This window comes from Felis catus, chromosome X, assembly GCF_018350175.1.
Source record: "Felis catus isolate Fca126 chromosome X, F.catus_Fca126_mat1.0, whole genome shotgun sequence".
Classification (NCBI taxonomy): domain Eukaryota; kingdom Metazoa; phylum Chordata; class Mammalia; order Carnivora; family Felidae; genus Felis; species Felis catus.
Genome location: NC_058386.1, coordinates 83,181,426 through 83,246,670, shown reverse-complemented (window position 1 = coordinate 83,246,670; position 65,245 = coordinate 83,181,426). Strand labels below are relative to the sequence as shown.

Sequence of the window (65,245 nt, the reverse complement as noted above, 5' to 3'; positions counted from 1 at the left end):
TGCTTTTTGGTGCAACTGTAAATGGGATCAATTCCTTGATTTTCTCTTTCTGTTTCTTCATTGTTGGTGTATAGGAATGCAACCGATTTATGTGCATTGATTTTATATCCTGCAACTTTGCTGAATTTCATGAATCAATTCTAGCAGTTTTTGGTGGAATCTTTTGGGTTTTCCATATAGAGTATCATGTCATCTGCGAAGAGTGAAAGTTTGACCTCCTCCTGGCCCATTTGGATGCCTTTTATTTCTTTGTGTTGTCTGATTGCAGAGGTGAAGACTTCCAATACTATGTTGAATAACAGTGGCGAGAGTGGACATCCCTGTCTTGTTCCTGACCTTAGGGGGAAAGCTCTCAGTTTTTACCCTTTGAGCATGATATTAGTGTTTGGCCATTCATATATGGCTGTTATGATCTCGAGGTATGCTCCTTCTATCCCTACTTTCTTGAGGGTTTTTATCAAGAAAAGATGCTGTATTTTGTCAAATGCTTTCTCTGCGTCTATTGAGAGGATCATATGGCTCTTGTCCTTTCTTTTATTGATGTGATGAATCATGTTAATTGTTTTGCAGATATTGAACCAGCCCTGCATCCCAGGAATAAGTCCCGCTTGGTCGTGGTGAATAATTTTTTTAATGTATTGTTGGATCTGGTTGGCTAACATCTTGTTGAAGATTTCTGCATCCATGTTCATCAGGGAAATTGGTCTCTAGTACTCCTTTTTAGTGTGGTCTCTGTCTGGTTTTGGAATCAAGGTAATGCTGGCTTCATAGAAAGTGTTTGGAAATTTTCCCTCCATTTCTATTTTTTGGAACAGTATCAAGAGAATAGGTGTGAGCTCTTCCTTAAATGTTTGGTAGAATTCCCCCTGGAAAGCCATCTGGCCCTAGACTCTTGTTTTTTGGCAGATTTTTTATTACTAATTCGATTTCCTTACTGGTTATGGGTTCGTTCAATTTTTCTATTTCTTCCTGTTTCAGTTTTGGTAGTGTATATGTTCCTAGGCATTTGTCCATTTCTTCCAGATTACCCATTTTATTAGCATATAATTGCTCATAATATTCTCTTATTATTGTTTTTATTTCTACTGTGTTGGTTGTGATCTCTCCTCTTTCATTCTTGATTTTACTTATTTGGGTCCTTTCCTTTTTCTTCTTGATCAAACTGGCAACTGGTTTACCAATTTTGCTAATTCTTTCAAAGAACCAGCTTCTCGTTTCATTGATCTGTTCTATGTTTTTGTTCTCGTTTTTGTTTTTGATTTTGTTTTTTGTTTTTGTTTTTGTTTTTTTTTTTTTTTTTTTTTTTTTGGTTTCTATAGCATTAATTTCTGCTCTAATCTTTTTTATTTCCTGTCTTCTGCTGTTTGGGGGTTTTAGTTGCTTTTCTTTTTCCAGCTCCTGAAGGTGTAAGGTTAGTTTGTTTATCTTAGATCTTTCTTCTTTCTTTAGGAAAGCCTGGATTTCTATATACTTTCCTCTTATGACTGCATTTGCTGTGTCCCAGAGGTTGTGGGTTGTGGTGTGATCATTTTCATTGACTTCCATATACTTTTTAATTTCCTCTTTAACTGCTTGGTTAGCCCATTCATTCTTTAGTAGGATGTTATTCAGTCTCCAAGTATTTGTTACCTTTCCAAATTTCTTCGTGTGGTTGATTTCCAGTTTCATAGCGTTGTGGTCTGAAAATATGCATGGTATGATCTCAATCTTTTTGTACTTACTTAGGGCTGATTTGTGTCCAGTGTATGGTCTATTTGGAGAACATTCATTGTGCACTGGAAAAGAATGTATATTCTGCTGCTTTAGGATGAAATGTTCTGAATATATCTGTTAAATCCATCTGGTCCAGTGTGTCATTCAAAGCCATTGTTTCCTTGTTGATTTTTTGATTAGATGATCTGTCCATTGCTGTGGGTGGGGTGTTCAAGTTTCCTACTGTTATGGTATTACTATCGATGAGGTTTTTTTTATGTTTGTGATTAATTGATTTATATATTTGGGTGCCCCACATTTGGTGCATAAATGTTTACAATTGCTAGGTCTTCTTGGTGGATAGACCCCTTGATTATGATATAATGCCCTTCTGCATCTCTTGATACAGTCTTTATTTTAAAGCCTAGATTGTCTGATATAAGTATCTGATATAAGTACTCTGCCTTTCTTTGGTTGACCATTAGCATGATAGATGGTTCTCCCTCCCCTTATTTTCAATCTGAAGGTGTCTTTAGGTCTACAGTGGGTCTCTTGTAAAGAGCATATAGATGGGTCTTGTTTTCTTATCCATTCTTTTACCCTATGTCTTTTGATTGGAGCATTGAGTCCATTGACTTTTAGAGTGAGTACTGAAATATATGAATTTATTGTCATTATGATGCTTATAGAGTTGGTGTTTCTGGTGGTGTTTTCTGTTCCTTTCTAATGTTTTGTTTCTTTTTGTATATATATATATATATATATATATATATATATATATATACACTATATGTGTGTGTGTGTGTGTGTATTTTCATCTTTTCTCCCTTCAGAGAGTCCCCCTTAAAATTTCTTGCAGGGCTGGTTTAGTGGTCACAAACTCCTTTAGTTTTTGTTTGTCTGGGAAACTTTTTATCTCTCCTTCTATTTTGAATGACAGCCTTGCTGGATAAAGAATTCTTGGTTGCATATTTTTCTGATTCAGCACACTGAATATATCCTGCCATTCCTTTCTGGTCTTCCAAGTTTCTGTGGATAGGTCTGCTGCAAACCTGATCTGTCTTCCCTTGTAGGTTAGGGGCTTTTTTTCCCCCTTGTTGCTTTAGTAATTCTCTCCTTGCCTGAGTATTTTGTGAATTTGACTATGATATGCCTTGTTGATGGTCGGTTTTTGTTGAATCTAATGGGGGGTCCTCTGTGCTTCCTGGATTTTGATGTCTTTGTCTTTCCCCAGGTTAGGAAAGTTTTCTGCTATGATTTGCTCACATAACCCTTCTACCCCTATTTCTCTCTCTTCCTCTTCTGGGACCCCTATGATTCTGATGTTGTTCCTTTTTAATGAGTCACTGATGTCTCTAATGCTAAAATCGTGCTCTTTTGCCTTAATCTCCCTCTTTTGTTCTGCTTCTTTATTCTCTATAAATTTGTCCTCTATATCACTGATTCTCTGTTCTGCCTCATCCATCCTTGCTGCTGCTGCTGCATCCATCCATGATTGCAGCTCAGTTATAATATTTTTAATTTCATTCTGGCTATTTTTTACTTCTTTTATCTCTGCAGAAAGGGATTCTAATCTATTTTTGACTCCAGCTACTATTCTTATTATCGTGATTCTAAATTCTGGTTCAGACATCTTGCTTGTATCTGTGTTGGTTAAATCCCTGGCTATCGTTTCTTCATGCTCTTTCTTTTGGGGTGAATTCTTTTGTTTTTTCATTTTGAAGGGAGAAAAGGAATTGATGAGGTAGAAAATTTGAAATTAAAAAAAATTAAAATTAAAAAATATTAAAATTAAAAATTAAACACACACACACACACACACACACACAAATTGGATAGATGATGCTAGATCTTAGGTGTGTTTTGGTCTGGGTGTTGAAAGTGGTTTGACAAGTAGAGAAAAAAAAGGGGGGGGGAGAAAAAAAAGGAAGTCTTTTGAGAATTTGAAAAAATGAATACACTGAAGCAGACTAAAAGGAGATGGTGGGGTAAAATAGAATTTGAAAACAATATACACAAAATAAAAGATATAGTAGAAAATAATTAAAAAATATTTTTAATAAAAATTGTAAATAAATATGAGTTTTTTTCGTTTTCTGTATTTAAGAAAAAAGGAAAGAAATGAAATAGAGAAAAAAGATTAAAAAAAAGGAAAAAAGATCGTTTGAAAATTTGAAAAAGTGAATTATCCTTAGTAGACTCAAATAAAATGATGGAAGTAAAATAGAATTTGAAAAAAAATACATAAAAGCCAAAACTATAATAATAAAAATTAAATAAAAATATTTTAATAGAAACTGAAAGTAAAAATGAAGTTTTCTCTCTGCATTCAAGAGAAAGAAAACAAATGAAAAAGCGAAAAATAGAAAAAAAAGAAAGAAAAAAAGGAAATTGTTTGAAAATTTGAAAAGGTGAATACACTGAAGTAGACTAAAATACAATGATGGAAGTAAAGTAGAATTTGAAAAAAATTTACACAAAAGTAAAAAATACAGTAATAAAAATTAAACAAAAATATTTTTAATAAAAACTGAAAATAAAAATGATTTTTTCTCTTTCTGTATTCTAGAAAAATAAAAAAAATTGTAAAAGAGAAATAGAAAAAAGAGAAAAAGAAAGAAAATTGTATAGATGAACCTGCTAACAGATTGAAGTAGGACTGAAATTGCTTCGTTTTCACCTAGAAGTCAGTCTGTGTAGCTCTTTATAGTCCATAAATTAAGGCGGCGGTGAGACTTTTGTTCTTGAAGAGGGAAGTAGGCCCAGTTGGGCAGGGTTCAGTGTAACAGCACCCCTCTCCACTAGATGGCGCCACTAGCCCACTGGGGTGGATTCTTGAGGCACTTATATATGTGTGTATGCGCATGTGCGGGAGTGGTGAAATGGCACCACCCAGCTACCCAGTCTGTTCTCTTGGATCGGCAATCGTGCACCTGTCCTCTGTTTTCAGCTCTTGTCAACTCCCCGCTTTTTCACTCTCCGTGACCAGGCCCCAGGCAGTACCTCTCTCCCATGTTTTGTCTCAGATGCGGCTGTTTTTCCCTGGCCCCTTACTTCCGAAGGGCTGTGGCTTTGACCCGTTCCACCCCTCTGCGGGAGGGTCTCACCGAGCAATGGCCAAATGAGCAATGGCCAAATATCGGCTGCACCCAGGAACGCCTGATGGACCCTTTCATACATTTTTCACAGGAGGGTCAGCTCCCTACCTATTCCTCTTATACCTGATAATAGAACCAGTTGTTCCTCTGTGAACAAGTGTTCATTCTCCTCACAATAGGTCTGGAGTAAGTATCAACCTGCCCATTTTATACATGGCCCATCACATGGTGACACACACCTCCAAAGGGGCATCTTCTTAATTTTCTACTTGTTACTTTTTTCCAATGAAAACACATGACTTTTAGAAACAGAAATAAAAACTTTTTTTATACCAGATTATGAAACAATAACTGTCACCATCCCAGTGTTCTTTGAAAAATTCACAGGTCAATAAAAAGTCTGAAAGAATATATGCATAATTTTATATCCTACTGATGCCTACATCTACATCTCATGTTTATTAAATGTGAAAAAGATGTCTACTGTGTGCCTGGCACTATCAGTCCAATTTTACACCTGCATCCACATCACTCCTCTACTGGTATCTAGATGTGGATAACTGAAAATGCCCATAAGGAGCAGGATGGATGTTAGTGCCCACCCAATGATGTGTGGCCTCAAATAGTCTCCATGCTAAGTAGTTTTGATCAACCTTGATCTTGAAGCCTGGAAACTGAGATCTAAACAGAAAATATTTGGTTGAAGGTAAAGGTTTTACCTTGGGAAACTGAGGCGACTTGTAACCCAGACCTCCATTGTCTTCAATAGCACTCAGAGGATACTACCTTCTCCAGAGGAGACCTCACTCCCAGAGAGTGGAAAGTGAAGTAACACTTGTGTGCCTTCAGTCTTGGTTTTCTCATGGGTGTCAATAGAAGTGCTAGTTTCTCTTTGGTCTGTGGTCAGGTTGCTTGGTAGATTTTGGAATTGATTTTGTGTTTGTCTTATCCCTAGGACGCTAGTCCCTCCCATTTAGTCCTCTGAAGATTACATTTAGTACTCTGAGGGTTCATCTGATGTGGAGACCCAGACCCACACCCACAGGAGAAAAAGTACAGAAGGAGTTATCAAAGACAAGCACAAGACTGGAACCTGATCTCAACATCTAATTTTCCTGACTTAGTCACATGTTTTTCATACATTTTTCACATGATGGTCAGCTCCCCCCCCCCGTTCCTCTTATACCTGATATACCAGTATGACCCAAATCGATCCTCTCTCTTCTGTCCACAGAAATATGCCCAGTGAAGTTCCTCCTGAACCAGTGGTGGAGGAAATGTTCCCAATTATGATAAACATTCAAAAGCATTTAGTAAGGAAAATAACAAAACTATAACTGAGTAAATTGTAAAGGTCTAATTAGCTGTATTAAATAATTAATGGATTAGGTACCAGTACATCAAGCAAATAGAGGGGTGCTCCTATGAGATGTACAAAATGGAAGGTTTTAATACAAGGAAGGTGGGACAGGAAAGTGATTAGTAAGAGAAAAGGATTGTTACTGCAAGGTGACTTTTCTTTAGAGGAGAAAAGCAAGGGGATTAAGTGTCCTTACAAAAGAGGCCCCTACACCATCAATCCACTAGGCACATGAAGGAAGGCAAGGCCCAACAATTAGCGACTGTTGAACTCTGACTTCTGTTTGGACAGTAACACATTGGACATAATATTCTTTCGTGGGCAATAGTAGCCATTACCAGCATTCCTCATTGACTGGATAAGATTACATTTCTGGGGGAGGTTGATGTAAAAGACACGAGGATCAAAGAGGAACTCTTAAACCCTGTGTGGCTAACATTGCCATTAATCTATGGGGTAGAGATTTACTTCAACAATGGGATGCATATATTAATATCCCACGTGTATCTACTCAAAATAAAAATATGATGTGTGCCATGGGATATGACTCACTGAAGGGATTACATAAAAATCAGCAAGGTTCACTGAAGCATTACTTACAATAGTTAAGATATGGAAACAATTTCACTGTCCATCAATGGATAAATGGATAAGGAAGATTTGATATATGCAATGGAATATTTTTCAGCTATAAAAAAGAATAAGATCTTGTCATTTGTAACATCATGGATGGATATCAAGGGCAAAATGCTAAATGAAATAAGTCAGACAAAGAAAGATAAACAGCATATGACCTCACATGTGGAATTTAAAAGAAAAAAAAGGAAGCTGAAAAAAGACCTCATGTATTTAGAGAACACATTGGTGGTTGCTTTAGGCAGTGGCCAAGAAGTGGGCAAAAATGGGAAAGAGGTCAAGAGGTACAAACTTCCTCTTATGAAATAAGTAAGTCATGAGGATGTCATGTACAGCATGGTCCTATCGTTAATAGTGTATTGTGTATGTGAAAGTTGCTAAGAGAGTGCATCTTGAAAGTTTTCATCACACACACAAAAATCTGTAGCTATGTAAAGTGATGGATGTAAGATAGATTTATTGTGGTGATTTTTTCATAATACAAATATAAATGTCAAATTACTATGTTGCACACACAAACGAACAGTTTTAGGGGATGGAGTGTTTCCTCTTCTTCACCATAATCAGGTAACTCATCTACAAATAAATGGTACTAAAGCTAACCCAGCATATAATATGTGTACATTTCCTTCCTTGTTGCACCAAATCCCAGTGATGTCTATGAGTTGTTCATGGTTAAGTCATCTCTTTTGCTATGAAGAGACCGCAGGAGTGACCCCACACATATTTGCTGAAGTTTCACAATATTACATGTTGGATATGTTTTATTGGTTTGTTCACTTCTCCTCACAATAGCTGTGTAAGGTAAATTTCAATTGCCCACTTTGCAGAAGACCCACTGCAGGGTCATACACATCTACACAGAGGCATCTTTTTCATTTTCTACAGTTTATCTTTTCCCAATTAAAAGACATTATTTTAGATAACAAGACAAAAATTTTCTTAAAACCGGTTGAAACAATGACAAAATTGTGACCCCAATGCTCTGAAAAATTTCTATGTGTATAAAAAGAATGAAAGAACATATACATAGTTTCATTTCCTACTTACACCTACATCTATGTCTCACATAATTAAGTGTATATTAGATGTCTACTGTGTGCCGGGCACTGTCCATCCAATTCAACCACTAGTATCCACATCTTATTTCTCTTGATACCTCGACTGGATTACTCAAAACGCCCCCAGAAACAGGATGGATGTTAGTGCCCACCTCATGGGGTGGTGAGATATTACCTCAAGTGGACTCCATCCCATGAAAGTTTAGTCTAAGCTTGACCATGACTCCTGGAAACCTGGGTGACTGCACAGGAAATAATGCAGTTGTGGGTGTAGGTTGAAAGTTGAAAGTTACTAAACTGTTTCATATTAGTGACCGATTTCCTAGAGACCACCTGTAAAATTTTCTGAAGGATATTTTACTCCCTAGGTTCAGTACATTGCCAATGATATCTAAAAACCTCTATGGAAACCTAGTCAAATGAATATGATGGTATTTTTAATGTGCCAACGTGGGAAGACCATAGTGTTCATATATTTGTTCAAGCATTGTTCTGGGTATTTCTGTAAGATGCCTTTGAGTAAGATTTACATTTGAATGGGTACACTTCAGTAAAGCAATTAATCCTCCATTAATGTGATTGGACCTCAAATGATAAATTGAAGTCCTGAATTGAACAAAGGGTTGATCTCCCTTGAGTCAAAGGGAATTCTGCCCAAAGACTGCCTTTGACTTCACATCAGCACCTGTTGTTCCCCAGCAGACAATATTCAGATTCCAACTCTAACTCTTTCCTGAGTCTCCAACTTGTCAAAGTTTCCTATCAGATTCTGCCTAGCCTCCACTTCCTCTTGACTCAATTCCTTAATATAAATTTCTATCTATATATCAGCATCTCATTGGTTCTGTTCCTCCAGTAACCTCTGACTACTATAGGTGCTAATAGTCAAGTATCCTGTCTGTCCTTGAGTAATGTGTGCTTTCAACCAAAGATATTCCCCGGCAACATTTGGATATTAACAGTTAAGTGAAAATATAATGCCTAGAAATAGTAATAAAAACAGTCATTGACAAGAACATCAAAAAGTATGAATTACATAGGCATACCCTATGTAAAACATGGAGGCCCACAGATGTGCAAGACCTGTACTCAACACTGCTAAACATTGCTGAGAGAAATTAAACAGTGGCCTAAATAAATGGAGGGACATGTCCTCTTGAGGGGTCAGAAGACTCAGTATTGTTAAGATGTCTATTCCCTCAAACTGATGTATAGATTCCATACAATACCATGGAGATGGGTTAAGATGGTGGAAGAGGAGGGCAACCCTAAGCTTCCCTCGTCCCTTGAATACAGCTAGATAAATATCAAATAATTCTGAACACCCAAGAAATCAATCTGAGGATTGAGAGAACAAACCTGCACATCTACAAGTAGAAAAACAACGACCCTGGGGACGGCAGGAACCGTGGAGAGTTGGTTTGGGGGAGAAATGAGCCATCGGTGCTGTAGAGGGGAGGGAGCCCTGATCACAGAGAGAGGATTGAGAGAGTAATAAAAAATGTGTAAACATGCATAGGGGATTGCACAAGAAAACTCTTCCCTAAAGCCATTAACTGGGTGGAGGAGAGGGGTTAAATACCGCACATTTTTAAGTAAGCAACAGAGCACCAAGTCTTAAGATTTAGAGGTCTGTGCCATCAACAGGGTCACACCTGGTGGGTTTAGTGGTATCCCAGTGGAGAAGGAAGGTGAGGACCCAGGAGTGGGCAGCATGGTCTGAGAATGCCCTGGGTCACACTGGGAGAAACTGTACCAATCTTGGAGTGCATTTAGGAAGGGGGCACTGCCTCTCTGGAGACAAAAGAACCTATGGGTGCCATTAACCTGTGTGATTCATCAGCATAAGAACAAAGATGCCTGGTGAGGGCAGTGAGCCTTGGTGCCATCTTTCTGCTATGCTTTACCACAAACTCCAAGCCCTGCAGGGTCACCCAGCTATTTTCTGGGACAAACCAACACTCAGCCACAGCATAGCAAGACCCTCTCCTAGAGTATCAGTGCAGGTCTATGCCATGGGGGTCTCTGAAGTTTGGAGTTTTGAGACCCAACTGTGCCTGAGATAAAACATGAGAGTACTGTGTTGCCTGGCAGACAGACAGCTGAAATAAAGACAAGCTTAAGGCAGGGATATGACAGCAGCCAGGGACACAAGAGGGGTGATTGTTTGATCTTATGTTCAGGCTTTCTATGGAGTGGCAGGCCTGAGCGCCCTGCTTCAGAGACAAGAGAGCAGGGCAACACCATTTCCCCCCCTCCACACCCATCAACACTGACTTACTTCAGTGAGCAAACAGTGCCACCAGGTGAAGGCCAGAGTCGCTCCCTGCAAGTGCATCTCCATTAGGGCAAGTCCCGCCTAAGAATCAACACAACAGGCCCCACCCCTAGAAGTCCAACACAAGCCCCTCACATACACCAACTCTACTGGTGAATCATAGAGTGCTTCAAAGCTTGAACTCTATGGGAAGCATGATCTAGATTCCTTTGGGTTTTATTTACAAATTTTTTGAGTATAGGAAAAGCAATTACTTATTTTTAATGATTTATTTCATTATTAATTGATTGATTGATTGATTGATTTGAATCAAACTTCTCTAAGAAGGAGAAAAACCCACACCAAGGATCTACAATCAGGTTTTTTTTTTTAAATTGACCTCAAAATCACAAGATGGAGGAATTAACCCCAAGAGAGAGAACAGGCATTTAATCAATTCACATTAAGATGCCTGAAAGGGAATTTCAAACAAAAATTATAAGGATAGTAGCTGGGCTTGAAAAAAGCATAGAGAATCCCATAGAGAATCCCTTACTGAAGAGATAAAAGAACTAAAAACTAGTCAGGTTGAAATAAAAAATGCTATAACCAAGATGCAAACCTGAATGAATGCCATGACAACGAAGGATGCACAAAGCAGAGGAGTGAATCAGTGATGTAGAAGATAAAATTATGAAAATAATGAAGCTGAAAAGAAGAGGGAAAGGGAAGTATTGGATGGTGACTGCAGACTTAGGGAAATCAGCAAATCTTTAAGACAGCTCAAAAGCTGTTGCAGGGAGTATGGCCAGAATCGCAAAAGATGAGTGTGCAAACAAAATTCAGTTAAGTGAAGGTCCTCATTCTTGAGTCTGAATGAGGCCCTGACTCCAGAATGAAGCTTCTTTTTATTAGGATAATTGCTAAAGACTATGTGCATAAAGTCAGCTAAGCAAGTGTGTTAATCAATCTAATGGTTTAGCTTTTCAAGGTTGAATTTCGAGTTAATTGGTTTCTATAAGACTAAGGAAGGCTCAGGTGTGAGGGAGGATCCATCCCTGGACAATGTTAATGGCTCTAGGCATTCCTTATGAGCAGCAGCCATGTTCAGCTGTGTAAACATGTCCTAAGGCCTTGCACCTTCTCCAGCCCTTCCCTTTTGAAGTCTTTTCCCTTGATGCTTCTCTCCTGCATCTCCCACCAAAAGCCAATGCTCAAGAGACAAGTGATGGTGAGAAAAGAAAAGTTGCCCTATTCAGGAAGCCAGCAACCTGGGAAAATGGCAGAATAACTTTGCAAAGACCATCTTCCCTGTCCAGGAAAAGCAGAAGGTTTTTTAAGGGGAAGGTGCGGGGAAATGGTGAGGGGTATATGCAGAAGAAGCTGGTGCTCAGCAGTTAATCATTTGTGCTTGAAAGGCTTCCACATTCCTCTGAAGCAATTAGTCAAGGCACTCAGGTATCTCTTATTGAGGACACCATGGTCAGTGCACTAAGTATGTATGTAAGTATGTTACAATTATGTATAAGTATGTCATAAGTATGTTTAAAAAGTTCCATTTGTTGTTGACCCTAACTTTCATCATAATCATTGATTTATCTCTTTCCTCATCACTGTCAGCTGTTGTGTAGTGTGGACTGTACAGAAGTTCCCTATCAGAGAACAGGGTGTTCACCCTCCATTTCTCCAACCTTGTAGAGGCTGCTCAGACCTTCTTTTCCTATCATTCCCTGTCCATGACACAAGACATAGCTGCCCAGATCCAGCTCTGACACCCCCATCCTCTCTGAGTCACCTACCCATGTCTAACCTGTACCACCCTTGGAATACCTGCCACTGATTGTCAAGGTGCACTACTGCCACCAGGTGTTCAAAGTCTGCAGGCTCTGGAATAAAGAACTCTATAATCCTTTCCAAAAACTGCAGAAAAAATTTTGACACAATAGAGCATCAGTTCTTGATAAAAACCCTTAAGAAAGTAGGGGTAAGAGGGAACATACCTCGACATCATAAAAGCCACATATGAAAGGCTCACAGTTAATATCCTCCTCAATGGGGAAAATGGAGTGTATGTTTTAACAATTTTCCTTTACACCTACAAGGGTTTTTTTTTTCTTTTTCAGAAAAAATTAAAATTCTCTTGTTTACGTACAAAACCTGGGTTTAGGGGATATTATTGTTACGTTTTTACTCCTTGCAGACACTTCTTAGAAGGGAAGTTTAATGATGGTGGTACTTTGGTGCCATCTTATGACAAAAGCCTGAACTGCTGTTGAACATCACAGGAAAGATAAGAGGGAGGGACTATGACTCAAACCTACCAGAGCTTCTGAAAGTCAGAATGGAAAGAGGGTAATTTATTGGGTACAGCATATTGAGGGCCCCCCACTAAGTATTTCATAAAAAAATGGAATCATACTATATGTGGCCCTTTGCATACTTAGTTTTTTTTTTCTTAGTAAAACATTAGCGACATTTATTACACATGCCTATAAAGACCAACTTCTGTCTCCATCTGTATAATCGATTGCTTTTCAGCAATCAGGCACCTGTAAGATGGGCCTCAAAAGCTACTGCACAACGTGTAGTTGCTGATGGAATGCAATTCTACTTGCTAAATTTCTTTGCCCATGATGAGTCAAAGTAGCTTCTCATCAATAGTGTTTTATATATTCATGTCAAATAAAAGATAATGGAACTGTTAATAAATGAATAAATGCCTGAGTATAATAAGCCAGATAAAAATAAAATGCAACGATTGACACAAAGTTACAGACAATCAAAACTAATCTATTGACAAAAAAACTAAATAGTTGCTTGGGGACATGGCATGCTGAGGGAAACTGTGGTCCATGAGTACTGAACTTAAAACGTCATGTACCAGGAATATAATCATACTGACATTTAACAACTTCTGATTTGTATAAGGGAAAATTCTGGGTATCATGATAGCAGGGAAGACACGTTGGTAATTATTATTATAAAAATTCCAAAGTCTTGTAAGTGACACTTTTAACTCACACTACAAAAATTTTAGGCCCTTAATTTTTTTCTTTGTAGTATGGGTAAAACCAAGCAAACCAGGAAAGAATCTGTGTTAAGATCTCAAGTTGCTACGAACCCTTCTAAATGCCTATTTTCACATCGTTCTGAGGAAACATAGAATTCATTAATTATTATTTATGCAATCAGAAAAAAATATATTTATTGCAAGTGCATGTTAACGATCAAGTCATTTTTAGGTGCACAATTTGTCCCTTTCAGACAAATGAGGAATTCTCTAAGATGGGCCTCAAGATTTACTAACACACCTGTTGGTGGATTGAAATTCCACCTGCTAAATTTCTCCTCCCATGACATGGTTTAAGTAGTTTCTCTGCTTTTAGGTTAGTTTTTGAACCTTACAAGAGCTATTCCACAACATGCTTTTGTTCAGGTCTATGAACTCACTTGTGCCAGGCATCATATCCCACCAGGAATGTGAAATGTTAGTGTCTCCTGAGGACTGTTGTCCTTGAATATGGGGTAGAGGTTTCAGCAGCCACCAGGACTCAGATCCTCATAACCTGTCTCCTTCCGGCACCTGATAAGAGCGTGGCCAATGGAATGAAGTTCTGAAGAGGGAGAGACAGATCCAGCTATCGCTATGATTTGCAAGAGTAACTATGTGCCCAGCAGCATACTAGGCACTAGTCTAGTGACACTGACATTGATACTGATGCAGTCAAGCTGAGTCCAAGAACCCAGGGAACGGTACCACAGGACCAGCCAAGAGGGTCCTTGGCTTCAAAAGTGGTAGAAATCAAACGTTAGCTGGAGAAAGTGCTAACAGAGTTTATCAAATAGCATGAATGACAGAAAATAGCAGAGTGCCTGGGGGAGACTCAGAAAGGAAAGGAGAATGAGTCTTGTCATTGCTTTGGGCTAGGAGTTTGTATTTAAAAAGGGTTTAGGGTACACATTCCAGGGGAATCCATGGTAGTGTCCAATCAAAGGCAAGCGTCAGGTGAACAATAGGTGTTATTTCATAAATTACCAAAGGTAGGGGTATTGATGCCATCGTCAGCTGAGGTTTGTTTGAAGCCAATGTCCTGGAACATGTTTTGGATCTGGCTCTTCTTAGGTGTTATCAGGTGTCTGGGGCCTTTGACAAATCTCAGAGAATAATTAACTTTCTTGCTTCCCCGTTGAAGTGAGAACATAGCTCTTTGTCTTATTCAGAGGCCAAATGTGGAGCCTGGCAGGCTAAATGGGGCCTGGTAGAAAAATCACTTGTAAAATGGAGCCCCTTCAGCTTCCCTACTTCACAACAAGTGGGCTGTGATCATAACAACTACATGTTACAATGAACTTGTCACCGGGCCTTTTTCTTCTATCCCCTAACAACAAAGAAGAAAAGGAGTAACAAGTGGCCTGAAATCATACAGGCATTCATGATCCTGCAGTAATCACAGGGCCAGGGACTTGGTCATGTGTATCACCGAGTGTTCTCGGCGACCCTGTGGGTGAAGCATTCACACCCCCATTCTGCAGAAGGGAAGCCAGGTGCATAGTCATTATCTGCCTTCCCTCCCGCACCCCTGCCTTCACAGGACAGTAGCTCCAGGACACCCCTGGAGCAGGACCCACACTCACTGGACCCAGACCAGACCCCAACAGGTTTACCCATGAGACACTCTGGGTGCCGAGCTCCAAAGAAGGAAAGAGGAGACTTGGACCTGGATTCCTTTGTCTCCCCAGACTCTGGGACAGATCAGCTCCACTGAGGGGACCCACACCTTCAGCTAAGCTCCAAACACTTGAAGGCCCCTCTTCTTCCCAATCCGTCTCTGTATTGAAAAGTCATCATGGTTGTCACAACAGAGTCACGTTTCTATGGCAACCATGAAGTGAATGCCGGTCTTCCACACTTGAAATGCTTCCCATCTTGCAGCCATTGGTTCCTGGGTCTTGAGAAGCCGCATCCTCTCAGCCACCCAACACTACAGCTTTAGACAGCTGCATGAACAGCTCTGCCCTGGGACGTAAAAATCCAAGACTTTCCAAGGCATGTTTGAAATAATCCTGTATCCATCCACCCATTCATTCAGTTAACAGGCACTATGACCAAATTCTACACCACCCCTTGGTTAAGGTTTAGGTTTCGCCAAAATAGAAATAAAGACCAAGCATCTGAATAGGGTGGTGTGGTAAATTCAGATGTTAAATCTGAAAAGATATGGTTCTTTCCCATGAAAGAACCTTAATTCCAACCTTCCAAGTTTTTATAATTGATCATTTAAAATTATGCTTTAGGTGGGCCTGGGTGGCTGCATGGGTTAAGTGTCCAAGTGTCCAACTCTTTATCTCATCTCAGGTGTTGACCTCTGGGTTGTGAGTTCAAGACCAGCACTGGGGTTTGCCCTGGATGTGAAGCCTAGTCAAAAAAAATAAATAAATAAATAAATAAATAAATAAATAAATAAATGCTTTAAAGCCCTGCACCCCTCTCCACATCTTTAACGGCTGTCCTCTTTACTTATATTCTCACCTTTGCACAGAAATACTTCTCCTGGATACTAAATTCACATATCCCTGTGCCTCCCCTCCTACTCAGTCTTCATCCATCATCTAAGAAGACCGTATTTCCCCATGCTTCAGTGGAAAATACAATTTCCAGCTCAACAACTTTTTTGTCACATGTACAGATCAGAAATGTTGAAATGATTGTTCAAATGAAGACAGACAGGAGTTTAGAAAAAAAAAAAAAAAAAGAATTCCTTACCCCAGAACAGAATGTAATTGCTTGAAAATAGTTAAGGAGCACATTGGAACAAGATGAGTTACATAAAAGCTAGAATTTTAAAATACCTCCCATAGAGTCAGAGTCACATAACTGGAAGGCTGTGCCTTAGACAATGGGCTTTCAAATGAAGCTCACATTTTCTATGACATATCTCATGCTTTTGCTTCACTGAAAAGGGTTCTGTAAATATTTTTCATTCAGTTTAGCAATAATTATTATTTTTTTTATCGTCACTCTAGGAATAGCTGTCTTATGTGTCTGCTGTTGTATGCTTGTTTGTTTCTCAAGGGATTCGCATGTATGGAATAGAATCATGTGAAATTATAATGTTCCCAACTCTGACATGGTTAAATATATTATCTAAATGCATTTTCTAGGGATGTCTGGGTGGCTTAGTTGGTTAAGCATCCAACTTCAGCTCGGGTCACGATCTCACAGCTCGTGAGTTTGAGTCCCGCATTGGGCTCTGTGCTGACAGCTTGGATCCTGGGGCCTGCTTCTGATTCTGTGTCTCCCTCTCTCTCTGCCCCTCCCTTGCTGCCCCTGCCCTGCTCACAATCTTCCCCCCTCTCTCTCTTGAAAATAAATAACCATTTAAAATTTAAAAAAAATGTAAGTGCATTTTCTAATATACCATATTTAGACAACACAATGATGGTGATATATAATGGTGGGTATACAGAACTCTTGGGGTTTTCTGTTTATTTAAAATTCATTTTATGCATCATAAAAACCATGATGCTAGACTTTCTTGTGGTATGTGCCCATGAAAAAGAAAATCTACCAAACACTATGCATGAATCGAAATATATAAATAAATATAAATGTAAAAAAATGTTTGAATTAATAAAAATTCATGATAAGAGACAAACTGTCTTTATCAAATAATTCCAAATGTACACACCATGCCTCTATGAAGAGAACCTTATTTCCACCTCTCACACTAGAGCCCAGGGCTGACTTTGTTTCATTTCTAAAAAGTAGAGTAGATGAATGGGTGATAGTTACTGTACATTGGAAAAAGTAGACAAACACCACCTTAATCCTGCGATGAGAGTCAATAGCTCCAGTGATCCAGTGAGGTCTCATGGCTATCATGCCCTCCCATCCTCCCAGAGGTGAGGTGACGAGAAGGGCACCTCAACCTTTTTTCTTTCTCAGAACCCTCGGGAGAAAAGTAACAGGCTATGCACGCACTCCTCAACACACAGGGTCATGACAGCATTCTGGCAGTTCCACAAACACTTCACCAGAGTTACCATATGACACAGCAATCCCACTCCTAGGTACACAGTCAGGAGAAAGGGCCACATATGTCTGCATAAAAACTTGTATACAAATGTACATAGCACCAGCTTGAATGTATACTAATTAATAAAAGAATAAAGACAATTTGGTACATTATTTGACAAAAAAAGAAAGGAAGTACTTATATGTGTGACAGTATGGATGAAACTTGAAAAATGTTGAACTCGATGAAAGGAGCCAAAAATGCAAAAGACCACATATTGCATGATTTCACTTATATAAAATGTCCAGGGAGAGTTCACCAATATGCTGTACCCAACACTTTCCATCCTGATTCTAGAAAGCTCTGTCTGGTGAGTTTATGTCACAGACTCTCCTTCCCATTTTCCTGTTCCATATTGTCCAAGCAGCAATTCAGGTTTTTGTCACCAGACGGCACCAAAGCATCGCCATATTGTTCAAGCGGCTGTTCAAGATTTTGTCGCCAGATGGCACCAAAAGATCACCATATTGTCCAAGCGGCTGTTCCGGTTTTTGTCACCAGATGGCACCAAAGGATCACCATATTGTTCAAGCAGCTGTTCAGGTTTTTGTCAGCAGATGGCACTGAAGTGTCATCATCATTAAACTCCGCTCCCAAAAATTTTCTGCAAGGAGAAGAAGGAGGAAGAGGAGGAGGAGAAGGAGGAGGAGGAGGAGGGAAGAGGAGGCAGAGAAGGAGGAGAAGGGAGGGGGAGGTTGGAGGGGGTGGACGGAGGAGAAAAGAACCAAACAAACTCCCTTAAAATCCAAGATTTGTATATATACAAATTGATCCTAACACTGGCTGAAGGAACTGTTAGGTGTAAAAAGGATTGTGAAAACATACACTCTAGGGCCTGCAAATGATGAAACACCAGGTGGCAGTGGTGTGCCTTGGCATTGAGTGGCAGGTTTGTGAAGGCAGTACATGTCAGAACAGGGGATAAGTGAGCTGAAACTGGATGGGCCATCAGAGAGGAATCTGGGCAGCTGTGTCCTGTATGATGCAGAAAGGATGACAGATGGTGTGTGAGGAGGTGTGGGCAGCTTACACAAGGGTTGGGTGATCAAGAATGAATGCTTTGTTCTCTGGTAGACACCCTCAGAACAGTCTACACTGCACATTAGCTGACAGTGGTGAGAGGATAGAGAAATCAATGAGCATGATGCAGTTTGGGGTCAATAGCAAATGGAACTGCTTTAATATACATATGAAGTTCCAAGCAGACTTGGTATCGTGGTAAGCAAACCTTTTCATGATTGTTTTTATAGTCTTTTCAGCATGTACTTCTTTCAATTAAAAGAGAACAATAAAAATGGAGATAAATGTCATGGCACCTGGTGGTGAGATCCAGGATGACAGCTCTTAGAGTCTCAGACCAAGGGTACATGGCAAGGAAGAGGGAGGATGGAGGTTGGGAGGCTGACTTCATGGAATCAGCCAGCTTTTTGGATTTTCCCTTAATTGGAATAATCATCTGTATATATCACTTTCCTGGAATATAAACACTATTTCTGGGATATCTAAACCTGAGATTGGAAGTCCAGCTCCAGGCTTACCTGAGACTAAAGCTGCAACTGTGAGTGTGTAGTGAGGTAGTAGAGCTGGAGGAGGACATGCAAACACACACACACACCGTGTCAATACAAAAGGCACATCACATTAATATGAGAAAGGCTAAGAACCATGATACTTTCAATAGATGCAGAAAAAAAAAAACATTTGACAAAGTACAACATCCATTCATGATTAAAAAAACCAAAAACCAAAAAACAAGAAAGGAGTGTTAAAGGAACATGCCTCAACCTAATAAAGGCCATATATGAAAAACCCACAGTCCACATCATCCTCAATGGTGAAAAACTGAGAGACTTTCCTCTATGGTCAGGAACAAGACAGGGATGTCCACTATCATCATTGTTATTTAACATAGTATGGGAATCCTAGCCACAGCAATCAGACAACAAAAAGAAATAAAAGGTATCCAAATTGGCAAGGAAGAGGTCAAACTTTCAGCATTTGCAGGTGACATGATACTCTTTATAGAAAACCTGAAAGACTCCACAAAAGATTGCTAGAACTGATACACAGATTCAGTAAAGTCATAGGACACAAAATCAATGTACAGAAATCTGTGGATGGAGCTATAGTGCATTATGCTAAGTGAAATAAGAGACAGATACCATATGATTTCATTCATATGTGGAATTAAAGAAGAAAAGTAGATGGGGACCCCTGGGTGGCTCAGTCAGTGAAGCATTGAACTCTTGATTTTGGCTCAGGTCGTGATCTCATGGTTCATGGGATCAAGCCCCGTGTGGGGCTTTGTGCTGACACCATGGAGCTCGTCTGGGATTCTCTCTATCCTCTCTCTGACCCTCCCCCCACTCATGCACTGTCTTTCCCAAAATAAATACACATTTTTTTTTAAAGAAAAAAAGGATGAACATAGGGGAAGAGAAACAAAAGTGAGAGGGAAGCAAACCATAATAGACAGCTAACTTTAGAGAAAAAACAGGGTTGGTGGAGGGAGGTGGGTGGTGGATGGGCCAAATGAGTGATGGGTATTAAGGAGAGCACTGGTTGTGATGAGATTTGAGTGTTATATGCAAATGTTGAGTCACTAAATTCTACGCCTAAAACTAATTTTTTCGTATGTGTTAAGTAACTAGAATTTAAATAAAAACTTGAAATCAAACAAGAAAGAAATCTGTTGCATTTGTATACACCAATAGTGAAGCAACAGAGAGAGAAATCAAGAAATCTATTACATATATAGAATTACGCCCCAAATAATAAGATACCTAGAAATTAACCTAAGGAAAGAGGTACTCTGAAAGCTACAAACACTGATGAAAGAATTTAAGGATGACACAAAGAAGTGGAAAAACATTCCATGCTCATGGATTGGAAGAACAAATATTATTAAAATGTCTATACTACCTAAAGCAATCTACACTGGTGGTCCCCCACTCCCGCGAAGTCACCATATTGATGCCGAACTTAGTGTGGACACCTGATGGGCATAGCGCACTACAGCCCAGAACTCCTGGGCTCAAGCGATCCTCCTGCCTAAGCCACCTGGGTGGCTGGGACTACAGGCACGTGCCACCGTGCCCGGCACCAGGATTTTGTTTTGTATTAACCCAAACCTCTAACCCTGATTATATTCAAGGCCCCCTTTCCCTCACGTCCATGAGTTAATGTTCACAGATTCATTGTCTCTTTGAGCACGTCCAGCACCATGTTTGTAAGCCTTCTGATCCTAATAAAAATGGGACAAGGACCCTTATTCATGGCTCTTGTCTTTTCCTGGATATTAGCCATCTCTCGCTTTTAATCCTGTGTCCCACTTTCTTGCTAGACAAGAAAGAACTTTAGACTTGGAGTCTACAACAGATGGTGACCCTGATGTGATAGAAGGAAAGGGGACTATGGGCCAACGTGGACAAGGAGCCAAAGTGATAAGGCGGTGCCACACAAGGACTGCAGGATGCCGTGGAATGATTAAGGAGCTCCAAGAAAGGGAGAGGAAAAAAAAAAAAAACGCATCAGGTACAGTCTCTGCCTGAAGAGGTAAGGGATAAAGCAAAACTATATTAGGATTCACTGCCATGGAACTTTTTGAGAGATCTCCCATGGGAAACTCCCCAGCCCCTGAACAAAAGCCCTATATTCGAATTCTTCAGTCACTAGGAGAGACAGCAGGAATGACTCTAAATTATAAGGCTCTCTTTAAATTATTTCTGACTGTCCAACAGAATTGCCGTTGGCTTCCAGAACAAGGAACTTGTGATCTTGACGTGAGGGAATGAGCAGGGAAAACATTAAAGGCCAGGCATTCTGAAGGGACTAATGTCCCCCCACCCCCACCCCCCAGGTAATCCTCACCTGATCCATCGTCTGCACGGCCCTTCTCCCACTGAGCTCGGAAGATGTAGGTGAAAACATAGAGTTATCTAAAAAGGAGGAAAAACCTCCCCCCCCCCCCCCCGCAATCAGGCTGTGCCTCTGGCATCTCTACAGCAAAAAGATACTCCCCCTCCCCCCCAAAGGGTGGGACGATATCGAGCCTCAAAACACCTCATCAACCTGCTCTGATAAGGCCCTTTCCCCAATGCAAAAGTGCCTTAAAGAAGCCCATAAGGCCGGTGAATTCCACCTGCTTCCCGTTGTCAGGCAAAATGGACAATATGTCCATGAAAGCCTGCCCTTCCAAGTAAAAGAATTACAGAAGGCAGTTCAACTCTACCGCCTTCATAGCCCTTTTACGATCGGGATTTTGGAAACTGTTTGCCTTATTCCATGTGTGCCTGGGACTGGAACTCTCTCCTGACCCCGGCCCAATATGCTGTCTTTGCTCAGGAATTTCATCACTCGTGTTATGCAGAACCTCGATGCTGCTATTCCAGTGACTTTTGAACAATTGTCTGACACAGGGCAATATGTCCAACTGAAAGGGCGGGCCTACGCCAGCCGACTCCATCTTGTTCTGTGTCCTTCACCTTGACCACACCTCCTCCCCTTGAGTAAACCCTCCCTCACCTGCCGGACCCTTCCCCAGGACCCCTCCCCAGCCAATCGGCTGAGGCCATAGCCATTACCTCACCAACTGCCCCCAGGCCCCAATAAAACCTTTGTCCTTTTGAAACTCGCTCTCTTTCCCTGGTATCTCACCTCTGCGTCGGTGCAGGTAGGGGGTTGAGCTTGAGCTAGCTTGAATAAAGGCTCTTTGCTTTTGCATTGGACTCGGCTCCCTAGTGGTCTTTGGGGATCACGAATTCTGGGCATAACACAACCAAGGCAGCAAGCTCAACTCCTGATCATCGTCAGGGAGCAATGCACTGATGTAGTGTGACGGGATTTCATAAAATCCCCCTTTCAGGAAAATCATCATGGTCCTTTACTAATATCCGACAAGGGGCCACTGAAAACTATATGGCTTTTATCAATCACCTCCAAGAAGCTATTCAAAGACAGCTTGATAATATGGAAGCAACCGAATCAATGTTTGTTTCCCTGGCTGTTGAAAATGCTAATGAGGATTGCAAAAGAGTTCTTAAGCATATCAAACCCAATGCAAGTAGCCCTGCAGCCACTATCAGTGAATATGTTAAAGCCTGTCAAACTGTGGGAACAGAATCCCACAAACAATGCTACTTGCCTTGGCCCTCAAACAATCTAACCCAACCTGTTTTGGCTGTGGAAAAGTGGGACACTTAAAAAAGGATTGCCCCTTTATAAACACTCCCCAAACCTCCCTCTTGCCGGGATTGTGCCCTCGATGCAAGAAAGGGAATCATTGGGCAAATAACTGTAGATCTAAATTTGATAAAGACAGTCGCCCCCTCAGTTTGGGAAACTCCCAAACGTGTGCCCCCCTCCACACCCAGGACAACAAAGGGAGGGGATGGCTCCTTTCTGCCCACAAGAAAAGTCACCCTCCCCCACCCAAGGCCTGGGCTACTCAAACCCATGGGGTCCCTATGTGCTGCCACCAAAGGAAGCACAGGATTAGATTTAGAATCCCAGGAGACCATCACACTTAATCAGTTTGGGCATGTATACCTCATCCCTACTGGCATATTTGGCCTGCTTCCCAAAGGCTATGTTGGTCTCTTTCTTGGAAGATGTAGCCCTACCAAAGCCAGACTTCTAGTTCTTCCAGGGGTGATTGATAGTGATTTCACCAGGGAAATTAAAATTATGGCGCAGGCCTCCAAATTAATAACCATTAACAAAGGCCAGCGATTGGCTCAGCTCCTTATCCTTCCTTATTGGGTCCCTGGAGCTGCGAACAAACCTAGAAGAGAAGGCAAGTTTGGGAGCACAAACTCGCCTTTAGAACAATACTGGCTCGCCAACATTTCTCAAGACAAACCTCTCTTGCAAATAAAGATCAAAGATAAACTTTTCTCAGGGTTAATTGATACAGGGGCTGATGTAACCGTTATATCCCCCTCACAATGGCCTCACTGGGCTACTGTCCCTACGGCCACCCTAGTTGGGGTTGGAGGCAGCCAGCCTTCCCGACAAAGTCTGACCTTTTGCAAATGTTTAGGGCCCGATGACCAAATAGTCTACATACAGCCCTATGCGATGAGTATCCCTATCAATTTATGGGGAAGAGACTTATTGAGTCAATGGAATATTCATCTTAAAACAAGTTTTTCCTAGCCACTGCTCAAATTGAGCCCCTCCCATTAAAATGGAAAACTAACAAACCCGTATAGGTTGAGCAGTGTCCAATAAAAGGGACCAATTGATTCATCTCCAATAATTAGTAGCTGAACAATTAAAAAAACGGGCATATAGAGCCTAGTAATAGCCCTTGGAATACTCCTATCTTTTGTGTTCCAAAAGAAACTTGCAAGTGGCGACTTCTTCGTGATCTCAGAGCTATTAATGCAGTAATTGAGCCTTTTGGTCCCTTACAGCTAGGAACCCCCTCTCCCTCCATGTTGCCTCAAAATTGGCTGATTTATTATTGATTTAAAAGACTGCTTTTTCACAATCCCCTTAGCTGAACAAGATAGAGAGAAATTTGCCTTTACCATTCCTGTTGTTAATCACTGCCGACCATCACCCCATTACCACTGGAGAGTCCTACCCCAAGGGATGTTTAATAGCCCAACAATATACCAATTTTATGCCAATAACGCATTAGAGTCGATTAGGACGCGGTTTCCTTCTTTGGTCATTTATCACTATATGGATATCATCTTTTTTTGTGACCCACATCAACAGCCTCTAGATGAGCTCGTTGCCATGCTCCCTGATCAACTAAACCAACAGGGTTTAAAAATAGCCCCTGAAAAAGTACAAAGGTCGACTCCATTTTCTTACCTGGGGCTACGCATGTTTAATACTCAAATTCGTCCCCTCATTCAGACTATTCCTAATAATGTTCGTATTCTTAACGATGTACAAAAATTGTTGGGCACCATGAACTGGATTCGTCCTCTGCTGGGCATTACTAACACCCATTTAACCAACCTCCTGGCACTGCTTTCTGGTGATCCTAACTTAACATCACCCCGCTAGCTCACCCCGGCAGCAAAGAAGGAGCTGGACGATGTTCAGTCCATTCTCACCTCTCGTAGTTATGATAGGAAAGATCCCAACCTTCCTCTACAGCTATATATTCTTAATCCTAAGGATTTTTCTACCGCATTAATTGGGCAAGCTATTGTTTAAAAAGTTTTAAAAATAGAATGGCTCTTCACCCACGTAAGTCTTTTTTTTTTTTCTTTTGGTTTTGATGTTATTTTTTGTTTGCTCTTTTAATATGAAACTTATTTTCAAATTGGTTTCCATACAACACCCAGTGCTCATCCCAACAGGAGCCCTCCTCAATACCCATCACCCACCCCCCCTCCCTCCCACCCCCCATCAACCCTCAGATTGTTCTCAGTTTTTAAGAGTCTCTTATGGTTTGGCTCCCTCCCTCTCTAACCTTTTTTTTTTTTTTTCCTTCCCCTAACCCATGTCCTCGTGTTAAGTTTCTCAGGATCCACATAAGAGTGAAAACATACGGTATCTGTCTTTCTCTGTATGACTTCTTTTACTTAGCATAACACTCTCCACTTCCATCCATATGGCTACAAAAGGCCATATTTCATTCTTTCTCATTGCCACGTAGTATTCCATTGTGTATCTAAACCAAAATTTCTTTATCCATTCATCAATTGATGGACATTTAGGCTCTTTCCATAATTGGGCTATTGTAGAAAGTGCTGCTATAAACATTGGGGTACAAGTGCCCCTATGCATCAGCACTCCTGTATCCCTTGGGTAAATTCCTAGCAGTGCTATTGCTGGGTCATAGGGAAGATCTATTTTTAATTTTTTGAGGAACCTCCACACTGTTTTCCAGAGCGGCTGCACCAGTTTGCATTCCCACCAACAGTGCAAGAGGGTTCCCATTTCTCCACATCCTCTCCAGCATCTATAGTCTCCTGATTTGTTCATTTTAGCCACTCTGACTGGAGTGAGGTGATATCTGAGTGTGGTTTTGATTTGTATTTCCCTGATGAGGAGCGATGTTGATCATCTTTTCATGTGCCTGTTGGCCATCTGGATGTCTTCTTTAGAGAAGTGTCTATTCATGTCTTTTGCCCATTTCTTCACTGGATTATTTGTTTTTTCAGGTGTGGACTTTGGTGATTTCTTTATAGATTTTTGGATACTAGTCCTTTGTCCGATATGTCATTTGCATATATCTTTTCCCATTCCATTGTTTGCCGTTTAGTTTTGTTGATTGTTTCCTTGGCTGTGCAGAAGCTTTTTACCTTCATGAGGTCCCAATAGTTCATTTTTGCTTTTAATTCCCTTGCCTTTAGGGATGTGTCAAGTAAGAAATTGCTGCGGCTGAGGACAGAGAGGTTTTTTCCTGCTTTCTCCTCTAGGGTTTTGATGGTTTCCTGTCTCACATTCAGGCCCTTTATCCATTTTTAGTTTATTTTTGTGAGTGGTGTAAGAAAGTGGTCTAGTTTCATCCTTCTGCATGTTGCTGTCCAGTTCTCCCAGCACCATTTGTTAAAGAGACTGCCTTTTTTCCATTGGATATTCTTTCCTCCTTTGTCAAAGATTAGTTGGCCATACTTTTGTGGGTCCAATTCTGGAGTCTCTATTCTATTCCATTGGTCTATGTGTTGGTTTTTGTGCCTATACCATGCTGTCTTGATGATTATAGCTTTGGAGTAGAAGCTAAAGTCTGGGATTGTGATGCCTCCCGCTTTGGTCTTCATCTTCAATATTACTTTGGCTATTCGGGGTCTTTTGTGGTTCCATACAAATTTTAGGATTGCTTGTTGTAGCTTGGAGAAGAATGCTGGTGCAATTTTGATTGGGAATGCATTGAATTTGTAGATAGCTTTGGGTAGTATTGACATTTTAACAATATTTATTCTTCCAATCCATGAGCATGGAATGTTTTTCCATTTCATTATATCTTCTTCAATTTCCTTCATAAGCTTTCTATAGTTTTCAGCATACAGATCTTTTACATCTTTGGTTAGGTTTATTCCTAGGTATTTTATGATCCTTGGTGCAGTTGTAAATGGGATCAGTTTCTCTTTTTGTCCTTCTGTTGCTTCTTTATTAGTGTATAAGAATGCAACTGGATTCTGTACATTGATTTTGTATCTTGCGACTTTGCTGAATTCATGTATCAGTTCTAGTAGACTTTTGGTGGAGTCTATCGGGTTTTCCATGTAGAATATCATGCCATCTACAAAAGGTGAAAGCTTGACTTCATCTTTGCCAAGTTTGATGCCTTTGATTTCCTTTTGTTGCCTGATTGCTGATGCTAGAACTTCCAACACTATGGTAAACAGCAGCGGTGAGAGTGGACATCCCTGCCGTGTTCCTGATCTCATGGGGAAAGCTCTCAGTTTTTCCACACTGAGGATGATATTAGCTGTGGGATTTTCATACATGGCTTTTATGATGTTTAAGAATATTCCTTCTATCCTGACTTTCTCGAGGGTTTTTATTCAGAAAGCATACTGAATTTTGTCAAATGCTTTTTCTGCATCGATTGACAGGATCATATGGTTCTTTTATTTTCTTTTATTAGTGTGATATATCACATTGATTGATTTGCCAATATTGAACCAGCCTTGAGTCCCACTTGATCATGGTGAATAATTCTTTTCATATGCTGTTTTATTTGATTTGCTAGTACCTTATTGAGAATTTTTGAATTCATATTCATCAGAGATATTGGCCTGTAGTCCTCTTATTTTTGCGGTGTCTCTGTCTGGTTTCAGAATCAAAGTAATGCTGGCTTCATAGAATGAGTCTGGAAGTTTTCCTTCCCTTTATATTTTTTTGGAATAGCTTGAGAAGGATAGGTATTATCTCTGCTTTAAATGTCTGGTAGAATTCCCCTGGGAAGCCATCTGGTCCTGGATTCTTATTTGTTGGGAGATTTTTGATAAATGATTCAATTTCTTTGCTGCTTATGGGCCTGTTCAAGCTTTTTATTTCTTCCTGTTTGAGTTCTGGAAGTGTGTGGGTGCTTAGAAATTTGTCCATTTCTGCCAGGTTGTCCAGTTTGTTGGCATATAAGTTTTCATAATATTCCCTGATAATGGCTTGTATTTCTGACGGATTGGTTGTAATAATTGCATTTTCATTAAGGATTTTATCTATTTGGGTCATCTCACTTTTCTTTTTGAGAAGCCTGGCTAGCGGTTTATCAATTTTGTTTATTTATTCAAAAAACCAACTCTTGGTTTCGTTGATCTGCTCTACAGTTTTTGTTTTGTTCTGTTTTGTTTTGAGGGTTTCTATGTTGTTTATTGTTTATTTCTGCTCTGATCTTTATTATTTCTCTTCTTCTGCCGGGTTTGGGGTGTCTTTGCAGTTCTGCTTGTATTTCCTTTAGGTGTGCTGTTAGATTTTGTATTTGGAATTTTTCTCGTTTCTGGAGATAGGCCTGGATTGCAATGCATTTTCCTCTCAGGACTGCCTTCGCTGCATCCCAAAGCGTTTGGATTGTTGCCTTTTCATTTTCATTTGTTTCCATATAATTCTTAACTTCTTCTCTACTTGCTTGGATGACCCATTCATTCTTTAGGAGGGTGTTCTTTAACCTCCATGCTTTTGGAGGTTTTCCAGACTTTTTCCTGTGGTTGATTTCCTGTGGTCTGAAAGTATGCATGGTATGATCTCAATTCTTGTATACTTATGAAGGGCTGTTTTGTGATCCAGTGTGTGATCTATCTTGGAGAATGTTCCATGTGCATCCGAGAAGAAAGTATATTCTGTTGCTTTGGGATGCAGAGTTCTAAATAGACCTGTCAAGTCCATCTGATCCAATGTATCATTCAGGGCCTTTGTGTTTTTATTGATCCTGTGTCTAGATGATCTATCCATTATTGTAAGTGGAGTATTAAAGTCCCCTGCAATTACCCCATTCTTATCAATAAGGTTACTTACGTTTGTGATTAATTGTTTTATATATTTGAGGGCTCCCATATTCGGCACATAGACATTTATAATTGTTAGCTCTTCCTGAGGGATAGACCCTATAATTATTATATAATGCCCTCTTCATCTCTTGTTAGAGCCTTTAATTTAAAGTCTGGTTTGTCTGATATAAGTATGACTACTGCAGCTTTCTTGTGACTTCCAGTAGCATGATAGATAGTTTTCCCATCCCCTCACTTTCAATCTGAAGGTGGCCTCAGGTCTAAAATGAGTCTCTTGTAGACAGCCAATAGATGGGTCTTGTTTTTTTTTTTTTTGTTTTGTTTTGTTTTGTTTTTTTTTATCCATTCTGATACCCTATGTCTTTTGGTTGGTGCATTTAGTCCATTTACATTCAGTGTTATTACAGAAAGATACAGGTTTAGAGTCATTGTGATGTCTGTAGGTTTCATGCTTGTCGTGATGTCTCTGGTACTTTGGGGTCCTTGCAACATTTCACTCACAGAATCCCCCTTCGAATCTCTTGTAGGGCTGGTTTAGTGGTGATGTATTCCTTCAGTTTTTGTTTGTTTGGGAAGACCTTTATCTCTCCTTCTATTCTGAATGACAGATTTGCTGCATAAAGGATTCTCGGCTGCATATTTTTTTCTGTTTATCACATTGAAGATTTCCTGCCATTCCTTTCTGGCCTGCCAAGTTTCAGTAGATAGGTCTGCCACTACTCTTTTGGGTCTCCCTTTGTAAGTTAGAGCCTGTTTATCCCTAGCTGCTTTCAGAATTTTCTCTTTATCCTTCTATTTTGCCAGTTTCACTATGATATGTCACGCAGAAGATCGATTCAAGTTATGTCTGAAGGGAGTTCTCTGTGCCTCTTGGATTTCAAAGCCTTTTCCCTTCCCCAGATCAGGGAAGTTCTCAGCTGTGATTTGTTCAAGTACACCTTCAGCCCCTTTCTCTCTTCCTCTTCTGGAATCCCCATTATACAGATATTGTTACGTTTGATTGCATCACTTAGTACTCTAATTGTCCCCTCATACTCCTGGATTTTTTTATCTCTCTTTTTCTCCGCTTCCTCTTTTTAATAATTTTATCTTCTAATACACCTATTCTCTCCTCTGCCTCTTCAATCTGAGCTGTGGTCACCTCCATTTTATTTTGCGGCTCATTTATAGCATTTTTTAGCTCCTCCTGACTGTTTCTTAGTCCCTTGATCTCTGTAGCAATAGATTCTGTGCTGTCCTCTATACTTTTTTCAAGCCCAGCGATTAATTTTATGACTATTATATTAAATTCATGTTCCGTTATTTTGCTTAAATCATTTTTGATCAATTCGTTAGCTGTCGCTACTTGCTGGAGTTTCTTTTGAGCTGAATTCTTCCGTTTTGACATTTTGGGTAGTCCCTGGGGTGGCGTGGAACTGCAGAGCACTTCCCCTGTGCTGTCTGGACTAACTTGTGTTGGTGGGCGGGGCTGCAGTCAGACCTGATGTCTGCCCCCAGCCCACCGCTGGGGCCACAGTCAGACTGGTGTGTACCTTATCTTCCCCTCTCCCAGGAGCGGGACTCACCATGGAGTGGTGTGGCCCCTGTCTGGGCTACTTGCACACTGCCAGCCTTTTGGTGCTGCTTCTATGGGATCTGGCGTATTAGCCGGGGTGGATCCGCAAGGTGCACAGGGGCGGGAGGGGCAAGCTTAGCTCGTTTTGCCGTCAGTGGTCCCCTGCGGGAGGGGCCTTACAACACTGGGAGGGGGCAGGCAGACCCGTCAGAGGGATGGATCCACAGAAGCACAGCGTTGGGTGTTTGCACGGTGCAAGCAAGTTCCGTGACAGGAACTGGTTCCCTTTGGGATTTTGGCTGGGGGATGGGTGAGGGAGATGGCACTGACCAGTGCCTTTGTCCCCCACCGAGCTGAACTCTGTCTTCCAGGGCTCAACAATTCTCCCTCCCATTGTCCTCTAGCCCTTCCACTCTCTGAGCAGAGCTGTTGACTTAAAACATTCCAGATGTTAAGTCCCACTGGCTGTCAGAACTCACGGAGTCCGGCCCCTCTGCCTTTTGCAAGCCAGACTCAGGGGTTTGGCCTGGCCTGGTGGGCTGCTGCTCCACCGCCCCAGCTCCCTGCTGCCACTGGGTGTAGGGCACACCACCTCTCCGCCCTTCCTACCCTCTTCCGTGGGCCTCTCTTCTACGCTTGGCTCCGGAGACTCTGTTCTGCTAATCCTCTGGCAGTTTTCTGGGTTATTTAGGCAGATGTGGGCGGAATCTAAGTGATCAGCCGGACGAGGTGAGCCCAGCGTCCTCCTACGCCACCATCTTCCTCCTTGGTTTTACCCCCATAAGTCTTAAAAGTACTCTCACCGCACTCATATTCAACATAGCACAATTAATCCAAAAGGGATGTTGGAGATGCTGGGTGTTGTTAGGTCAGGACCCTGTAAACATCCACTTGCCAACTCGCAGTACTTTCTTTGACAAGGCCATCCTTCTTTGACAGGGCAAGAAGAACCCGGAAGAGGGGTCTCCAAGCTAGAGACCAGAGCTTGTGTTAGTCCCGTCGGCCATCTTACTGTGTAAAACTTTATTCATTTTCCCAACATTCCCCCTTTTGATGCCTTTTAAAAAATCTTTTATTAGGCACCACTTTTTAGCTCTAGGGGTTGGTACCCTCGGAGGGCTAAGATACGTGCTGCAGTTTGGCAAGCAACAGTGTTTTCAATAAAACGTACCAGGGTATTTAGCATACAGGGGCCGATGGTCACAAGTAAAATTATGGAAAGGCAGGGCCCTGCCAGGGCAGGGAGCCAGGATGCCCAGTCTGTGAGATCCCATCCTCTCCACTGACTGATATTTTCTTGTTGTCTATGTTGAATTCTTTCCTTGAGTTCCTCAACCTTAGTCCTGACTATTCCTGATTGGTTTACAAAATAGCAACATTCCTCCCCCCAGAAAGATACAAGTCCCTCCTTTTTCTGAAGTGAGGAGGTCGAGGGCTCACCTATTTTGCAGGGACACTGCTTCCAGGGAGTTTATTTGGCTTTGTAAGGTTACCAGGGAGTCTGCCATCCGTTCCATGTCCAGTTTGTTGGTGCAGTCTCTATTAGCCCAACAGCAAGAAGCAAGATCAGAGCTCTGACACCAGTAAGGGGGAAGGGCTGGCAGAGTTGCATCCGAACCCCTGGGCTTGGCCCACACGTTGATTCCTCAAGCTTTTGTCATGCACAGGCCAGCCAGCTTCTGGGGTGTGGCTGGAGCAGGGCTAGAGAGCTCAGGGGCCAGTGTCTTTTTGAGGGTCACTTTAAGCGGGTTGACTTGATCTGGATCACTTCGCCACATTGAGGGTTCCTCTGACTTGGCCTTCTTAACTCTGGAGTGATGGACCCATGGGGTGATACCTGAAACTGAATCCTCTAGTTGGTTGTATATCTGTAAAGTCCACCTCCAAGTGTTCAAAAGGGGCGGTTTTCTGGTAACTGTCAGATCAGGTTTGGGGAAGATATGGTTTGCATATATAGAGATCCATCCTGTTTTCCAGTTGTTGAAATAATCATATGCCCATGGGGTCTTATTATTATCCCCACAGAATAACAAGCACAGAAGATTGTCTATACATGAAATACTGTGACAATTTTTCTGAAGTTTACCTCAAGTTGTCTAGTTTAGGCAAACAACAAACATTTAAAGACAATCATAACTAGAATTTAACATCCATAATGGTGCATTGTTGAAACATAGTTTTTCTCCCTAAAAACCCCCGTTTCCAGAGATAGCCAAATTGAGACCAATGCATTTGTAGAACAAGTCCAGTCTTAACAAACCTGGCCTAACTATTCATATAAGCTCAGCAAGAATAGCGATTGATCATGAGGATCTTTTAAAGTTTGCTTTGCTGGAACATTTTATAAGAAATCTCTGGGTTGAACTTTTAGTAGCCTCTCCAGGCCAGAAGTCAAGACAAATACTTGCCATCAGATAGACCTGCAATACCTGTAGAATGGGGCGAACTCCTCTTCATGAGGTCCCCAAGATATCCTGAGGTTCCTGCGCCCGCCAGGAAGTGCCCTTATTTACTCACCTGGTGAGGCTGCTGGGAACTCTGTAAGCAAGGTATCAGGCCAACATTTCCAAGGGGCTTTATGGCTCCGTGTTTCATAAAGCCAACCTTCGTTCCTCAAAGCTGTCTGGTCACATCTGAGTCTATGAATGTCACTCTCAAATATGACATTCCAGTCAAAGCCTTGGTAAAATAACCAGTATTTCCGATGGTGACCTGTTACAAGATGAACAGATTCTTATTGAACTTATGCAAACAATTGTAATTGCCATCAGGGAAAGAATACTCACTGAGAGGTTTTGAATTTCAGGGGAGTTATGCAGAGAGAAAAGATAAATGCTTCAGGGTATAAATGAATACTTTATGACATTTCTGTATATCATAGATATCTTAAGAGAAATTTTCCTTAATCTGGAAGAGCAAACATTAGAGAACCAGCCATATTTTCAACAAGAATCACAAAACTGTAATCTTCCTCAGTTCATTTAATCCCATGTTCCTAATTCTTGCTCAATTTGAATGCAGCTTTTTAGTTCTGGAAATTCTTACCCATTTTAGTATTAATCTTAAAGATGTCGAATACCTGTATTTGTCCCCAAGGTTCTTTTTTATAAATCTCCTTGAAGAAGAAACACGTTTTGTGAGAGAATAACAAAAATCTCAGAAACAGGCATCGTTAAAGATCTGATGAGAGTTCATTATGATGCAATTGACAAAGAAATCTGGTTATTTCTGTGACACATAACACTGTGACACATAATCAGAATATAAGTGATGACCTTATACCAAAACATTAAAACTTTTGGAATTGCATATATATTTGGGCAGTTACAACATTTATCTGTGCAATACAACCTAAGGGTTACCATTGCACGACAGTGCCTTTCCAAGTAACTTAGCATCCCAAATAAAAGGGCCTAATTGGTCAAAAAAGACTTTCATTTATCATTTAAATCCTGGGAAGTTTGCTAAAACCTTAGGAAGTTATAAGTACATCGTAAATAGGATTACAGATCATTACAAATCTTAAAACTTTATTTATTCAACCAAGGTGGCAATAAAAGAACCTAAAGGTGAATGTATAGCATTATATAGTTGTTACCAAAACCTAGTTCCTTTAACATTGAGAAGTTTTAACTAAGTAATCAAAGACCTGATAAAGATTAAACCTAAAACTTTGGTTTGCCCAGAAGACAAGGCTTTGTTTGCATTCTTATCAAGAGCAGATCAACAGTCCAAGAAAACTTTTTTATTTGAGCAGAGAGAAAAGCAGAATTTCAACCTTAAATTCCATTCATCTCAACCTTAGTCCATCCTGAGCACACATAAAATTCCTTTCCGAAGATTTCCCTTCATGAACTTTCTACAACTTTCCTTTGCCTTCAGACTTCGTCCCAAAGCCATTTCTCTCCAAATAGCCAGTCTCATTTAGGACAAAATTACTTTCATCTACCCTCAACAAAAATGTATTTCCATTCCTTATATCTTTCTTACATACCTCCTACTTGCCTACATACAGGGTTGCTTTCCTTATTTCCATCAGTCTCAAGTACACTTAGCAGAATTTTAACTCTTAGGAAACCTTAGTCTCCAATTGAGGACTTAGTAACCAACTGAGAGGTGTTTACACCAGAATTTTTTTACATGGTAAATTCATGAACCAATTAAGTACAAAGCATGTTTTCCAATAGGTCCAAATAGCCTTAATTTCTCTGCAATAAGAAGTTAGAAACACAAACCCGTGTCAGTAGTCAAAGCTTTAGCAACTTATTCTATTTGGAAAATACCTAGATCTCCAAGGGGGTGCACTTTACTCCTTGACCTTGAGGATGGGAGGAGGAGCCAATGGTGATGAGGTACTGAGGAGGGTATAGGAACCAGTTACGTAGACCACACCCAAGCTGGTGCAGAAACAGCAGGGGTAGGGGGAAGGCAGAAGAGGCAAGGTGCCAGTAGAAGGCAGAGAAGGAAAACCTAATTCAAAACCTTAACTCAGAGGAGCAGACGCCATGTTTTGATTGTTCCACCAAAGTGGAAATATGGAGTCCACATCAGTCCAGAGAAGACTGGGAATTTCCCCGAAATGAATGGAGTTTCAGCAACTGCTTGGGAACATTCTTTAAAGTCCCCATCCCGAGGTAGACTAACCACAGTTGGCTCCAATTATAACTGTTAACCTGGGAAATGAGGGAGAATCCCTCACATCTATTAGGCAGAGGAACAGGGGGAGAGAGCCAGGGTCCCCTTCAGTATGATTCTATCTCGGCCAGACCAATACGGTTCCCTTCTTGAGATTCCTCCTGATATCGGCTGGGTTTCTGGGACTTTCCTTGGTTGAGACATTTATTCTTTCAATGTCCTTTCTCCTTGCAGTAGGCCCACTGACCCCTTGCTAAGGAAGTTCTGGGCCTCCCCCCTTTTGGCGGCTAGACTTTCCCCATCCTTTTGTCACGACTCTCTTGTGCCTCTGGAGCAAAGAGGGTGTAAGCCTCGCATCGCCTCTCATGATAATCCCCGGGGGAATCCCCTTGCTGCTGGTCATATTCATGGGTTTCTCAGCCCCTGCTCTGATCCCCCAGAGGAGAGCCTCTTCGTACCGGTGGGGGGAGGGAGCCCGGTGAGTCATAAGGTGGCAGAAAGACAGGATCTTCCTCCGGGTCTCCTGCACACACTAGGGAAGTGGTGGGTTGCTTCTTTGGCTCCCTGGGTGAGTCTCTGGATAAAGCAACTAAAACCTTTGCCTGGTTCTGCTTGCTATGGATGAATTGCACCCACAGCGGAGGATTTCAGGCAATTTCAAGCCAGTAGTTGATGTATGGAAGTTGATCAGGGTGACCTGGGTCTCTGGAGACAACATGCCAGATGCAGCGGACCATTGGGACATCCAAGGTTCCCTCAGAGGACCCTACTACAGCAAAAGTGGGCCATTCTAACTCACATAGGGTCCTTAACATGCCAGCATTTATCTTAATTCCATAGTCTCCCAAAAACCCCTTCTTTGCTCTGTCCCGACCCCATGTTCCCATGAGGTGGAGTCACAAAGACAGACAGAGGGATAGGGGTGTCCCCTCTAATGAGGAGACCGGTCAGATGCCCATCTGTCCGTGTCCTGAAGGAACTTAGGGGACGTTTAGCCATAGCGGTCTCAGCTTTGTGACTTACGATCAGAAACTATTCCGATGCCACCACAGAGTGTGTGCCATTCACCACGGAATCGCAGACGAGCCCACTCAGACTCCATGGGCTTCTGGGGACCTTAAGGATGCCTGCCCGTGGAGGCACAGAAGCAAAGTCGGCAAGCAAGCTAGACCGAGTCACACATTCACACTCACATACACACCAGAGGTTATTACATTCCCTCTCACAGAATTCCTACCTGTGAGACTTCTGAGGTCTCTGGGGGGTGATCAGGCCCCCCTTCCACTCTTGTGAGTGGGCCTGGCTAGATTGGGCCCCAGCCTTACCGGTTCCGACGTCGGGTCCAGGTCCTCACCTGCCAAGTCTCCTCCAGTCCGGCAGGAATGGCGGAGCAGGGTTGGCCCGGGGCGACCAAGTGGGAGACTGCTGAAATTCAGGCAGGGTGCGCCTTCTCCCTTGCGAATCCTCATTCCATCACCACCTCGTCATTCTCCTAAACCAGTGGCAACAATGGGCCAGCGCAGTTGGGTTTCCCAATCAGGGAACCAAATATGTTAGGGAACCAGGATGGAACGCTGGCGGAAAAACCAAGCGGCACTCGGAGGTGGAGATCTCGGTGGATCAGAGGTTTATTTAACACTGGTGGGCTCAGAGGAGACCGTTTCTCCAAAGATCTGAGCGCTGAATGCAAGTGGGAAGGGTAATTTATAGTTGTCAGCTTCCATAGGGTTTTGGCACGCGCGCGCCCGCTCCACAAACAGGGCAAGAAGAACCCGGAAGAGGGGTCTCCAAGCTAGAGACCAGAGCTTGTTTTAGTCCCGTCGGCCATCTTATGGTGTAAAACTTTATTCATTTTCCCAACAGTTTCTCAAGAATGTTATCCTCTTTTTGAAGCCAGAGCCTCCCATAATCTTTACCATCAAAACTGGCAAGCTCTAAGAAAACAATTTACCCTTATTGTGAATGAGGCCAAACAAATCATTTACTTCTGCTCAGACTGTTAATTACTATCCCTTGAATTCCTTCCCAGCAGGAACAAAACCCCGGGGCCTCAAGCCTAGTGAGATTTGGCAGACTGATGTTAACGTTTACCCTGCATTTGGTAAACATAAGTATATCCGTGCATCTATAGATACTTATTCAGGTGTTATTTTTGCCTCAGCTCATACAAAAGAAAACACCAAAGTGATCATTCAGCATCTTCTGCATGCTATTGCAGCCTGGGGCTTCCCCCACACAATTAAGACAGATAATGGCCCAGACTATGTCTCCTCTTCATTTCGTGACTTCTGTGCCTTATGGAATATCTGACATATTACAGGTATTGCTTAAAACCCACAAGGCCAAGCTATTATAGAACGAGCATATAGTGCTCTAAAAACCATGTTAAAAAATAACAACAACAAAAACAAAAACAGAAAAAGGGAACATACCCATGGCGGTCTACATTACAACCTCAACTTCTCCTTGACCATGCTATGATTACTCTTAATTTTTTAAATCTTGACCCTCAGGGACTGACTACTAACCGAATGGCACTTTTCAAAACGAAGAGAAGCCCTTTCACCCTATGGTGCCGTACAAAACCCCCAAAGGGGGACCCACATGGTCTGGGCCCACTAAACTTCTCACCTGGGGTAGAGGATAATGCTTGTGTTCTTTCAGATTCTGGACTTCTGTGGAACCCCTCTCAGTTGGTGAAGCTGTACCATGGCGTGGTGGAGACCCCCAGGATATCTTCCAGTGAACCAAAAATTCCAGAGAATGACTCTGAGTGAGCGGTCACCAGCCCCCTTTTTCAAGATGGATGAAGCCTCTTTATGGACTGCTCATGCTGAAGCCACTCCAGAAACGCAAGTCTTTGCCCCTGATATAACATGAGGAAGCCTTAAATGCCTGTCTAACCAGGCCGGCATCCTCTTACAACACAATGGTATTACATACACTCCTGACTCGCACCTGATGGCCATGATCTCCATCATTGACAGAAATTCAATACGAGCAACACTGATTCTACTCCTTGCCCTCATTTGCCTAGGCCAAGGTCAATATTCATATTTGGCTCATCCCCTTAACCCACCTATATTCAATAGCCTAGCCCTCCTAGGCCAGGATATGCCTATTAGCAATACTGACACTGAGTTCATGGGAGGAGCCAACCTTAACCCTCCCTTCCAAACTAAACAAGAACATTGGGTTTATATGCCGAGACCTGAATGGTGGCTTACTTCAGTATGTGTGTTACTAAACTTAGCAATTTATCTGCCTGCCTTAAACTAAAAATCAACTGGTTTTTACATGTACAGCCCAAAACTTCTACCAGGCCAATTTTACCTTTTTCTCAGCCACAAGCTTTGATATACCGCAAAAAAAAAAAAAAAAAAAAAAAAAAAAAAAAAAAAAAACAAGCATATCTCACACTCCTAATGTTATAGCTTGCTCCAGTCTCAAATATTCAGACCACCCCTGGAACAACATTCCTTGGGCAACCTGTTATGGAGAGACTGAGCATAATCTTCACTGGGGTAATTGGACTATTATTGACAGGGGTCCTAGAGGACATCTTGAAACAAAATATTCTAATAAGACCATATCCTTTGGCCAGTCTAGTAAGGAGGATATTTTTTTGGAAAGATGGAGGCTTGTCTGGCCCTATAATTTCTGCATATAAAGGGAAATTAAAAGGACCTTGGCTTGTTAGTCTTTGGAAGCTAGGTCTTCCCTTCTTCTTCACACTACAATTAGCCACGGTGAAATTTATGTAAAATGACATGTTAACTTAACTTGGGCCTCCCTGCACAATGTCCAACTTGCATGGACTACTAATTGTGTCCCTTCTCCCTACGTTCTCTTTGCTACCTCCACCTTACAGGTCCAACAACTGGAAACTAATTATAATATCTCTACTTCTCAGGGCTGGTTTATGTCCTGCATAAGTAATAATATCATCACCCAATTAAATATATCCTCCTAGTTAGTACTTAGACACCATGTCTCAGCCTGGGTTCCTGTTAAATAGGTCTGAGCCCTATATGCATCCATCAGGACTAGGTGTGCATGTCAAGCTTATTTGACACTGGCACTCTGCTGCATGGCAGAAAAGATTTGTTGGCCTGTTAATCACGGGCATCTTCACAGCAGTAGGCATTATTGCCTCTGCCTCTGTAGCTGGAGTCAGCCTGCATCATACTATCCAGACAGCCCATGTGCTTAATAAGTTTATGATAAATACTACCAAAGAGTCTGTAAGCCAGACTTCCATTGATAAACAACTTTTGGCCCCCCTCGAAGCTCTTGAGACTGCAATGGAATTTACTGGAAAGAGACAAGATGTGGGAGATGCAGGAGAGAAGCATCAAAGGAAAAGACTTCAAAAGGGAAGGGCTGGAGAAGGTGCAAGGCCTTAGGACATGTTTACACAGCTGAAGGTGGCTGCTGCTAGTAAGGAACGCCTAGAGCCATTAACATTGTCCAGGGCTGGATCCTCCTTGACACCTGACCCTTCCTAGCGTTATAGAAACCAAGTAACTTGAAATTCAACCTTGAAAAGCTAAACCATTAGATTGATTAACACACTTGCTTAGCTGACTTTATGCACGTAGTCTTTAGCAATTATCCTAATAAAAAGAAGCTTCATTCTGGAGTCGGGACCTCATTCAGACTGGAGTATGAGGATCTTCACTTAACTGCACTTTGTTTGCAGACTCATTTTTTGCGACTCTGGCCATACTCCCTGCAACAACAAGAGGCCTTGTTACTTCACTCTAAGCTGCCCTGTGACCCTAACTACCAGCATATCTGCATGACTGGCATTCCTTATAGTCATCCCCTGGCTTGGGAAGCTGTCCTGTCCAGACACACCTCCGCCGTGTCTTTTCTTCCCACCCCTCTGACAATATAGAAGATTTAGATATGACTTTGCGCCAACAGCTACAATATGCAGAGGATAGGCTTAAAAATAAATGGGCTGATTCCTTGGGAATGTGGCGTGATGTAAATCCTTTCTCACTTGCGGCTAGCACCCATCTCAAATTCTGGGTAACTTGGGGAAGTGGAATGCTTTCACTATGCCTCTTTTTGTGTCTTTGCAGAACCACTCTTCAAGCCATCCAAAAGCAAAACAAGGACCAGGCGCTTATCATGACGGCCCTCAAACACAAAACTAGAAGAACCAAAGAAACAAAAAAGGTGAAACTGTGGGGAATAAGCTTAGAAATTCCCTGGGTTTATACCAATGGGTTAACAAGGCATAAAGAATTACAAAGCCATAGGATGCTCACACCCAAGTTTGGGTAAACAAGATTAGGTAAATAAGTATAGAGAAGGCGGGGCAGAAGCCCCAGTATAGAGAGGGCAGGGCAAAGGCCCCAATATAGAACATAGGTATATGAAATAAACAAGATTAGGAGCGGGGTGGGGGGAAGAGCGAGAGGAGGGGGCTCTCTCTCTCTCTCTTTCTCCCCCCCCCCCAGGAGTTCAGGGCAAAATTGCCCCCAATTTAGTACCGTAGCAGAAAACTGCTTTCACAGGAAGGACGGACCAAGTTAAGTAAATGGGTAAATTGGGCTATGGACCACTGCTCTGTGCTATGGGTGAAGCTGTCCAGAGCAGAGATGATTAACAAAAGAAAGGTGCCTTGTTAACCCTGAGGTCACGTGTCCTGTCTCAACCCCTAGGCTACCTAAGATAAGCAGAGGCAGTGCCTCATGTCCACTGTAAACAATCTTCTGCCCAGCTGCCCAGCACCAGGATTTTGTTTTGTATTAACCCAAACCCTTAACCCCGAATGTCTTCAAGACCCCCTTTCCCTCACGTCCATGCGTTAATGTACACAGAACCATTGTCTCTTTGTGCACATCCATCACCATGTTTGTAAGCCTTCTGATCCTAATAAAAATGTGGAAAGGATCCTTATTTAGGACTCTTGTCTTTCCCTGGACATTAGCCATCTCTCGCTTTTATTCCTGCATCCTGATTTCTTGATATACAAGAAAGAACTTTAGAATTAGTGTCTACAACATGACCAATTTAATGCAATCCTTATCTTAACATCAGGAGCATTTTTCACAGAGGTAGAAAAAACAATCCTAAAATTTGGATGAAAGCACAAAAGATCCTGAAAAGCCAAAGCAACCTTGAAAAAGAAAAGCATCACAATTCCAGAAATCAAGCTATATGGCAAAGCTGTAGTGATCAAGGCAGTATGGTACTGGCACTGAAATAGACACATAGAAAATGGAACAGAATTGAAAAGCCAGAAATGACCCCACAGCTATATGGTCAATTGATATTCAACAAAATAGGAAAAAAAATATCCAATGGATAAAAGACAGTGTCTTCATTAAATTGTGGTGGCAAAACTGGATGTTAACATGCCAAAGAAAGAAACCGGACCACTTTCTTACACCATACAAGGACAAATTCAAAAAATAGCAATGACCTAAACGTGAGACCAGAAACCACAAAAATCATAGAGAACACAGGCAGAAACATCTTTGACATTGGCCCAGGCAACTTCTTCCTAGATATATCTCGTGAGGTAAGGGAAACGAATGCAAAAGTAAACTATTTTGACTTCATCAAAATATAAAGCTCCTGTATAGAGAAGGAAACAATGAACAAAACTGAAGGCAACCTATGGAATGGGAGAAGGTGTTTGCAAGTGACATATCTAATAAAAGGTTAATATCCAAAATATATAAAGAACTTATGAAAGCCAACACCCAAAAAACCAAATAATTCAATTAAAAAAAAATGGGCAGAAGACATAAACAGACATTTCACCAAAGAAGATAGATGGCAAACACATCAATGGAAAGTTGCTTATCATGACTTATCACCAGGAAAATGCAAATCAAAACTATAATGAGAGGGAGGGGCCAAGATGGCAGAACAGCATGGAAGTTTTTTACATCTCTCATCTCTGAAATGCAGCTAGTGCAGCACCGAACCATTTTGCACACCTGCACACCTAGAAAACTGATTTAAGGATTAACAATACAATCTGCACCACTTGAACCACAGAACATGGCAGGTACATGGCACGGAGAGGTGAACTGGGGGAGATAGAAGCCGAGGAAGGTAGGGAGCTGTTTTTAATTGCCGAGAGAGGATGGAGACAGGGGAGAGTACAGGAAAAGCACTTCCTCCGAAAGCAGCTGGAGAGAAAGAGAAAGAGTGGAAACACCCATAAGGGACTGAACAAGAAAGGGAGAAAGAAGAAAGGAGAATGGAGAAAGGAGAGGGGTTTAAATACCTTTAAGAAGCTATAAACAGTGGAGGGCAGAGTCTGAAACTCAGCAGCTCCATACTGGGTAGAGCTCTGGTGAGAGGGGTGAATCACCAGGAGCAGACACCAAGGTCAGAGAGGTCCTCAGGCCACAAGGGGAGAGGGGGTTCCACTGCTGGGAGGAGATTTGGTAGAGGCTGTGTGGCCTCCCCACAGGCAAAGGTCCCAGTGGATCCCAGAGAACAGCCACGTTTATTGGTGTTGGAATAAGGACTCTAAGGGTGAAGCCTGGCACCAGGTGTGTGTTGTGATTTACCATAATCCCTGAAATGCTGCTGCTATACGATCACAGGAAATTTTTCTGGGGTGGGCTTGCACCCAGTCATAGTCTTCGGGCATCTGCAGCATTGTGGTCATGCGAACATTCCTGGGGGCAGGCTGGTACTCGGCCACTGCCTGGTGAGACCCTCTCCCAGAGGATCTGAGCGAGTCAAAGCCACAGGGCCCTCAAAAGTGAAGGGCTTGAGGGGTGCCTGGATGCCTCAGTCGGTTGGGCATCGGACTTCAGCTCAGGTCATGATCTCACAGTCTGTGAGTTTAAGCCCCGCGTCAGGCTCTTTGCTGACAGCTCAGAGCCTGGAGCCTGCTTCAGATTCTGTGTCTCCCTCTCTCTCTGCCCATCCTGTGCTCATGCTCTGTCTCTCTCTGTCTCAAAATGAAATTTAAAAAAAATTATTATTATTATTTTTTTAATTTAAAGTGAAGGGTTTGGAAACACAGCCCCATCTGAGATAAAACTTGGGAAGGAGGTACCGCCTGGCAGGCTGAAGGCTTGGTTATGGACAGTGTAGAAGTGGGGAGTGGACAGAAGCTGGAGACAAAGGAGGGGTGCTTGATTGCTGGTCAGAGAGAGCACAGAGTTCTGATGCTAGAGACTGGATAGCTGGGAGACACCAGTTTCACCCCTCCCACACATGCATATACACACACACACGCCACAAAGATCCACCCCAGTAAACTAAGAAGCACAATCCAGTAGAGAACAGAGCTGCTAAACCAAGCTCCATCCAGCTGGGACAACCAAGCTCTAGAGGAAGGCCACAAGTCTATCCACCTGCTTAGTTTACAGACTGTGAAGTGCTTCATAGTTTAACTTCTAGGAGGAACTGGATGTAATCAAAATTTTATTTCATTCCGTTTGCTGGTCCATGCAGTCATTTTTTTTTTATTTTTCTTTTCTTATTCTTAATTACAGAAGGAGAAAAAATATTTTTAGTTTCTGTTTTTATAAAAAAAAAATTCTTTCATTTTTCTCCTATACTATTTACTTTTTGTAAATTTTAAAAATTCCATTTTACTTTCATCATTTTATTTTATTGTATTCATTTTTTTAAACTTTCACAGGTTTTCCTCCCCCCCCCCCTTTTTTTTTCTTTTTAGACATGCAATCTCTAATGGATGCTACGGTGACAAGAGTGAATGAAGCAGGGCAGCAAATCAGCGATATAGAGGACAAACTTATGCAGAATAATGAAGCAGAAGAAAAGAGGGAAACGAAGGCAAAAGAGCATGACAATAAGAATCAGAGAACTCAGTGACTCATTAAAAAGGAATAACATCCAAATAGTAAGGGTCCCAGAAGGTGAAGAGAGGTAAAATAGGGTAGAAGGTTTATGTGAGTAAATATAGTGGAAAACTTTCCTAACCTGGGGAAAGACACAGACAGCAAAATCCAGGATGCACAGAGAACTCCCATTAGATTCAACAAAAACCAACCATCAAAAAGGCATATCATAGTAAAATTCACAAAATACTCAGGGAAGGAAAGAATCATGAAAGCAGAAAGGGACAAAAAGTCCTTAATACACAAAGGAAGACAGGTCAGGTTTGCAGCAGACCTATCCACAGAAACTTGGCAGGCCAGAAAGGAGTGGCAGGATATATTCAATGTGCTGAATTGGAAAAATATGTGACGAAGAATTCTTTACCCAGAAAGGCTGTCATTCAAAACAGAAGACGAGATAAAAATTTCCCAGAGAAACAAAAAATAAAGGAGTTCGTGACCACTAAACCAGCCCTGCAAGAAATTTTAAGGGGGACTTTCTGAGTGGAGAAAAGATGAAACAAAAGCAAAGAGAGCAAAGACAACAAAGACTAGAGATGAACCGAGAACACCACCAGAAACTCCAACTCTACAGGCAACATAATAGCAATAAATTCATATCTTTCAGTACTCACTCTAAATGTCAATGGCCTAAATGCTCCAATCAAAAGATATCTATGGTAGCAGAATGGATAAGAAAACAAGATCCATCTATATTCTGTTTACAAGAGACATACTTTAGACCTAAAGACACCTTCAGATTGCAAGTAAGGGGATGGAGAACCATCTATCATGCTAATGGTCAACAAAAGAAAGCCAGAGTAGCCATACTTATATCAGACAATCTAGACTTTAAAATAAAGACTGTAACAGGAGATGAAGAAGGGCATTATATCATAATTAAAGGGTCTATCCACCAAGAAGATCTAAGAATTGTAAATATATATTCTCCAAACGTGTGAGTACACAAATATATAAATAGATTAATCACAAACATACAGAAACTCATTGATAATTATACCATCATAGTAGGGGTCTTCAACACCCCACTTACAGTAATGGGCAGATCATCTAAACAGAAAACCAACAAGGAAACAATGGCTTTGAATGACATACTGGATTGGGTGGACTAAGGAGATAAATTCAGAACATTTCATCCTAAAGCAGCAGACTACTTATTCTTCTCCAGTGCACATGGAACATTCTTCAGAATAGATCACATACTGGATCACAAATCAGCCCTCAGCAAGTACAAAAAGATCGAGATCATACCTTGCATATTTTCAGACCACAATGCTATAAAACTCGAAATCAACCACAAGAAAAAAATTGGAAAGACAGCAAATACTTGGAGACTAAAGAACAGCCTACTAAAGAATCAATGGGCTAACCAAGAAGTTAAAGAGGAAATTGAAAAGTGCATGGAAGCCAATGAAAATGATAATACCACAGCCCAAAAATTCTGGGATGCAGAAAAGACAGTAATAAGAAGGAAGTATATAGCAATCCAGACATTCTTAAAGAAATAAGAAAGGTCTCAGATGCTCAATCTAACCATAAACCTGAGAGAACTGGAAAAAGAACAGCAAATAAAACCCCAAAACTAGCAGAAAACGGGAAATAATAAAGATTAGAACAGAAAATCAATGCCATCGAAATGAAAAAACTAAACAAAATAATAGAACAGATCAATGAAACCAGGAGCTGTCTCTTGAAAGAATTAACAAAATTGATAAACTCCTAGCAAGTTTGATCAAAAAGAAAAAGGAAAGGACCCAAATGAATAAAACACAGAATGAAAGAGGAGAGATCACAACCAACACTGCAGAAATACAAACAACAATAAGAGAATATTAGGAGCAATTATACCCCCAATAAATTGGACAATCTGGAAGAAATGGACAAATTTCTAGAAACATATAGGCTGCCAAAACTGAAACAAGAACAAAAAGAAAATTTGAGAAGACCCATAAGGGGTAAAGAAATCGAATTAATAATAAAAATAAATCTCCCCAAAACAAGAGTCCAGGGCTGGATGGCTTCCCAGGGGAATTTTGCCAAAGCTTTCAAGAAGAGTTAACACCGATTATTTTGAAGCTGTTCCAAAAAATAAAAATGGAAAACTCCCGAAGTCATTCTATGAGGCCAGCATTACCTTCATTCCAAAACCAGACAAAGACCCCAGTAAAAAGGAGAACTATCGACCAATTTTCCTGATGAACATGGATGCAAAAATCCTCAACAAGATATTAGCCAACTGGACCCAATAATACATTAAAAGAATTATTCACCAAGACCAAGTGAGATTCGTACCAGGGATGCAAACCTGTTCAATATCCACAAAACAATCAATGTGATACATCACATCAATAAAAGAAAGGACAAGACCCACATGATCTTATCAATAGGTGCAGAGAAAGCATTTGACAAAATACAGCATCTTTTCTGGATCAAAACACTCAAGAAAGTAGGTATAGAAGGATCATACCTCAAGAGCATAAAAGCTATATATGACAGAACCACCATTAATATCATTCTCGATGGGGAAAATCTGAGAGATTTCCCCCTAAGGTCAGGAACACGACAGGGATGTCCACTCTCGCCACTGTTATTCAACACGGTATTGGGAGACCTAGCCTCAGTAATCAGACAACACAAAGGAACAAAAGGCATCCAAATTGCCAAGGAGGAAGTCAAACTTTCACTCTTTGCAGATGACATGATAATCTACATGGAAATCCCAAAAAATTAATCAAAAACTTGCTAGAACTGAACCATGAATTCAGCAAAGTTGCAGGGTGTGAAGTCAATGCACAGGAATTGGTTGCATTCTTATACACCAATAATAAAGCAACAGAAAGAGAAATCGAGGAATTGATCCCATTTACAATTACACCAAAAACCATTAAATACCTAGGAATAAACTTAACCAAAGAGGTGAAAAACCTATTCACTGAAAACTATAGAAAGCTTATGAAAGAAACTAAAGAAGACACACACGGTTAAAAGGGAAAACATTTCATGCTCATGGAATGGAAGAACAAATATTGTTAAAATGTCAATGCTACCCAAAGCAGTCTACATATTCAATGCAATCCTTATAAAAATAAAACCAGCATTCTTCACAGAGCTAGAACAAACAATCCTAAAATTTGTGTGGAAGCAAAAAAAGATGCAAGATAGCCAAAGCAATCCTGAAAAAGAAAACCAAAGCCATAAGCATCACAGTCCCCAACTTCGAGACTTATTACAAAGCTGTAATCATCAAGACAGTATCGTTCTGGCACAAAAACAGACATTCAGATCAATGGAACAGAATAGAGAACCCAGAAATGGACCCACAAACGTATGGCCAACTATTCTTTGACAAAGTAGGAAAGAATATCCAATGGAATAAAGACAGTCTCTTCAGCAAGTGGTGCTGGGAAAACTGGACAGCGACATGCAGAAGAATGAACCTGGACCACTTTCTTACACCATACACAAAAATAAACTCAAAATGGATGAAAGACCTCAATGTAAGACAGGAAGCCATCAAAATCCTGGAGGAGAAAGCAGGCAAAAACCTCTTTAACCTTGGCCGCAGCAACTTCTTACCCAACACATCTCTGGAGACAAGGGAAACAAAAGCAAAAATGAACTATTGGGACATAATCAAGATTAAAATATTTTGCACAGTGAAGGAAACAATCAGCAAAACTAAAAGGCATCCAACAGAATGGGAGAAGATGTTTGCAAATGACATATCAGATAAAGGGTTAGTATCCAAAATCTATGAGGAACTTATCAAACTCAACACACAAAAAAACAAATAGTCCAGTGAAGAAATGGGCAAGAGACATGCATAGAAACTTCTCCAAAGAAGACATAGAGATGGCTAACAGACACACGAAAAAATGCTCAACATCACTCATCATAAGGGAAATACAAATTAAAACCACAATGAGATGCCACCTCACACCAGTCAGAATGGCTAAAATTAACAACTCAGGCGACAGCAGATTTTTGTGAGGATGTGGAGAAAGAGGATCTCTTTTGCACTGCTGGTGGCAATGCAAACTGGTGCCGCCACTCTGGAAAACAGTATGGAGGTTCTTCAAAAAGTTAAAAATAGAACTACCCTACAACCCAGAAATTACACTACGAGGTATTTATCCAAGGGCTAGGTCGTAAACTCTAAGTCTAAAGTTCTCTTTTGTCTAGCAAAAGAGCGAACGCAGGATTAAAACAAGAGATGGCTAATGTCCAGGAAAAAGACAAGAGCCCTGAAGAAGGGTCCTTGCCTCGTGTATTTATTCAGATCAGAAGGCTTACAAACGTGATGGGTGTGCACAAAAAAAGACAAAGAAACTGTGAACATTAACTTGAGGATGTGAGGGGGAAAAGGGGGTCTTGAAGATATACAGTGTTTGGGGTTTGAGTCAATATAAAGCAAAATCCAGGCGCCGGGAACATGGGTAGATGGTTGTTAACAGCAGACAGGAGACGCTGTGCCTGTTTATCTTTGCCAGCTTAGGGGATGAGACAGATAAGGGGAATAACCTCAGGGTTAACAAGACACCTTTTCTTTTGTTAACCATCTCCACTCTGGGCTGCTTTGCCTACAGCACAGTGGTTTAAAGTCCAATTCACCAAGTTACCTAACCTGGCCCTATTCTTCTATGAAAGCAGCTTTCTGCTATAGTACTAAACTTGGGGTGCTTTCACCCTGAATATCTAATCTCATTATTCCTATGTATTGGGCACCTTTGCACCGATTCTATTTCAGGCCTTTGCCCTTCCCTCTCTATTTTTGGGGGTTCATCACCACCTCCCTATTTTGGGGTGCCTTTGTACACCCCTATTCTTGGCACCTTTGTGCCTCCCTATTCTTGGAATGCCAATCTGTTTTTCCCAAACTCGGGTGTAAGCATTTTTTGACTTTGTGTTTCTTTATGCCTTGTAAACTCATTGGTGTAGGCCTGGGGGATTGCTAATCTTATCCCCCACAGGGATACAGGTGTGCTGTTTCAAAGGGGCACGTGCATCCCAATGTTTATAGCGGCGCTATTGACAATAGCCAAAGTATGCAAAGAGCCCAAATATTCATCAAAGGATAAATGGATAAAGAAGATGTGGTATATATATATATATATATATATATATATATATATATACACACACACACACACACAATGGAATATTACCCAGCAATCAAAAAGAATGAAATCTTGCCATTTGCAACAACGTGGAGGGAACTAGAGGGTATTATGCTAAGTGAAATTAGTCAATACAAGAAAGACAAATATCATACGACTTCACTCATATAAGGACTTTAAGATACAAAACAGATGAACATAAGGGAAGGGAAGCAAAAGTAATATAAAAAGAAGGAGGGGGACAAAATGTAAGAGACTTTTAAATACAGAGAACAAACTGAGGGTTGCTGGAGTGGGTGTTGGTGGGGGGATGGGCTAAATGAGTAAGGGCCATTAAGAAAGACATTTGTTGGGATGAGCACTGGGCGTTATACACAAGGGATGAATCACTGGAATCTACTAAAATCATTTTTACTATATGATAACTAACTTGGATGTAAATTAAAAAATATATATATATCCTGCCCAAATAACTACAATGAGATATCACTGCACACCAGTCAGAGTGGCTGAAATCAACAACACAAGAAACAACAGGTGTTGGCAAGGATGTGGAGAAATAGGAGCACTCTTGCACTGTTGGGGGAAGTGCAAGCTGGAGCAGCCCGTATTGAAAACAGTATGGTGGTTCCTCAAAAAGTTAAAAATGGAACTATGCTAGGATCCAGTCATTGCACTACTGCGTATTTACCAAATAACACAGGCATTAATTCAAAGTGATACCTGAATCCCTATGTTTATAACAGTAGAATTTACAATAGCCAAGATATGGATGCTTCCCAAGTGTCCATTGATAGACAAATGGAAGAAGTGGTATATATACCCAATGGAATGTTATTCAGGCATAAAAAAAGAACGAAATCTTGCCATTTGCAATGGCATGGATGTAGATAAAGAGTATAATGCAAAGTGAAATAAGTCATCAGAGAGACTCAGATAACTAACTGGGATTAAAATAACAAGGTAAAAAATAGTGTATTTCTTGGTTCGTCTGACTCTTTTTTTTTTCCTTTGCTCAATTTTTCCCCTTAAATTCCATCTATGAGTGAAATCAGATGGTATTTGTCTTTCTCTGACTGACTTATTTGGTTTAGCATAATACAATCTAGCTCCATCCATGTTGCTGCAAATGACAAGATTTCATTCTTTTTAATGGCTGAGTAATGTTCCTTTGTATATATTTATAAACTACATCTTCTTTATTCATTCATCTGTTGATGGATACTGGGGCTGCTTCCATACTTTGCCTGTTGTAAATAGCGTGGCAAGAAATGTAGGGGTGCATATATCCCTTTGAATTGTACTTTTGTTTTCTTTGGGTAAATACGCGCTAGTGCATGAGGAACCTTCATACCGTTTTCCACAGTGGCTGCGTCAGTTTGCACTTCCACCAACAGTCCATGAGGTTTCCTGTTTCTCCACATCCTCTACAACAATTGTTGGTTCTTGTGTTTGTGATTTTAGCCATTGTGATAGGTTAAGGTGATATATCATTGTGCTTTTGATTTGCAATTCCCTGATGATGAGTGACGTTGAATATCTTTTCATCTGTGTGTTTGGTCAAGTGAATATCTCCATTGGAGAAATATCTGTTCATGTCCCCTGCCCACTGTCTAATTGGATTATTTTTTTGGGTTTTGATATGTGTACATGATTCATATGTTTTAGATACTAACCCTTAATCAGACATGTCATTTGCAAATATCTTCTCCCATTCTGTAGGTTGTCTTTTAGGTTTGTTGTTTGTTTCCTTCACTGTGCAGAAGCTTTATATTTTGATGAAGTCACAGTAGTTTGTTCCAGCTTTTGTTTCCATTGCCTCAGAACTTATATCTAGAAAATGTTGCTATGTCGTTGTTGGAGACATATGTTGTTGCTATGTTGTTGGAGAAATTACTGCCTCTGTTGCCTTCTAAGATTTTTATAGTTGACAGTCTCACATTTAGGTACTTAGTTCATTTTGAATGTATCTTGGCATGGTGTAGGCCAGTGGAACATTTTCCTCATTTCCCTTGTAGCCATCCAGTTCTCCCAACATCATTTCTGGAAGACGCTTTTTTATTTTTTACCCCCACTGCATATTCTTTCCTCCTTTGTCAAGGATTAATTGACCATAGACACATTAGTTTTTCTGATTTTCTATTGTATTCCATCCATGTATGTGTTTTTGTTTTGTTTTGTTTTGTTTTGTTTTGTTTTGGTGCCAGTATCACACTGCTTTCATGGCTACAGCTCTGTAATATAACTTGAAGTCCAGAAACGTGATGCCTCCAATTTTTGCTTTTCTTTTTCAAGATTGTTTTGGCTATTCAGAGTCTTCTGTGGTTCCATACAAATTTTAGGATTATTTGTTCTACTTCTGTGAAAAATTGTGTTGGTATTTTCAAAGGGAATGTCTTAAATCTATAGATTGCTTTGGGTAGTATGGACATTTTAATAACACTTTTTCTTCCAATCCATGAGGATGGAATATCTTTCCAATTGTTTGTGTTGTTTTCGATATATTTTTTTTCAATATTTTATCGAGTGAAGTTACCCCTGGGTATTTTATTATCTTTCTTGTGATATGGATGGGAGTGCTTTCTTAACTTCTCTTTCTTTTGCTTCATTTTGGAATATAAAATGCCATTAAAAACTGCGTATAAACTTAGGGTTGATGGGGGGTGGGAGGGAGGGAAAGTGGGTGATGGGCATTGAGGAGGGCACCTGTTGGGCTGAGCACTGGGTGTTGTATGGAAAGCAATTTGCCAATAAATTTCACACTAAAACAATAATAGCCATATGGCAAAGATAGGACAAATTTGTATCCATATTTATTCAGTCTGAAGCATCACTCCATAGTTTACTCAAAAATAAGAAAACATAGTTTTCAGTAAAAAAAAATGCTATGGATTTCTATATGGTGACTCTGTATCCTGAAACCTTACTAAATTCATTTACCAGTTCTAGTAGTTTCCCCCCACCCCAGTGGAGTGTTTAGTGTTTTCTGTATATAGCATCATGTAGTCTGAAAATTGTAAACATTTTACTTCTTCTTTTATAATTTGGATGCCTTTGTTTTCCTTCCTCTTCACTCCTGTGGCTTGGACTACTAATACTTTGTTAAATAATAATGGTGAGAGTGGATATCCTTGTCTTGTCCCTGACCTTAGGGGAAATGTTTTCCGTTTTTCACCATTGATATAATGTTAGCTCTGTGTCTGTCATATATGGTCTTTATTATATTGAGGTATGTTCCCTCTAATTCCACTTTGTTGAGGGTCTTTATCATGAATGGATGTTATACCGTGTCAAATGCATTTTCTGCATCTGGTGAAATGACCACATAGTATTTATCCTTCCTTTTATTGATATGTTTTATCAAATTCATTTTCTTTTTGTCATAAATGTGTATTGAAGATCAATTGTGCATAATATGCTACCTTTTACCTATGCACAGGGCAGGAAACTAGCAGGTATATTGTAATTGATTCTATTTCTTTTCTCTTTTTTATAAACGTTTTTATTTATTTTTGAGAGAGACAGACAGAGTGTGAGTGGGGCAGAGGCAGAGAGAGACACATAATACAAAGCAAGCTCCAGGCTCTGAGTTGTCAGCACAGAGCCCCACATGGGGGTCAAACCCACGAACCACAAGTTCATGACCTGAGCCAAAGTCAGATGCTTAACTGACTGAGCCACCCAGGTGCCCCTGTAATTCATTATATTTTTTAAAAATTGGAAGTTTAAAACAGAAATTGATAAAAGAATCAGTACATATAAGGTGACAGAGGGGTAGTCTAGGATGGAAGGAGATGATGTATATTCTCCTAAAAATTATAATACATACTTACAGGCTCCGTGAACTGAACAGCACAAGAAACAATGAAGAATGCAGTAGCAATGAGCAACTCTAGTTGTCTTGCGACAGATTACCTTACTGGTGATGACAAGAAAATTCCTGACTGACAAGTTGAAATCACATTTCTAGGGGAGTTTGAAGTTGTCACTAGGTTAGTAATTAAGCCCAGTTCTGTGACTTGGGCTAGCATAAATGATTCCATCCTGGGCCTGTAGTTTTCTTTTTGACACCATCAAGATATGGCTCCAACCTAACATCATTCACCATAAGCTGACAGACTCTTATGCTTCTTCCTTAAAAAAAAAAAAAATTAGAAATTCATTTATTTTGAAAGACAGAGAGAGTGAGGGATTGTCAGAGAAAGAGTGAGAGAGAGAGAATCCCAAGCAGGCTCCATGCTGTCAGCGCAGAGCCAGACATTAGGGTCAACTCCATGAACCATGAGATCATGACCTGAGCTGAAATCAAGAGGCAGATGCTTGGGGCACCTGGGTGGCTCAGTCGGTTGAGCGTCCGACTTCGGCTCAGGTCATGATGTCACAGCTCGTGAGTTCGAGCCCCGTGTCAGGCTCTGTGCTGACAGCTCAGAGCCTGGAGCCTGCTTCTGCTTCTGTGTCTCCCTCTCTCTCTTCCCCTAACCCACTCGCATTCTGTCTCTGTCTCTGTCAGAAAAATAAATAAACATTAAAAAAAATTAAAAAAGAAAAAGAGTCGGATGCTTAACTAACTGTGTCACCCAGGCACCCGGAGTCTTACTCTTCTTCCTAAGTGTACTGGTTATAACTGTGTGCTCTGGGAACAGACGAGGATTAAACCCTAGTTCTCTACTTACAAACAGGAGGAGCTTGATGACTTTTGTTTCAGCTCACAGTTACTCAATTCCCTCATTTGCAAAATTGCAATTATGTTTCTGAGTGCAGAAAAAAGAGTTTAAAACAAACATAAATCTGATCTTCCTCATCCTGTAATGTGTTGTTGATTCCTTGTGATGTATTTTTTGTACTTATTGACTCTTTCATCTCTGACTGGTTCTTTTTGTGTTTTTATATCTTTGTTGAAGTTCTGACTGAGTTCATCCACTCATTTCTCAAGTCCAGTGGGTCATCTTTATGACCATTACTCTGAATTCTTTATGGGGTGTGTTATTTATCTCCATTTCATTTAGCTCATTTGCTGTGATTTTTCTGTTGTTTCTGCACTTGAGATATAGTCCTGTCTTCTCTAACTCTCTGTGTTTTTTTTCTATGCATTAGGGAGGTCATCTACATCTCCTGGTCTTGAAGGGAGTGGCCTTCTGTAGAAGAGTTCTTGTGGTACCCTGTACCACAATCCTCCCAGCCACTAGAACCAGGAACCCCAAGGGTACTTCTTAGGTGGTCTTCACGTGCTCTACTGTTTTGGCTGAGCCATATTTGCCTTCAGCCAAGCTGCTGCAATGATCCACTTTGCCTGCTGTGGGTGCACTGGCAGACTTTGTGCCATGTGTAGCTGATTAGCCTATCTGAGGTTGCTATAGGCAGGTAGGTGGGTAGGGCAGCATGCCGGCTAGCTGTCTGCCATTACCCTCTCTGCCATAGTTTCTGGTGCACTGAATAGCAGGTCTTGCTTGGTGCATGGCCAACTGAGAGGCTTTCATTGGTTGGTGGGGGGGGGGGAGTCCAACAGTCAGACTAGGTGTTTGCAATCTGTCTTTCTGGCACAGCTATGGATGCACCCCATGTATATCAATAGATAAATCACACAGCCAGAAAATTGATGAGGAGACAGTAGCTTTGAGTGACACAATTCACCAGATGGAATTAATAGATATATAGAGAACATACTATTCAAAACCAGAAGAATACACAAACTTTTCAAGTGCACATGGAATATTTTTCAGGATAGATCCCATGTTAGGCCACAAAACAAGTCTCAAATTTAAGAAAATTGAGAGCATATCAAACATCATTTCTAAGCACAACAGTATGAAACTAGAAATAAGTTACAGGAAAAATCTGAAGAGAAAACAAATACATGGAAGCTAAACAACATGCTATTAAACAATGGGTGTCCCAACCAAAAAAATCGGAGGGGATATTTAAAAAATGTGGAAACAAATGAAAATGAAATCACAACAATCCAAAATCTTTGGGATGCAGCAAAAGCAGTTCTAAGAAGGATGTTTACAGTGATACAGGCTTACCTCAACAAGCAAGAAAAATCTCAAGGAAACAACCTAACTCTACACCTAAAGTAGCTAGAAAAAGAAGTCCAAAGCTAGTAGAAGAAAGGAAATAGTAAAGATTAGAGTGCAAATAAGTGAAATAAAGACTAAAAACAAACAAACAAACAAACAAATAAAAAAATAGAAAAGATTGATAAGACCAGCAGTTGATTCTATCAAAAATAACACTGCAAACCTTAGCCCGACTCAACAAGAAAGAAAGAGAAAGGATTCAAAGAAATAAAAGCAGAAATGAAGGAGGAGAAACAAATCGGAAACCAAAGAAATACAAAGGATCATAAGAGTATATTATGAAAAATTATATGGCAACAAATTGGACAATCTAGAAGAAATGGATCAATTCCTAGAGACATACAGTCTTCCAAAAATGAACCAGAAAGAAATAGAGAGTTTGAACAGACCAGTTAACAGACATGAAATCAAATCAGTGATCTTAAAGCTCCCAACAAACAAAAGTCCAGGACTAGATGGCTTCAGAGGTGAATTCTACTAATACTTAATGAAGACTTAATAACTATTCTTTTCAAACTATTCCAAACAATAGGAGAGAATGTAAAATGTCCATATTCATTCTAAAAGGCCAGCAAAAACCCTGATACCAAAACAAGAAAAACATACTACAGGGGCACCTGGGTGACTCAGTCAGTTAACCATCCGAATCTTGATTTCAGCTCAGGTCGTGATCTCACGTTTTGTGAGTTCCAGCCCCACATCGGTGGCGGGGGTGGGGGGGAAAGGATATAAGCATGAAGCATGCCTGGGATTTTTTCTCTCTCCCTCTCTCTGCCCACCCCCAGCTCTCTCTGTTTTTCAAAATAAATAAATAAACTTAAAAAATACACTACAAAGATAGTGAAAGCAAGAGCAAGAAATAGAAAAACTACCAGCAAATATATATGATGAGCATAGATGCAAAAGTCCTGAGCAACAAAATATTAGTAAACCGAATTCAATAGTTCATTAAAAAAGTCACTCACCGTGATCAAGTAAGATTTATTCCAGGAATGCAAGTGTGGTACAATATTTGCAAATCATTCCATGTTAATCAATACATCACATTGATGACAGAAAGGATAAAAATCATGTGATCTTCTCAATAGATGCAGAAAAATAATTTGATAACATACAGCATCCATTCATGATAAAAACTCTCAACAAAGGGGGTGTAGAGAGGACATACCTCAAGATAATAAAGACCATGTATAAGAAATCCACAGTTAACATTGGGGTCAATGGCGAAAACTTAAAGCTTTTCCTCTAAGACTGGAACAAGAACAGGATGTCCACTCTAAGCACTTTTATTCAACCCAATACTGGAAATTCCAGCCATGGCATTCAGACAAGAAAAAGACAAAAAAAGTCATTCAAATTAGTAAGGAAGAAGTAAACCTTCCACTTTTGGGAGATGACATGATACTATTTATAGAATATCCTAAGGACTCCACCTGGAAACTCTTCAAGCTGAGAAGTGAATTCAGTAAATTTGCAGGATACGAAATCAATATGTGGAAATCTTGCATTTCTACATGCTAATAACAAAGTAACAGAAAGAATTAAATGTTAGGAATAAATTAGCCAATAATTTTATCAATCTTCCAAAACTGAACTAGGATGAAATAGGAAGTTTGAACAGACCAATGAATAATAATGAAATTGAATCAGCAATTCAATTTCAAGAAACTATATATATATATATATATATATATATATATATATATATATATGTAGTTACTCAGTTATGAAAAATAATGAGCTCTTGCCATTTGGTCTACCTGGATGGACTTAGAAGGCTTTATGCTAAGTGAAATATCAGAGAAAGAAAGACAAATACCATATGATTTCACTTATATGTGGAATCTAAAAAACAAAACAAAACAAAACAAATGAACAAAAACACATACTTATTTTTTTTTAATATGGAAAGATCTCCAAGATCCTATTTATTTATTTATTTAATTTAAATGTTAGTTAAAATACGGTGCAATGTTAATTTCAGGAGCAGAATTCAGTGATTCATCACTTACTTACAACACCCAGTGATCATCACAAGTGCCATCCTTAACACCTATCATCCATCTAGCCCATCACCCACCCACTTGCCTCCATCAACCCTCAGTTTGTTCTCTGTCATTAAGAGTCCTTTGTGGTTTGTTTCTCTCTCTTCTCTCTCCTTCCCATATGTTTATCTGATTTGTTTCTTAAATTCCACATATTAGTGAGACCATGATATTTGTCTTTCTCTGATTGATTTATTTTGCTTATCAATACATTCTAGCTCGATGTACGTTGTTGTAGATGACAAGATTTCCTTCTTTTTTGATGGTTGAGTAATATTCCAATGTACATATAGAACACATCTTCTTTATCCATTCATCATTTGATGGACACTTGAGACTCTCCATAGTTTGGTTATTGTTGATAATGCTGCTATAGACATTGGGGTGCATGTACCCCTTTGAATCTGTATTTTTGTATCCTTTGGGTAAATACCTAGTAGTGCAATTGCTGGATCATAGGGTAGTTCTACTTTTAACTTTTTGAGAAACCTCCATACTGCTTTCCAGATTGGTTGCACCAGTTTTCTTCCCCTCCAACAGAGCAACAGGGTTCCCCTTTCTCTGCATCCTCTCCAACGCCGGTTTTGTGTGTGTGTGTGTGCGCGCGCGCGCGCGCGCGCGCGCGCGTGTGTGTGTGTTGTTAATTTTAGCTAATCTGACAAGTGTGAGTTGTAAAAATACAGGTTGCTAAACACAGGGAATAAAGTAGTTGCCAGAGGGTAAGTCACTGGGGGAATGGATGAAATAGTAAAGGGGATTAAGAGGTATTAACTTTCAGTTATAAAATACATAAATTATGGAGATTAAAAGTATAGCATAGGAAATATAGACAAGAATATTTTAAAAACGTATGGTGACAGATAGTGACTACCCTTATGGTATTTAGTAATGTATAGAATTGTTGACAATACGCTGCACATCAAAAACTAATACAACATAGCATGTTAATTATAATTATATAACTGTAACTATATATATATAGTTTATTATATATATATAACTATATATAATATAATAATATGGAAATATAATATGTAATAGTATATATAATGATACAAAAATAGTGATATATATTTGTCTTTTGGGAATTACAAGGACACATGGTCAGGAATCATGTCATTTAAAAAATTCTACTGCAGACATGTTGATATAAATGGCTGTTTCTGAACTTTAGGAAAATGAATGAACCTCTATGCCTCAGTTTCCTCCTCTGTAAATGAGGAAAACAATCAGCCACTCCTCATGGATTGTTGTTTTGAGAATTGGTTTAGTGTTTACATGACCACACATAGAACGTTGAAAGGCACATAGTAACAGCTTAATAAAAGCTGGAAGTTTACATACATATATGAAAGTTCAGTTTCTAATACTGTGGATAGTTTTAGAAAACGTTTCCATGGGGTGTCTGGGTGGTTCAGTCCGTGAAGCATCTGACTCTTGACTTTGGCTCAGGTTTGTGAATTCGAATCCTGCATCAGGCTCGGTACTGATGACGCAGAGGGTGCTTGGGATTCTCTGTCTCCCTCTCTCTGCCTCTGGCCCTATCTCTCTCTCAAAAAAATAAAAGAAAAAGAAAAAGAAAAAAAAAGAAAAGAAAGAAAAGTAAAGAAAGAAGAAAGAAAAACACATTTACATGTATCTTTATTAAAGGTTGATAACCTTGATAATCTTATAACTGAATCCTATTCATCAACTGTTGTGTCTTTTAAATCACTAAATTTAATTATATCCACCATTGGGTACCTACCATGGGAATGTCTCAAAATTGGTTGAAATAACAGATCTTAGAAAATGGCATCACCATTTCTGCACATGGTGGTACAAAAAGTCAAGGGCTCACCTAAGCTCCTGTCTTACCCCCACACATCCACCCACACCCAATGTAGTGCCTGATTGTCCAACATGCCCATGTCCAGGGCCACCCCTGTTCCCTGCACACTGATGCAGCACTGGCACAGTCCCTCCTCTGAACTTCTACAAGATTTTCCTTATGGTTATCCCCACAGCTATCCTGTCCCTGTCCAGTCCATTCTCCTCACAGTGGCCAGAGTCACCACTGAGCATATGAATCACATCATGTCACTCTCATACTATAAATATCCAAATAGAATAAATTTAAATCTCATGTCCCAAATGTTGTGGCTCCTGTCTGCCCTGGGAACTCATCTTCCACCATCTGCACATTGTCCGCCAGGCTTCAGTCACTTGAGTTCATCATCTGCTCTTGGAAGTACTGGCGTACTTCTGCATACCAAAAGGCCAGCCCAGGCTTGGTTTGCTCTTGCCATTGAGAAATCAGCTCAAATATCACTTTCTGAGAATGAGCTAGACTGACAACCCCATCTATAATAATCCATGACCCCATCATTTCTTACTAAAAGGATTCATTTACTGTCTTTGGACAATATATATTCCCATATAAAATTGTCCTGCTTATTGATTTGCTTGTCTGTTTATTGACGGTTTCCCCAAGGTAGAATAAAAGCACTGGGGATATGGCTTGTCTTGTTCACTGTGTTGTATCCCCATGAATTTTTTCAGTGGCTATTATAGGTTAAATTGCATCAACCGCCCCCCCCCCAAAAAAAAAAGATATTTTGAAGTCTTAATACCCAGTGCCTCCAATGTAACCTTATCTGGAGGTATGGTTGTTGCAGATGTAATTAGTTATGATGTCTTATTAGAGTATGTGAGTGTTATCTTTATAAGAAGATGGCCATGTTAAGACAGGACAGGGACAGTGCCATGTGATGATAAAGGCAGAGTTGGTTATCAAATATCTGCACGTGAAGGAATACAAACATTTTGAGGAAAACACCAGAAGCTCCAAAAAATTATGGAGAGATATCCCAAAACTTTTTTTGTTTTGTATACAGTAAAGCTAATGTGGACCAATATATCCACCATTTTAATATGCACACCCTGCTCTTTTTGATGAGTTAGTGCATGGACCACACTTGGGAGAAATCCTGACATAAATATCTGACATTTATGTACATTAAATTTAATGTCTACCATGAATATTTCTGTGATTTCAGGGGGTGTTTCCATTAATACGATTAGTCAAATGTGCAGTGGTCCTTCACTCCCACCTATGACCACAGATTGCATTCTCACATGGAATCACACTTAAAGTCCACAATAATTCTGGGTGGTTGGGAGCACTGGGTATTGTTATCTTCTTATTTAGAAAGCACTGGAAGAAAGAAATGACTTAATTACAGTGTCCCAGTGATAGGGCCATGATCTTTTCACTCTGACTACAACAAATTTTCTAGCACATTGGATACAATACTTGTTCTTCTCTATCAGCTCCTATTTCTGGGGATCGAGTCCATACCTTTCTCTGCTATCCCAACAAAAGGGAGAGTCAGGAGTTCATACAATGCATGGAATAAAGAGGAAAGAGAGTAAGGCAAAGAACATAATCACAGGGAGAGCGGTTGAAAATGTGCTTCACTGTCCACACCCAGGTCACTGGAAACTGCAATGACACGGTGCCTCTTTCCCAGCTCCATCTCACACAGTGCAGTGACACTGAACCTCTCACATCATGGAAATGTGGGCTCATCTTTGCTTGTTATACCATGTCTAAGTGTTCTCTCTGGTAGTCATGCTATGATGTTCATGTCAGAGGCATCATGTTGATAGAATGAAGAAGGCAAAGCTGGAACCAGCAGCTAACATGTGGAAGGATTTCCAGATGCCACACAGTGTAGACTGTTGTTTTCTGGCTTTTCTTTTGAAATCCTCAAATCATTGTTCTGAGGTTGGCAATATTACTTTCTTTCTCCACATTTTGAGATACTCAGGCTCACAGAGCAAAGTCCATTCTCAAAGAATTTTAAGGGGGTAACAAATGGACCCAGGAGTTAATTTACAGGGACTTAGAGTGGCTAATTCTGTGGCAATGTCAGCATCAAAATATACACTTGTAATGTCAAATGGTAATCCTTTGAGCAAAGTAGGAATCCATAATCATATTCATGAAATATATACATGAATAAATAAGTGATAGAAGAGAAGGTAGAAGCTCTACCCAATATTTTAATGTCAATTTATACATCTAGAAAGTGACAGAACCATAAAAACAACACTTACCAACTATTATACTTGAAAGATTCAGGCAAGAATCATGAATAGATTTCAGTTTCTCCCAAGTTGTACAAGAGTCTCTGAGTCACCCTTCTGGCCAAATAAAGCTGGGGAAAAAAAAAAAAAAAAACAACCACCATCCTGATTTGTCTCCTAATGTGCTCAAAACTGAAGACTGATTTAATTCACAGTAATTTACATCACATATTCCTCACAATAAATATTCCTCCTGGTTTCATCCTCCCCCCGCCCGCAACATACACACGTTCACACATGCCTTCCTTCTCTTATTCTTGAACCAAAAGCTCTTCAGGGTGAGTTTGTTTAAGGATAAATAAGAGGGGCACCAAGGTGGCACAGTTGGTTAAGCATCTGACTTTTGGTTTTGGCTCAGATCACGATCTTACGGTTCCTGAGTTCAAGCCCTGCATCAGACTCTGTGTGACAGCTCTGGAACCTGCTTGGGATTCTCTGTCTCCCTCTCTCTCTTCTACTCTGCCTCTCTCTCTATCTCTCTAAATAAATAAATAATCTTAAAAAAGGAGGGGCACGTGGGTGGCTCAGTCAGTTTAGTGGCCACCTCTTGGTTTCAGCTCGGGTCATGGTCTCAAAGTTCATGAGTTCAAGACCCGTGTTTGTTTAAGCCTGATTAGGATTCTCTCTCCCTCTTTCTCTCTGCCCCTCCCCTGCTCTCTTTCTCTCTATAAATAAATAAATAAATACCAAACAAGGATAAAGAATAAATATATGTGTATATATGTATGTATGTGTGTCTGTGTGTATGTACATACATAACTGAGTCATGACAATGAATGAAAAAAGAATATATACATTTATATATTGGAATATTACTCAACCATTAAAAAGAATGAAATCTTGCCATTGCAGGGATGTGGATGGAGCTAGAGAGTGTTATGCTAAGCAAAATATGTCAGTCAGGGAAAGACAAATAGCATATGATTTCACTCATATGTAGAGTTTTAAAAAAAATGAGCAAAGGGAAAGAAGAGAGAGAGGCAAACCAAGAAATAGGTTCTTACCTATAGATAACTGATGGTTACCAGAGGGGAGGTGGTGGGGATTAAGGAGTGCAATTGTGATGAGCACCAGGTGATAAATGGAAGTGTGGAATCAGTATACTGTACACCAACACTAATATTACACTGTATGTTACCTAACTGGAATTTAAATAAAAACTCAGAAAAACCCTCTATCTATATATCAATATCCTATTGGTTCTCTTTTCTGGATAATCTTAATATATGTGTTAAGTGACAAGTAGCTTCTCTGTTCTAGAGTAACTTGTATTTTCAAACAAAAAGTTTCCCCAGCAATATTTGGCTACTGATAGTTCAGCAAAATATAATTCCTGGGAATTGTAATTAAAAATGCTGTCATGACAATGGCATCAAAAATTATGAATGTACATAATGCATGAGGCACATCCATGTCTACAGATATGCAAGGCCTGCACTGTGAAAAGTGCAAAACATTACTGAGAGAAATTGAGCAAGGCCTAAATAAATGGAGAGGCATACTGTATTCAGGGGTCAGAAGACTCAGCATTGTTAAGATGTATATTCTCTCCGAACTTATCTATAGATTCCATGCAATAGCAGTGGAAATACCAGCACACGTATTTAAAAGAAATTTACAGTCTTATTCTAAAAGTCATGTGAAATCTAACAGGCCTACTATGAAAATAACATTGAACAATAAGATTTAAGTTGGAGAATAAGCACGACCTCACTTCAAAACTCATTATAACTTGAAAGTAATCAAGGCAGTTGGTATTAGGATGAAGGTAATAATGTTCAAAGGAACAAAATGAAGAGTCCACAAATAGACCCCAACATATATAGACAACAGAATTTTGTGAAAGCTACAAGGGCAGTTCAATGGAGAAAACATATTCTTTTCAACAAATGGTGCTTGGACAAGTGGATCTCCATATACACAAACATCAACTGTGATCCATGTATCACACTATATGCAAAAGTCAACTCAAAATGAATTACAGACCATACTATAAAAGCTAAAAGTTTACAACGTTTAGAGATAAATATAAGAAAATAATCTTGTAATCCCATGTTAGCTAAAGAAATTTTAGGTATGACATTAAAATCAAAATCAAAACCATGAATGAACAAATTTCAAAACTAGATTTCCTCGAAACAAAAACTTTTGTTTTTCCAAAGACACCATTGAGTGAATGAAAAGAAAATCCACTGAGCAGGAGAAAATATTTGCAAATCATCCATCTGATAAAAGATTTGTATCCTGATTAGAAAATCTCACAAAGGAGACAAAGAAGAAACAGACACTTCAATGAACAAGTGGGCAACATATTGAAAAGATACTACCCCCAAAAAGATATACAAATATCATATAAGGATATGAAAGGATGCTGAGCATCATTAGCCATTAGGGAAATGTAACCCACCATACCCCTCTGAGACTAGCTGTAATAAAAACACTGACCATACCAAGTCCTGGCTAGGTTGCAGACAATGGAACTCTCATACACTCTTCATGGCAATGAAAAATGGTGTGACCACTTTGGAAAAGAGTTTAGCACTTTCTTACAATGTTAATTTGATTACTCCTCTAAGTAAATACACCTAAGTATTAGAAAAATAAACCACATGTCCAAGAAAAAAACTTACACCTAATGTTCATTGCAGGCTTATTGGCAAGAACCCAAAATGGAAACAACCCAAATATCCATTACCTGGTGAATGGAGAGACCAAATGATGGTGTATACATATAATGAAATATTAATTATATGATAAAAAGAATGAAATAGTCATAATGCAACGAATGCATAAATGTAAAAATAATTGGGTTGAACCAAAAACTGATTAAAAATGCACATCTTAGAATTCCATTCACATAAAATTATAGGAACAGAAAACTTATCCATAGTGACAGAAGATTGGTGGTTGCTTGGGAATGAGGTAGGGTGATGTGACAGGGAGGTTGGAGAAAGGTAGATGGAGTCGTTACAAAGGGGTCAAAGAAGCTTTTTGAGGTGATGGATATGTTCATTATCTTGAGGTAGTGCCGAATTCACAGGTATATTTAAATATCAAAGTTTTAAAGCATATACTTTAAATATATGCAATATATTGTATGTCAGCCATACCTCAATGAAGTATTTGACATATATCTATATATTCATAGTTATATGATGCAATTAAATAAATCAGATGAAATATTCTCATGGTTATAGTATGAACAGACACACATTATATCTAATCAAACTTGTTCACATTACCCATCACCAAAGTAGAAATAACCATTTGTAATGAAATTTATCTAAATACTTAGAGACAGTTGATGTCCATTTCCTTCTGAAGTACATAAATAAAATTGTATACCTTAGAGAAATAATCATAATGACATTTTAAATAACTTGTAATTACATCAAAAAAGGTTGAATATCATTATAGTTGGGCAAACTCAAGGATAATAAATATTTTTAAAACATTAAAATTTATAGGGGAGTGGGAGGTACAGGTTTCCAGTTATGGAATGAATGTCACAGGAATGAAAGAGACAGTATAGGGAATGTAGTAACAATGGTATTGTTATAGCACTGTATGGTGGCAGGTGGCAGCTATAACTTGAGGTGAACACAGCATAACTTATAGACTGGTCAAATTACTATGTTGTAAACCTGAAACAAATGTAACATTGTGTACCAACTGTACTTTAATTAAAAATATATCTTAAATTCTACTGAGATTTCAAAATAATATTTAGAAAATTACTGGCTCATTAAAAAATGTATTATATGATGGAAAAAGAACCATGGGCACCAGAGAAGAATCTAGTTCACAATGCCAAATTTGTAGGAAGATCTAACACCTGCACAACCACACCCATCTATGAGATGCTTGGGAATTGCAGATTATTATTTATACGGTGAGAAAAACTTAGGTTTATTTACTGCAAACACATAGTAAAGATCAGTTTTTGGACAATTTGTTGTTTGTCATTAAAAAAGAATCATCTCTAAGATGGGTTTCAAGTGCTGCTAATGGAATGACATTCCACCTGCTAAATCTCTACTCCCATCATGAGATCAAAATAGCTTATCTACTTTTAGGCTAGTTTGTGAAGCTTACAGGAGCTATTCCACAACATGCTTTTGTTCATATCTATGAAGTCACTTGAGCCAGGCATCGATCCCACTAGGCATGAGAGGGGTGATGGGATTCCCTGGGGAAAGCTGCTCTTGAATCTGAGTAGAAGCTTCAGCAGCCATCGGGACACAGATCCTTAGAACCTGTCTCCTCAGGCACCTGATATGAGCTGGGCCACCATCACGATGAGCTGTGTAAGGAGACATCTAGCAATCACTATGCTTTACTGGTGTAACTATGTCTTCAGCGCCATGCCAGGCACTTGATTTGTGACAATGACACTGATACAACTGGGTCATGATCATAACATCCACATGATATAATGGACTTCTCACAGGTCCTTTTTCTTCTCCTTTCCTAACCTAACCCCTAACAAAAAAAGAAGAAAAGGAATAAGAAGTAGCCTGAATTCAGATAGACGTTCACGATCCCACAGAAACCACAAGGCCATGAGCTTGTTCATGTGTATCGTTCAGAAATCCTGTGGGTGAAGCATTCTCATCCCCATTTTACAGAGGGAGAAGCTGGGGCTCAGAGCCCTTACCTGTCTTCCCTCCCGTGCCCCTGCTTTTAGAGGAAAGCAGCTCCGGGACACCCCTGGAGCTGGACCGCACTCTTACA

The 65,245-nt window shown here is 40.2% G+C and overlaps 1 long non-coding RNA gene across 1 annotated transcript; it reads right to left on the bottom strand.

Moving 5' to 3' along the window:
• Window positions 1-7,218: 7,218 nt before the first annotated feature.
• On the bottom strand, window positions 7,219-36,503 carry LOC123383433. The gene is made up of 3 exons (XR_006593155.1): window positions 35,615-36,503; window positions 32,172-32,366; window positions 7,219-15,520 (listed from the first exon to the last, which is right to left on the bottom strand). It is a non-coding gene; the product is annotated as an uncharacterized LOC123383433 (long non-coding RNA).
• Window positions 36,504-65,245: the final 28,742 nt, after the last annotated feature.